This window comes from Triticum urartu, chromosome 3A (genome assembly GCF_056163025.1).
Source record: "Triticum urartu cultivar PI428250 chromosome 3A, HENAU_Tu73, whole genome shotgun sequence".
Lineage (NCBI taxonomy): Eukaryota > Viridiplantae > Streptophyta > Magnoliopsida > Poales > Poaceae > Triticum > Triticum urartu.
In genome coordinates, this window is record NC_141875.1 from 8707163 (window position 1) to 8779251 (window position 72089).

Genomic DNA, 72089 nt, shown 5'->3' on the forward strand with positions numbered 1-72089 from the left:
CCGAGAGGGCCCAGAGATACCTCTCCAACAATCGGAGTGACAAATCCTAATCTCGAAATACGCCAACCCAACATCTACCTTTGGAGACACCTGTAATGCTCCTTTATAATCACCCAGTTACGTTGTGACGTTTGGTAGCACCCAAAGTGTTCCTCCGGCAAACGGGAGTTGCATAATCTCATAGTCATAGGAACATGTATAAGTCATGAAGAAAGCAATAGCAACATACTAAATGATCGGGTGCTAAGCTAATGGAATGGGTCATGTCAATCAGATCATTCAACTAATGATGTGACCTCGTTAATCAAATAACAACTCATTGTTCATGGTCAGGAAACATAACCATCTTTGATTAACGAGCTAGTCAAGTAGAGGCATACTAGTGACACTTTGTTTGTCTATGTATTCACACATGTATTATGTTTCCGGTTAATACAATTCTAGCATGAATAATAAACATTTATCATGATTATAAGGAAATAAATAATAACTTTATTATTGCCTCTAGGGCATATTTCCTTCAGTCTCCCACTGGCACTAGAGTCAATAATCTAGATTACACTGTAATGATTCTAACACCATGGAGCCTTGGTGCTGATCATGTTTTGCTCGTGGAAGAGGCTTAGTCAACGGGTCTGCAACATTCAGATCCGTATGTATCTTGCAAATCTCTATGTCTCCCACCTGGACTAGATCCCGGATGGAGTTGAAGCGTCTCTTGATGTGTTTGGTCCTTTTGTGAAATCTGGATTCCTTTGCCAAGGCAATTGCACCAGTATTGTCACAAAAGATTTTCATTGGACCCGATGCATTAGGTATGACACCTAGATCGGATATGAACTCCTTCATCCAGACTCCTTCGTTCGCTGCTTCCGAAGCAGCTATGTACTCCGCTTCACATGTAGATCCCGCTACGACGCTTTGTTTAGAACTGCACCAACTGACAGCTCCACCGTTTAATGTAAACACGTATCCGGTTTGTGATTTAGAATCGTCCGGATCAGTGTCAAAGCTTGCATCAACGTAACCTTTTACGGTGAGCTCTTTGTCACCTCCATATACGAGAAACATATCCTTAGTCCTTTTCAGGTATTTCAGGATGTTCTTGACCGCTGTCCAGTGATCCACTCCTGGATTACTTTGGTACCTCCCTGCTAAACTTATAGCAAGGCACACATCAGGTCTGGTACACAGCATTGCATACATGATAGATCCTATGGCTGATGCATAGGGAACATCTTTCATATTCTCTCTATCTTCTGCAGTGGTCGGGCATTGAGTCTTACTCAACTTCACACCTTGTAACACAGGCAAGAACCCTTTCTTTGCTTGATCCATTTTGAACTTCTTCAAAATTTTGTCAAGGTATGTGCTTTGTGAAAGTCCAATTAAGCGTCTTGATCTATCCCTATAGATCTTAATGCCTAATATGTAAGCAGCTTCACCGAGGTCTTTCATTGAAAAACTTTTATTCAAGTATCCCTTTATGCTATCCAGAAATTCTATATCATTTCCAATCAGCAATATGTCATCCACATATAATATCAGAAATGCTACAGAGCTCCCACTCACTTTGTTGTAAATACAGGCTTCTCCGAAAGTCTGTATAAAACCAAATGCTTTGATCACACTATCAAAACGTTTATTCCAACTCCGAGAGGCTTGCACCAGTCCATAAATGGATCGCTGGAGCTTGCACACTTTGTTAGCTCCCTTTGGATCGACAAAACCTTCCGGTTGCATCATATACAACTCTTCTTCCAGAAATCCATTCAGGAATGCAGTTTTGACATCCATCTGCCAAATTTCATAATCATAAAATGCGGCAATTGCTAACATGATTCGGATGGACTTAAGCATCGCTACGGGTGAGAAGGTCTCATCGTAGTCAATCCCTTGAACTTGCCGAAAACCTTTTGCGACAAGTCGAGCTTTGTAGATAGTAATATTACCATCAGCGGCGTCAGTCTTCTTCTTAAAGATCCATTTATTCTCAATTGCTTGCCGATCATCGGGCAAGTCAACCAAAGTCCATACTTTGTTCTCATACATGGATCCCATCTCAGATTTCATGGCTTCAAGCCACTTTGCGGAATCTGGGCTCACCATCGCTTCTTCATAGTTCGTAGGTTCATCATGATCTAGTAGCATGACTTCCAGAACAGGATTACCGTACCACTCTGGTGCGGATCTTACTCTGGTTGATCTACGAGGTTCAGTAATATCTTGATCTGAAGTTTCATGATCATTATCATTGGCTTCCTCACTAACTGGTGTAGGTGTCACTGAAACAGTTTTCTGTGATGAACTACTTTCCAGTAAGGGAGCAGGTACAGTTACCTCATCAGGTTTTACTTTCCTCCCACTCACTTCTTTCGAGAGAAACTCTTTCTCTAGAAAGGATCCATTCTTAGCAACGAATGTCTTGCCTTCGGATCTATGGTAGAAGGTGTACCCAACAGTTTCCTTTGGGTATCCTATGAAGACACATTTCTCCGATTTGGGTTCGAGCTTATCAGGTTGAAGCTTTTTCACATAAGCATCGCAGCCCCAAACTTTAAGAAATGACAACTTTGGTTTCTTGCCAAACCACAGTTCATAAGGCGTCGTCTCAACGGATTTTGATGGTGCCCTATTTAACGTGAATGCAGCCGTCTCTAGAGCATAACCCCAAAACGATAGCGGTAAATCAGTAAGAGACATCATAGATCGCACCATATCTAGTAAAGTATGATTACGACGTTCGGACACACCATTACGCTGTGGTGTTCCGGGTGGCGTGAGTTGCGAAACTATTCCACAGTTTTTCAAATGTACACCAAACTCGTAATTCAAATATTCTCCTCCACGATCAGATCGTAGAAACTTTATTTTCTTGTTACGATGATTTTCAACTTCACTCTGAAATTCTTTGAACTTTCAAATGTTTCAGACTTATGTTTCATTAAGTAGATATATCCATATCTGCTTAAATCATCTGTGAATGTGAGAAAATAACGATATCCGCCACGAGCCTCAATATTCATCGGACCACATACATCGGTATGTATAATTTCCAACAAATCTGTTGCTCTCTCCATAGTACCGGAGAACGGTGTTTTAGTCATCTTGCCCATGAGGCACGGTTCGCAAGTACCAAGTGATTCATAATCAAGTGGTTCCAAAAGTCCATCAGTATGGAGTTTCTTCATGCGCTTTATACCGATATGACCTAAACGACAGTGCCACAAATAAGTTGCACTTTCATTATCAACTCTGCATCTTTTGGCTTCAACATTATGAATATGTGTATTACTACTATCGAGATTCAATAAAAAAATACCACTCTTCAAGGGTGCATGACCATAAAAGATATTACTCATATAAATAGAACAACCATTATTCTCTGATTTAAATGAATAACCGTCTCGCATTAAACAAGATCCAGATATAATGTTCATGCTCAACGCTGGCACCAAATAACAATTATTTAGGTCTAATATTAATCCCGAAGGTAGATGTAGAGGTAGCGTGCCGACCGCGATCACATCGACTTTGGAACCGTTTCCCACGCGCATCGTCACCTCGTCCTTTTCCAGTGCCCGCTTATTCCGTAGTCCCTGTTTCGAGTTGCAAATATTAGCAACAGAACCAGTATCAAATACCCAGGTGCTACTGCGAGCTCTAGTAAGGTACACATCAATAACATGTATATCACATATACCTTTGTTCACCTTGCCATCCTTCTTATTCGCCAAATACTTGGGGCAGTTCCGCTTCCAGTGACCAGTCTGTTTGCAGTAGAAGCACTCAGTTTCAGGCTTAGGTCCAGACTTGGGTTTCTTCTCCTGAGCAGCAACTTGCTTGCCGTTCTTCTTGAAGTTCCCCTTATTCTTCCCTTTGCCCTTTTTCTTGAAACTAGTGGTCTTGTTAACCATCAACACTTGATGCTCCTTTTTGATTTCTACCTCCGCGGCTTTCAGCATTGCGAAGAGCTCGGGAATAGTCTTGTTCATCCCTTGCATATTATAGTTCATCACGAAGCTCTTGTAGCTTGGTGGCAGTGATTGGAGAATTCTGTCAATGACGCAATCATCTGGAAGATTAACTCCCAATTGAATCAAGTGATTATTATACCCAGACATTTTGAGTATATGCTCACTGACAGAACTGTTCTCTTCCATCTTGCAGCTATAGAACTTATTGGAGACTTCATATCTCTCAATCCGGGCATTTGCTTGAAATATTAACTTCAACTCCTGAAACATCTCATATGCTCCATGACGTTCAAAACGTCGTTGAAGTCCCGATTCTAAGCCGTAAAGTATGGCACACTGAACTATCGAGTAGTCATCAGCTTTGCTCTGCCAGACGTTCATAACATCTGGTGTTGCTCCAGCAGCAGGCCTGGCATCCAGCGGTGCTTCTAGGACGTAATTCTTCTGTGCAGCAATGAGGATAATCCTCAAGTTACGGACCCAGTCCGTATAATTGCTACCATCATCTTTCAACTTTGCTTTCTCAAGGAACGCATTAAAATTCAATGGAACAACAGCACGAGCCATCTATCTACAATCAACATAAACAAGCAAGATACTATCAGGTACTAAGTTCATGATAAATTTAAGTTCAATTAATCATATTACATAAGAACTCCCACTTAGATAGACATCCCTCTAATCTTCTAAGTGATTACGTGATCCAAATCAACTAAACCATAACCGATCATCACGTGAGATGGAGTAGTTTTCAATGGTGAACATCGTTTATGTTGATCATATCTACTATATGATTCACGCTCGACCTTTCGGTCTCCGTGTTCCGAGGCCATATCTGCATATGCTAGGCTCGTCAAGTTTAACCTGAGTATTCTGCTTGTGCAAAACTGTCTTGCACCCGTTGTAGATGGACGTAGAGCTTATCACACCCGATCATCACGTGGTGTCTGGGCACGACGAACTTTGGCAACGGTGCATACTCAGGGAGAACACTTCTTGATAATTTAGTGAGAGATCATCTTATAATGCTACCGTCAATCAAAGCAAGATAAGATGCATAAAAAGATAAACATCACATGCAATCAATTTAAGTGATATGATATGGCCATCATCATCTTGTGCTTGTGATCTCCATCTCCGAAGCACCGTCATGATCACCATCGTCACCGGCGCGACACCTTGATCTCCATCGTAGCATCGTTGTCGTCTCGCCAATCTTATGCTTCCACGACTATCACTACCGTTTAGTAATAAAGTAAAGCATTACATCGCGATTGCATTGCATACAATAAAGCGACAACCATATGGCTCCTGCCAGTTGCCGATAACTCGGTTACAAAACATGATCATCTCATACAATAAAATTCAGCATCATGCCTTGACCATATCACATCACAACATGCCCTGCAAAAACAAGTTAGACGTCCTCTACTTTGTTGTTGCAAGTTTTACGTGGCTGCTACGGGCTTAAGTAAGAACCAATCTCACCTACGCATCAAAACCACAACGATAGTTTGTCAAATAGACTCCGTTTTAACCTTCGCAAGGAACGGGCGTAGCCACACTCGGTTCAACTAAAGTTGGAGAGATAGTCGCCCGCAAGCCATCTATGTGCAAAGCACGTCGAGGGAACCGGTCTCGCGTAAGCGTACGCGTAAGGTTGGTCCGGGTCGTCTCGTCCAACAATACCGCCGAACCAAAGTATGACATGCTGGTAGGCAGTATGACTTGTATCGTCCACAACTCACTTGTGTTCTACTCGTGCAAATAACATCAAACCATAAAACCAAGGCTCGGATGCCACTGTTGGGGAACGTAGTAATTTCAAAAAAATTCCTACGCACACGCAAGATCATGGTGATGCATAGCAACGAGGGGGAGAGTCTGATCTACATACCCTTGTAGATCGCAACGGAAGCGTTGACACAACGTAGAGGAAGTAGTCGTACGTCTTCTTCCCGATCCGACCGATCCAAGCACCGTTACTCCGGCACCTCCGAGTTCTTAGCACACGTACAGCTCGATGACGATCCCCGGGCTCCGATCCAGCAAAGCTTCGGGGAGGAGTTCCGTCAGCACGACGGCGTGGTGACGATCTTGATGTTCTACCGACGCAGGGCTTCGCCTAAGCACTACAACGATATGATCGAGGTGGAATATGGTGGCAGGGGGCACCGCACACGGCTAAGGAACGATCTCAATGATCAACTTGTGTGTCTAGAGGTGCCCCCTGCCTCCGTATATAAAGGAGCCAAGGGGGAGGGGTGCGGCCAGCCCTATGGAGGCGCAGGAGGAGTCCTACTCCTACCGGGAGTAGGACTCCCCCCCCAATCCTATTCCAAATAGGACTCCCAAGGGGGAAAGAGGGAGAGGGGTGGCCGGCCACCTCTCCTAGTCCTAATAGGACTAGGGGAGGGGGGGAGGCGCGCAGCCCTTATGGGCAGCCCTTTCACCTTTTCCACTAAGGCCCACTAAGGCCCATATGTTTTCCGGGGGGTTCCGGTAACCTCCCGGTACTCCGGTAAAATCCCGATTTCACCCGGAACACTTCCGATGTCCAAACATAGGCTTCCAATATATCAATCTTTATGTCTCGACCATTTCGAGACTCCTCGTCATGTCCGTGATCACATCCGGGACTCCGAACAACCTTCGGTACATCAAAATGCATAAACTCATAATAACTGTCATCGTAACGTTAAGCGTGCGGACCCTACGGTTCGAGAACAATGTAGACATGACCGAGACACGTCTCCGGTCAATAACCAATAGCGGGACCTGGATGCCCATATTGGCTCCTACATATTCTACGAAGATCTTTATCGGTCAGACCGCATAACAACATACGTTGTTCCCTTTGTCATCGGTATGTTACTTGCCCGAGATTCGATCGTCGGTATCCAATACCTAGTTCAATCTCGTTACCGGCAAGTCTCTTTACTCGTTCCGTAATACATCATCTCACAACTAACATATTAGTTGTAATGCTTGCAAGGCTTATGTGATGTGTATTACCGAGAGGGCCCAGAGATACCTCTCCGACAATCGGAGTGACAAATCCTACTCTCGAAATACGCCAACCCAACATCTACCTTTGGAGACACCTGTAGAGCTCCTTTATAATCACCCAGTTACGTTGTGACGTTTGGTAGCACCCAAAGTGTTCCTCCGGCAAACGGGAGTTGCATAATCTCATAGTCATAGGAACATGTATAAGTCATGAAGAAAGCAATAGCAACATACTAAACGATCGGGTGCTAAGCTAATGGAATGGGTCATGTCAATCAGATCATTCAACTAATGATGTGACCTCGTTAATCAAATAACAACTCATTGTTCATGGTCAGGAAACATAACCATCTTTGATTAACGAGCTAGTCAAGTAGAGGCATACTAGTGACACTTTGTTTGTCTATGTATTCACACATGTATTATGTTTCCGGTTAATACAATTCTAGCATGAATAATAAACATTTATCATGATTATAAGGAAATAAATAATAACTTTATTAGGCATACTAGTGACACTTTGTTTGTCTATGTATTCACACATGTATTATGTTTCCGGTTAATACAATTCTAGCATGAATAATAAACATTTATCATGATTATAAGGAAATAAATAATAACTTTATTATTGCCTCTAGGGCATATTTCCTTCAAAAAATTCTGATTTTTTGAAATGTTTTGCTAAGTTTTTTGTAGTACATACCCAATTTCGCCACCAAATTTCAAATTTACATGAATAAATGATTCTATCAGGTTCTAAAAGCAGTACATATGAACGAAACAAGCATATGTACCGCTTTTAGAACCGTTTGTGTTTTTTTCTTATATCTTTTTCTATCGTATTTCTTATATCTTTTTCTACCTTTTAGAACCTTTTTTATTCATTTATTCATGTGAATCTTTTTATTCATTTATGCACCGCTTTTATTCCCGTGGTTCTATTGACCGCTTTTAGAACCTTTTGTATTTTTTCTTATACCTTTTTCTACGTGTTTCTTTATCGATTTCTTTTGTTTTTTTTCTTTTTCTCAAATACATGTCAATTTTTTAATACACGTTCTACATTTTTTTTTGTATACTTGTGTAACTTTTTTTATACACGTTGAGCATTTTTCAAGCACATGAATTTTTTTGAACAAACTTGAGGTTGAATGATTAGGAGGACAGTGATATCCGATCCTCAGCCCACCAAGATTCAAGTCTTAAACTTGACATTGATGCCCGTATTTTTCTGAATTTATATCAGACTTTCAGCGATGCTTGTTCAGTGGGAGACGTACAGGTCGACTACAAGGTACCTGGGAGACATACCGGTTCAGTCTTTCGGAGGAGCTCATAGTGGTAGGGTGTGTGTGTATGTGTTCATATGGGTAAATATATGCTCGTGTATGTGAGCGACTTCGTTTGGACTGTGTTCATGCAAAAAAAAAAGCATGTGATATTCAGTGTGTAGGCGTCCAAAACTCTATATAGTTACATTTCAAATTTCCACAATGCTTTAGATAGAGACCGTCTTAAATATTTTAATCTACATATAGTTGCATTTTTTATAGGAAAGCCACAGGCCGAGCCAAAAAAAGGCTGAAACCTTGCCTGGCTTTAAATTAACAAAGCCCTCAACCAGACAGGATTACAACGAAGTACCACAAACATAAACAAGCAAAGGAATTGGGGATGCAACCCCAAAGCAGCAAATGATATATGGCGCTGGAGGAAGACTAAAATGCTACGGCCAAAGAGGGAAGGCTACAGCTTGGGACCTAACGGAGGGCCTGATGGGGTCGCGTCATTAGAAAGGGGGAGCCCCTCCAGAGCAAGCAGGAAGAAAGAGGCACCGATTAGGACCACCACACCAAGCAAGCTATCGGAGACACAAGCCACAACCCATAGCAGTGCTTCCTCATGCAAGAAGCACGACAAAGACACTAGCCACTGAACAGGAGTGCCCCGGGAGAGCCATACCTCGCCAAAGAAACCATCCCTCATTTTTCGATGCGTCCAACTCGCTGTCAAGGGGAAAAAAAATCTTATACGACCCGGGTCGCACGCCCAGATCGTGAGACCATCTCCAGTGATTGACGCGTGGCAAAAACAAATCTAAAAGCATCTGACGGAGATCCCCTGTTCTACTAGTATTTCCTTCTCCAGCATCGTCTGCTTCTGACGGAGATGCCGCTGTAGGTACGAGCCGCCGCCGCAGCTCTTCCGCTGGCTATGTGGTGGAACCGCCGGCGCTCCACCCTCCTTCCCCGTCTCTTTCTATCGTCTCTAACCACGGCACGACGGTCTCCACGAGGGGAGGAGCGGCAATGACGGCGGCAATATCTGCTTCAACTCTTTGGAGGGTAAATTGCATGGAGTTCATTCACAAAGAAAATATTGCATGGATTTGAAGTCAATCTTTTCGTTGTGAATCAATCAACCAAACAATCTGGGAGAAAAATTTCAGCCAAGAATCTGTACGAGTGTGGTTGTGTTTGCATGAGGAAGAGCAGGCAGAGGTGTTGTGCTGCTAGGGGCGAGCTGCCGGGCCTCCGAGGAACGCTGTGGGGATGGTGCGCCCAGTGGTTCCACAAGCAAAGGAGTTGTGACGGCGTCGCCGACGGACGGACGGAGCAGCCGTGATTAGAAGAAGAGTGGGGCGCTGGAGAAGAAGGAAAGAGGGGATTTATTGCTTTTAGATTTGTTTTTGCCATGCGTCGATCACTGGTGAAGGTCTCACCATCGGGGGCATGCGACCCGGGTCATATAGGATTTTTTTTCCTTTCCCCTCTCGCCTAAGCCGAGGGCGTCAACCCACCGGACAGACAGGGCCACGTAGTGAGAAGGGCACGCCATCATGAAGAGGAAGCCGGCCGAGCACGGCGAAGCGTCACCACTGAAGAAAGAACCACCGCCACCAAGAACGCCGAAAAACGGGCTGCAGCCGACCCAGCTCCCCGCAAACCCAAAGCGGCACCTTCAAGAAGGTGACCGAGCCATGGCACTGCCGCCGCCCAGCCAAGGATGTGGGATTTCACCGGGGTGCAGGGGAAGGACGAGGGGGAGGAAACTGGACCTCAAAGTCGCCTTTAAGAAGGAAACAGCGCCTGGAGCGCTGCCGACATCATGGCCACTGCAGTTGGCAAAGAAGTTACTCCGATCCAGAGCTCCCCGCCCCAAATCTGCGCAGCCAACCACCGAGTAAATTGTATAAAATCACCACTTTGAAGGCTAGGTTTGAGAAAAACACTACAATACATTTTTTTTGCAGAAAACACCATGTCTTCAGTAATCTTTTTTGCAAAAACCACTGATCGACGGATTTGGCTCGGTTAAGCACGCTTATGACAGTTGGGGACCCTTTTTGCCTATGTGGCGTAACATTTCATGCTAGGTCAATTCTAATCTAATTTTACAAACTAGTAGACACATTTTACACAGACACCCCTAACGCAAAAATAAAAAAATGCAATCAGATCCTCACCACAGGTTGGGGCGGTCAACGCAGCCTGCGCTGGGCACCTCCTCGCGCAGGAGGCCAAATCGGGGCAGCGACGGCATCCCTCGCCGGATCCGGCAGCCGGCGCTGGGCGCCTCCTGGTGCTGGAGGCCAATCGGGGCGGCGGGGTGGCATACCTCGCCGGATCTGGCAACCGTTGATGGGCGTCTCTTCGCGGAGGCCAAATCGGGGCGGTGGCGCAGCCTCCCTCGCCGGATCCGGATCTGGCGGCGCTGGGGGCGGAACGGGGCGACGCCTGGAGCGCATGCGCGAACCTCCGTCTGCAGCTCATGTCGAGGGGCGCAGGGAGCGTTGGGGCCTGCTTGAGGTGGGCCCTTACCCTCCTAAACGGCGCATGGCGGCGGTGGCGCGGTTGAGCAGAGGCGGGTGCGGCTGGCAGTGGCTGGAGCACGGCGGGGCAGGGAGGTGAGCACGACGCGACTGGCGGATGGTGGTGGCTGTAGGGGAACGTAGTAATTTCAAAAAAATTCCTACGCACACGCAAGATCATGGTGATGCATAGCAATGAGAGGGGAGAGTGTTGTCTACGTACCCTCGTAGACCGAAGCGGAAGCGTTGACGCAACGTAGAGGAAGTAGTCGTACGTCTTCCCGGTCCAACCGATCCAAGCACCGTTATTCCGGCACCTCCGAGTTCTTGACACACGTACAGCTCGATGACGCACCCCGGGCTCCGATCCAGCAAAGCTTTCGGGGAGGAGTTTCATCAGCACGACGGCGTGGTGACGATCTTGATGTTTAACCGTCGCAGGCTTCGCCTAAGCACCGCTACAATATGATCGAGGTGTAATATCGTGGAGGGGGGCACCGCACACGGCTAAGGAACGATCACGAAGATCAACTTGTGTGTCCTAGGGTGCCCCCTTGCCCCCGTATATAAAGGAGCCAAGGGGGGTGCGGCCGGCCCTAGTAGGAGGCGCGCAGGAGGAGTCCTACTCCTACCGGGAGTAGGACTCCCCTCCCTTTCCTTGTCCAAGTAGGAGAGGGGGGAGGAAGGGAGAGAGGAGAGGAAGGAAAGGGGGGGCGCCGCCCCTCCCTCCTTGTCCAATTCGGACTAGGGGGAGAGGGGGCGCGCGGCCTGTCCTGGCTGCCTTTCCTCTTCTCCACTTTAGGCCCATGAGGCCCATTAACCCCCCAGGGGGTTCCGGTAACCCCCCGGTTCTCCGGTTTTATCCGAAACTTTCCCGGAACACTTCCGGTGTCCGAATATAGCCGTCCAATATATCAATCTTTATGTCTCGACCATTTCGAGACTCCTCGTCATGTCCGTGATCACATCCGGGACTCCGAACAACCTTCGGTACATCAAAATACATAAACTCATAATGAAACTATCATCGTAACTTTAAGCGTGCGGACCCTAGGTTCGAGAACAATGTAGACATGACCGAGACACGTCTCCGGTCAATAACCAACAGCGGGACCTGGATGCCCATATTGGCTCCTACATATTCTACGAAGATCTTTATCGGTCAGACCGCATAACAACATACTTTGTTCCCTTTGTCATCGGTATGTTACTTGCCCGAGATTCGATCGTCGGTATCCAATACCTAGTTCAATCTCGTTACCGGCAAGTCTCTTTACTCGTTCCGTAATACATCATCCCGCAACTAACTCATTAGTTGCAATGCTTGCAAGGCTTAAGTGATGTGCATTACCGAGAGGGCTCAGAGATACCTCTCCGACAATCGGAGTGACAAATCCTAATCTCAAAATACGCCAACCCAACATGTACCTTTGGAGACACCTGTAGAGCACCTTTATAATCACCCAGTTACGTTGTGACGTTTGGTAGCACACAAAGTGTTCCTCCGGCAAACGGGAATTGCATAATCTCATAGTCATAGGAACATGTATAAGTCATGAAGAAAGCAATAGCAACATACTAAACGATCGGGTGCTAAGCTAATGGAATGGGTCATGTCAATCAGATCATTCACCTAATGATGTGATCCCGTTAATCAAATAATTAACAACTCTTTGTCCATGGTTAGGAAACATAACCATCTTTGATTAACGAGCTAGTCAAGTAGAGGCATACTAGTGACACTTTGTTTGTCTATGTATTCACACATGTATTATGTTTCCGGTTAATACAATTGTAGCATGAATAATAAACATTTATCATGAAATAAGAAAATAAATAATAACTTTATTATTGCCTCTAGGGCATATTTCCTTCAGTGGCCGGCGCCATTGAGGCTGCTGACTGTGTGGCAGGACATGGCAAGGGCCTGGGCAGCACATGGGAGAAAACTTGCGGGTGTTTTAGCTTTTTTACCGTCTAACGATGTATTGGGTAAAATGTTATGCCACGTCAGCGAAAAATGAGACCTATCTGTCATAATCTTACTTAACAGCGCAAGATCCGCCGATCAGTGATTTTTGCAAAAATATTACCGTAGACGTGTTGTTTTCTGCAAAAAAAAGTATTGTAGTGTTTTTCGCAAACCTAGCCTTCAAAGTGGTGGTTTTATGCAATTTACTCCCAACCACCGGATCCGACCGAACTGACAAAGAGGAGGCTACAACACGAAGGCGTTGTCTTCAGATCTTACGAAGGTGAGGCTGCATGGAAGCTCTCCACACGACACCCGCATCCACCGCCGTCTCGTCGCCCACGCGACCGAGTGGAGGCGGCCCACAGCACCGGCACGCGTCGCCCGCCGCTAGGACGATGCCGCCCTCACCAGAAGAAGCCGCCGCCTCAAACGCTAGGTTCGAGCCCGAGCGGTGTCGCGGCCGATGGTCTCGCCCGCCACCCTCATCGACAGCCGCGCGGGGGACCCGGTGCCGGCGAGGGATGGGATCGAGCGGGAGGGGGTAGGCAGCCGTAGGGGTTGGTCACCCCGCGACGCACTTGAAAGGGCGACGCGAGGGAGCCATAGGGGTTGGTCGCCCCGCGACTCACGTGGAATCATATACTCCCTCTGCCCCATAATATAAGAGCGTTTTCAACACTAGTGTAGTGTCGAAAACGCTCTTATATTATGGGACGGAGGGACTAGTTGATTTCAATTATTGTTAGAAGACAAAGATATTTCAAAGACCTTCAGTAAAGTATTTAGTGTGCGGAGCTCATGATATCCTTCAAGAAAACCCCAGTTTTTAGCCTCCATGTTGATCAGCCATATATATGTCAGTTACTTACGTTAGAAAGACCACATAGCATGTAAATTACCTTTGTTTTATCCTGTCACTCTGCTATTTATTTTGATAGTAACATCTTACAACAAATGTATACAATTACCCTGTATATATAAATAGAATATCAGCATCCTGTCATATAGTTATACTGATAACTAGAGGAAGTTCTGTAGTGTGTTGCCTCAATCAAAGAGGATTGGCTGTCAGAGGCATCGTCTTGTCCATTCTCTTTTCTGTCAGCACATTATTTGGTTGATTTTGAAACAAAATAATTTGGTACTTCAACGTGATGCTAGCTTCAATGTTGGTTTGTATAAAAGATTATTTAGGCTCCAGAGGATTTCAGCCGTTAGTTTTTCACTTAAAATGATCACAATCGTCATTTAGGACCGTGGATCAAACTTTACTTCACCTTTTAAGGGGCACTTTTATTTACCCTTTTTAGCATCACTCCAAGCTTTATTAATCAGTGATAGAGAATTTTGCAAAGCCCGGAGGCTCCAAAAACCAAACATGTCTACCTGGAGCTAAATCAAGCAATAATCTAGCTATGGTATGGGCATCTTCATTATATTTTGTGCCCTCAAGTGTATACACTACTTTATCTAAAGCCACGCCCATATCTCTAATTTCTCTAACTACAATAGCATTTTCGCGTAGAGACACTTCATGAATACCTCGGACCACACCAGAACTGTCCGTGGCAATAGGCATTGATCTAAAACCTGCATCTCCGGCTAAGCAAATTGCCTCCCTGCAAGCTATCGTTTCAATGGTAGGCTTGTCCAGAACGCCACTGATGACTAGGGCCGAAGCACCTTTTTCGACAAATGGTGGATTTTATTGACTCATAATGATGCATCAAGAGAATACAAAACACAACCAAAAGAAAAGAAAAAGAGTTGATATGGTTGGTTAGTGAACGAACCCACGCTCCATGCTAGTTTGGCTCCGGTCGTGTAGACATGGCCCTGGCCTACTTACTGCATGGAAACCCACAGGAAATTAAGGACGCGGGCTTTCTCCGAGTAATAATCAATCGGCTGTATTGACATCCTCCTGGGGCCAGAGTTACAGATGTGTTTGTTCATTTCAAGTGTTCAGAGGGAAAGCAAACCCACCAGGATCAGGCCAACCCACAGCGTGGCCCGAACGACCCTGGTCTCGGCCCCTCAACTGTACACTGCAACTCTGACATGGGCTACGAGCCCAATAACCAGAACGTATCAACTCTTCGGCCCTCCTCTAGGCTGGAGTGACAAGCGTGCACCACCACGCCCGGCCGACACGGTAGCTTTGACCCGCGTATTTCTGCTGGTGTTTGCCTCGACCGGTTGGCGGTGTGGGACTATTATTACAACCAAATCGAACCCCCCTATGGCCACGCGCGTTTATAGCTAATTACCTACGTTTGTGGTACATCATGCATGAATGAATGCATGCATGAAAATCAGTACAACAAATGAACTGCTATGCCTATGTACACCTTCTACGTACCCGTGTGCTGAGCGCCTTGGTCCAGCTCGTGTATTGTGTGGTGGGTGCGGGCACGGGCTGTCGGCGCGGTCTGAGATAGTGGTGACCATATGGTATGACCAAAGGAGAAAAAATGCCTCGTCCCCATACCCTGCCGCCACCGAGTTACTGCCGCGAGCAACCGGGGCAACCCTAGTTGTCGCTGGTCCGAGCTTCCTCACCTTCCCTCCCCGCTTCTCACTGCTGCCAGAGCGTGTCGACATGAGAAGACCGGCCGGCGTGGGCGGCGGCGGGGATATATCTCCCTTCCGTGTGTGTTGGGTGGCGCGGCCATGCCTCTTTGGGGGGGGGGGGGGGGGGGGGGGGGCATGGCGCGGCGTGGGGCGCGGTGGGCCTAGGTGAATTGGCGGTGGCGTGCAGGGCTTGTGGTACTGACAATGGCGCAGACTGAGTTCCTGAAGCCAGCGCGGGGTGGTGGGGGCGGCCTCCCTTCCTTTTTGGTCCTTGCCGGTGGCGTGCACAGCCTGGGGTGTGACAGTCGTGTTGCTCGATGCCCGCAGTGGCCACAAGGTCGCACTCAATGGCTCTGATCGGTGGTCATGCTCGGGCGGCTTTGATCTAGGCCCAGGCAGGCTAGGCTTGTGTCTCCAGGTAGGCGAGGATGGGCTCAATTTTGGTGGTGCGAGCAAGCGGCGAGCTGCTATCAAGGGGCATGGTGACTTTGGGATGGCGTCTGCGTGGCGGCCTACGGTAAGAGATAGCGGAGGCTAACACACCATGGGGAGCTGAAAGTGGAAATTTTTAGGGGCACGTACCTGCCAAGCCTTGACCGGCCGCTCCATTGCTTCACGATTCGTGAAATGGTTAAATTCCACACGAGGTCACAGTAATTTTAAATATCAGTCATTGAAATTTACGAGTTTTTATCTGAAACTTGTGATTTTCTTGCTTGCTCTTACCAAGTTTCATAGATAAAATTTGATGACATTTTTTTGTCGGTTGAAGACACAAAAAATGTGATTTTATCGGTCGCTCGTACCAAGTCTTAAAAGTCAAAACTTAACATTTACTATTAGAATTCGTCAAAACATATTCAAAATGGATCTTATTTGAAAGCCCTCGTTGCGAGAAACACGAATATGAAAACATAACTTAATTTGGAATGTTCGTTTAAAAGATATAAAAAAATTGGAAACCCAAAAATAAAAGCACGTGTGTGCCACAAATCCTTGATCGGGCTGAAAGTGCATTCAAGCAAAGGTGGATTTTGATAATTCATATCAACATATCTCAAAGAACTAATGATACTTCAAAGTTTATTTCAGAAAAAGTTCTTTTAGAAACAATATTGGAGAAAACTATTCTTTTGAGAATAGATGCAGTCACATAGACAACGATGATCTACAATATTTGGGAAGCGACTCCTCTGACGTGCGCTATGTGACATTGGGCCATTCACATGTGGACCATGTTACCAATAGGCCCACATGTCAGTGGCAGAACAGCAGGGTGCCGTACGTTAGAGGGTCCTCATCCCTATTTTTGTTGGGCCAGACCAACACCACTTAATGCACGCACGAACAATGGGATGTTTGCCTGTACATAGCGTAACCGCTCAAAATAACATTTCCAGTCACATTGGTTGTGGGCAAAGTGGTGTTGCAGGCCCGCACCATGTCCTGGATATTGCAGGCATGATAGCATGCGACAGCCCTCTCTCTCTCTCTCTCTCACACACACACACACACACAAATTCAACTTTTATTTCACCTTAGCTAGATTAAATTACCCATGTCATTAAACTATAAGTTCATTTTTAAAATAATTTATATATTTGAATTCCTGGTTCCAAGACCTTTAAAACTAGACTAATCCTGGATACCTTCCAAACACGTTTTCAATTTTTCACATTCCATATGTGAAAAATAAATAAATCAATAGAAATATGTGAAACCAACCTATTTGTGAAACCTATTTAACCCAAATATGAAACTAAAATGTCAACTTGCGAAATTGATTATTTCAAAATGTGTAACGATTTATTTGAAGAGAGATAAATACGTTATTTAAATGTATACAATTCAAATAGATGTGAACTTTGTGAAACAAGACAGTGTATAGTGAAACGTAAGTTCTAAAAGTGAAAAACAATATGTAGCTGAAATGTCAACTTGTGAAACTTGTTAATCGAAAATGTGAAACAATGTATTTGAAAAGAGTGAAATATGTTATTTCAAAATGTGCAATTGAAATAGATGCGATTTTTATGAAACAAGCCAGCCAAAAGTGAAACGTAGGTTCTGAATTGTGATATAGTAAATAAAGAAAGTGAAAAATATAATGTATCATTGTGAAACTAATTATTTTGAAATGTGTGACAGTTTATTTCAAAAGTATGAAATAGGTTTGAAACAAGGCAGTGAAACATGAAATGTAGTTTTTGTATTGTGAAATAGTAACCACACAAAGTGAAATTGCAATGTATCATTGTGGAATAGATTGTTTCCAAATGTGAAATAGGTTATATTAAAAACTGTGCAATTGAAATATACGGAACTTTCGTGAAACAAGGCAATGGAAAGTGAAATATGGATTTTGAAATCTGAAATAGTAACTACCAATGCTGAGGATATCGCTTATCGTTAGCATCTCGGTCAGCTAGGGATTAGAGATTAATCCGAAATTAGCCGATTAATCAATTTTATCGATCGACTATTAATCGGCTATTTTTTTTGCAGATCTCAGGTTCCCAACACTAAAATATGCTATATTCAACACCAAAATAATATTGGACAGAAGTGTTAGCTTGATTCCTAGCCTTTGAATCCGCTTACAGTGACAAACAAAATAGGATAATTGTACATATTCCAAAACAAGGTCGATAAAACACAAATAAACATAGTTTTTGCAAACATAATGTTTGGAATAGGCCCGATTTATCGGTAGATTTTTGATAAATCACTTGTCAGAGTGATAAATCGGCCCAAAGAATAAACGGTGAAGATAAGGCATAATCTTATCGGTCACCCCATGAGTAGCGATAAATCGCTGAATCGGAAGATTTATTGAGCAGTGGTAATTATAGAAAGTGAAATAGCAATGTATCATTGTGAAACTGATTATTTAGGAATGTGAAGTATACGTTTGAATGTAAATGTTGTTGAAAAATATTCAAGATTGGTCTCATTTTAAAGATTTTGGCACAAGGAGTTCAAATATAAAAAAGTTTAAAAAATGAACATATGGTATAAAAGGTATGAATGTTTTAAATTAGCCAAGGTGAAAGAAAAGGTATATTTTCTTGTGTGGGAGAAGAGAGAGAGAGTGGGTTTTGCAAGTGAAGTATTGTGGTGGGCTAGCCGTTGGAATACAAAATACTAGTTCATAAGCATGGGAAAACCTTGAGGTGTCACTAGCTGATTGGGCAAGCAGTTGTCAGTAGGTAGCGTTAACGCGCAATTTTTTGCTTTGCAATGCGAACCCAAAAACCTCACCCTCCTAGCTGCTAGCTCTTCGTTCCCAAACTGAAAAAGGAATCACGGAGGTGGCTGGCTACCGGTCTCCATTCCGAGAGATGCTGCTCCGCTTCCCTGCACATTTGTCGTCCCTCCCACATGCCTTCGCCATCTGCAAGCGTTGGTAAGCTGGCGACCGAATATAATTCGAGGTTGTGTGAATTCACCGAAGAATTGGGTCTGATTCCTTACATCAACACCATCTGCCTCGTTGACATGAGCCTCAATGCCTCAAGTGTCCTTGCAGCAATAAGCAAAATAATCAATGTGGCAAGGCTATTGAGGCGGATAGGCTGCATGTCAAGAAAAATAAATTATCGGGGATGAACTATTTAGGTATTATAGATTTGGGTGCTCTTTTTCCTGGTGTAAGCTCTGATAGCTGCATGAAATCTCTGAGACAGCTCCTAGAGTGCACAATTTTATGTCTTGAATAAACATGATAGGAGAATAAGTCAATTATTTCACACATAAACTTCCACCACCAATCAATGGCTATAGATATTGCGTGATAGAGTATGTGATTATTCTTTTTTTTTCTTTTGAAAAACGAGCACTGAATCCACGCTGTAGTGATGAATCCAAAACAAAGTTAACACAACAAAGAGCTTGCCCGAGACATCTATTCGTGCTATAATTAGTCGCTGGCAAGATAAATTTAGTCATCGACTCGCTGCCTAAGGTAAAAGTACTCCTCGTACTGTAGTTTGGTTGGGCTCGAGCTTGAGCAACATTGTTGAACTGGTACAGGCTGATTTACCTTCTTACACCCCCCCCCCCCCCCCCCCCAAACACAAAAAACAAAAACAAAGAGCTTGCCTGAGCATTTGCGCGGGCCACTTTGCTTGTCCGAAAGAAAAATAAATTATCGGGGATGAACTATTTAGGTATTATAGATTTGGGTGCTCTTTTTCCTGGTGTAAGCTCTGATAGCTGCATGAAATCTCTGAGACAGCTCCTAGAGTGCACAATTTTATGTCTTGAATAAACATGATAGGAGAATAAGTCAATTATTTCACACATAAATTTCCACCACCAATCAATGGCTATAGATATTGCGTGATAGAGTATGTGATTATTCTTTTTTTTTCTTTTGAAAAACGAGCACTGAATCCATGCTGTAGTGATGAATCCAAAGCAAAGTTAACACAACAAAGAGCTTGCCCGAGACATCTATTCGTGCTATAATTAGTCGCTGGCAAGATAAATTTAGTCATCGACTCGCTGCCTAAGGTAAAAGTACTCCTCGTACTGTAGTTTGGTTGGGCTCGGGCTTGAGCAACATTGTTGAACTGGTACAGGCTGATTTACCTTCTTACCCCCCCCCCCCCCCCCCCCCCAAACACAAAAAACAAAAACAAAGAGCTTGCCTGAGCATTTGCGCGGGCCACTTTGCTTGTCCGAAAGAAAAAAAGCAACTAGATGTCCCGAACAGATCCAAATTAGACGGCACAACTATCTGATCAACACAGCTTATCTTATTCATTCATCGATGCAATTAAACTAGCGTTACAGCGCAACAACCTGAAACATAAAAAAGAGAAGAGACGAAAAGAAAAGAAAGAGCAAGCACAACAGGTGAACAACACTAGTACAGCAATTCACTCTACCCATTAGTAGCCCACCGGCCGGCCGGCTCGCTTCATTCGATTCACCATGCATCACTCGGCGCATGCTGGCTGCATGGACATCCAAGCGGCGGACGTCGGCGGCGACGCCTAGTTACCGCTAGAGATGTGGCCGTTGCGGCCAACCTTGGTGCACCTGGGCGCGGGGCCGCCAAAGTAACTGTCGTGGCAGTAGTAGCCGTACCGGCCAGAGGGAGTCACCACCCTCTCGCAGTCCTCGCAGGTGGCGGGGCAGTGCTCGAAGTCGTCCAGGCAGCGGCAGCTCCGCAGGATAGACCCGCCGCACCTCTCGTGGTCGCAGCAGCTCGGCCGCCCCATACCCGGCGGCAACCCCGCCGTCACTCTCCCGGCGCCAGCGGCCCCTAGACCTGCACGCACCCATTATATCCGTATCTATACAAATCTAAAACAAGTAATATGGATCAAAGGGAGTAGTAAAATGCCCAGGGGTGAACTATCTTGTCGATCGAATAGTGCGGAAGTCACGTACCATGGGTCGGGAGACGAATAATGGTGTCTTCGGCGACGGCAGCGGAGAGGCGCCCGACCAGGGAAAGCGCCAGCAGGGTGGCAACAATGTATGTCCTCATGGCCACCGGCTGCTCAGTCAGCTAGCTCTTGCTCTTGGGTGAATGAAACCTCCAGGCACCGGTCCCGTATTTATAGCCCCGGCAGCACTTCATGTCAACAAGTACTCCCAAGCGTTGATCTTTTGTTTTTTTGTTTTCAGAATCCCGTAGAGCGTTGAATTTGAACACCATGGTGCATCATGTATAGGGGCGCGTAGGATTTCATCATGTGCGTTGCTCCCAAAACGTGCAGCGAATCAGGAATGCACGTGAACGCGTCGGGGCGTGCAAGCATCTCGTACGTGGCCTGCACCTGCACGCATACATATACGATGATGGTGGCGTGCATGCTTGCCTTTGCCACCGACGGATCAGTACACTAGTACACTTCTGAGTTTTAACTCGATGATCACTCCTACCTATGCACTAGTTAACCAAAGAAATCATCCAAGAATCGGAGTCCATGAGCGGCAAAAGCGGATCGGGTCGCATCGCATCATACCTCCAGCGTGATTCCATTTTGAGAAACACAGGCCAGTCAGCTCGATAGCGGATTTTTTTCTCGACAAAGGACATATTTCCATCCCGTGGATATATAGAGGTGATACAGCCATAGAAAGCGAATGTCTGGGCTACTGTACAACACAATGCACACAACCAACTCCAACACAACCAAAGGAAATGCCCTTGCAGCACTAATACAAAGCCCATCCTAATATGGGGTAGATGCTCTGCGGAGATTACACATCATCCAACATGGGACAAAACCTCCCTGGTCATACGCTCAAGCTGGGTTAGACGCCGTCGTAAAAAAAGGTCTCTGTCTTCCGCGAACCGCCTCATATAAGGACTTGACAGAAAACCTAGCATTCTGATGCAAGTTTCATCAACACTCACCCAATCAGTTTGACAGCTGAATGAGCTTCACACATGTGATGTGAGTAATTTATTATTCCATGCTGCGTGGCTATGCCCTATTGGGTCCCTACTGAATGGAATATTAGGGTTTGCTTGGCCCAAGACTAGTGCAATTGTGACAAATTTATCTCTAACAATCTGATGTAGAATTGCATAACCAAGCCACTATATCTGGGGAAGCTTACGCCCTCATGTTTACCCACTTGTTTGAAAGCAACTTGAGAACATGTGGGATGAGGACACGTGCATTAGTTTGGGCTACTGTGGGGTACAAATTCATGGTGACTGTAGTTTTTCGTTGTAAATTTTGTCAACGTGATTCGCGTTTTTGTGTGTGTGTTGGGTGGCTCTACCACTTTACGCTGGATTTGCTCCACCGGCTTGCTATTGGTCCAATGTGTTTTGAACGACGTGTTTTGATTGGCTTGCATGTGTAGGCTGGGGCCGGTGTTCGATTTAACCACGTTCCTACGATTGGATCTGCATGCTTATCCCTGGCCATCACTTTGTTTTTTTCCTCCTTATTTACTTTCTCTTGCATGTGTGCGTGTGTCAAACGTCTCTCTCGGCAGGTGGGCCTGTCTTTTCTCGCATATTCTGTTGAGAGTGCCACATTAGCGTCCGGTTTGCAATTTTGCTTTCATTCGTATGTATAGGTTGTTGCCGCTTTGGCTGCGTGTTCTGGGCGTCTCGCGTCGGGTTGCTTTTGTCCGAGCTCCTATAAATATGGGCTTTCCCTGCTGCTGCTCCTTCAACTCGGCCGCGTGGTCATCGCCCAGTTCCACCTTATTCCTGGCCTTTGCGGCGTCCCTGGGCACGCTGTCGCTCTTCGTCGCCACGGTCACCTAGGCCGGCGGCATCTCCGGCTGGTCCACGGGCGACGGTGCGCCTGTCGACTCTGGGGGCTCACTCCGCCTGTCGTCCATCGGCGACCGGCAGCTGCTCAACGGCTCCAGTGTCGTGCTCTAGTCATCCGGCACCGTCGTCGCCCTCCAAGAGTGGCAACCTCGTGCTCAAGAACTCCGTGGCGGGCGTACTGTGGCAGTCCTTCGACCACCCCACGGGCAGTATGGTCATGTCGCAGACCTTTGCCTCCGGCATGAACCTCAAATCCGGCCCCTACGTCTTCATCGTTGACAAGGCCACCGGCAACCTAACGCTCAGGTGGGCCATTGCTGGCTCCGCCACCGTCGCCTACTTCAACAAGGGCTACAATTCCACCTTCACCGCCAACAAGACGCTCAGCTTCCCGACGCTCAAAAATCAAGACGCAGACGAACGCATCGTCTCTCTCACCGACAACATGCTCTCCTCCTCCATTGTCGTTGCCGACAACAGCAACTACGGTGAGAGTGGCGACATGCTGTGGTTCGTGTGCCTTGACACGGACGGCAACTTCGGCGCTTACTACGCCGGTGCGCCAGTGGCACGGCGACCGAGCAGTGATCGGCGGTGGCGGACCAGTGTGTGGTGTTCGGCTACTGCGGTAACATGGGCGTGTGCTGCTCCTCTCCCTCTCCTACACCGTTCAGCGTTGCCTTCTCTAGAATCTACACGCCACGCACCGCCTAGATCATCGCGGGGAACACATCCATCTAGAGACAACAAGTTTCTTCCAGGCCAACCTTGGCGGCCTCCGACGACTGGCCAGATCCAAGCGATGTGGGTTGCGCTGGCGAGGCTCTTTCGCTCGCGTCCTCTCCTCTGCCCAGTGTCGGTCTAGGGGTCTCGCTGCAAAACTGACATCGCCCCGTGCACACCTCGCACCACTACCATGTCGCCTTTGTTTCTAGCTCCTCCATCGCCTACGATGGTATATGGGGTTCCTATGTGGCAGCGTGACGGCCATGCTGAAGGCTGCGCGCTCTGCGGGTCTGGAATACGCTTGCCACGTCAGAGGTAGCAGGGCTGTGGGAGAGCACCGTCGCTAGGTTCAACGGCGCGATGGATCACGGGACGGTGGATGTGCTTCACGGCTCACCTGCCGCACGCACTGTCGATGGTACGTAATGCTCACTCTAACAATTGTGAGTTGGGACATGTATGTGCACGGCAAGTTTGCTGAACTGGAGTCGCTAAGAACAGCGAGAAACAAGGAGCACGTCATGATGCTGCCGCCAAGCACAGATCGCTGAAGGTGAATGGCCATGTTGACCACGTGGTGTGGGGTCTTGTGGCTGTTGGGCCACGGCCGCGCGGTCACGCCGACGTGTGTCCTGCCCAAAGACGTGGGTGATAAGGGGAAAGTATCTAGTGCTCCCAGGCCTAGGGTGGTCCCGGTGCTTCGATGCGAATTTTTTTTAAAGTGTTCAAAAAATTCTGAAAAATGCAGCACATCGACGGAACATCGATGTCTCTTGTCACAAAATTTCAAATCAAAATTCGAAACATTGCTCGAGATACAAAAATGACAAATTTGACATCAATGTGAAAATTCAAAACATTTTCAGAATTTCTTGAACATTTTAAAAATGTTTTTCGGACATTTGGAGCACCGGGAGCACCCCAAGTCTGGAAGCACTAGATACTTTCCCGGGTGATGAGATGATATTGTTGCTTCGCTGACATACTTATACTGTAAATCGTTATAAAAAAATACGCATACTGTAGATCTGTCATCAAAAAACAAAGTGATACTGAGCAAATTAGTCTCTTCATAATTATGAAGTGGTGTGGTGCGCATGCCCTTTGTTTTTCTGGTTTACCAGCGGTGGATTTGTACAAATAGATAATACGTACTAATTTTATAGAGCTACTTCTTGCTGAACATCCCCCTGTATATCTCTGACTAGCTATTTAGCTCTCCATTCAGAAATCAGTTGAGGAAGTTTTATGTAGATACGCGGGACTCTATAAATTAGATTATGGGACTTTCCCTCTGCATGATTTTATGGTTAGCATTTATGCCACTTTGTCCTCATGCTATGTTTGTATTTAGAAATTGGACATGTTTAATGATTTTATGTTCTCTTCTTGGTTTTTGTACAAGATCGGAACACGTATTTTAGAACGGAAGGAGTAGTTCTAATTGATGCATAATAGTACTATATGGTAGTTGTACTTCTGTTCAAAAAATTGTACGTGATTCATAAAAAAAAATGTAAGTGGCATGTGGATGTACGCTTTGTTTACACCATGTCTTATCCTGAATGGGTTGGCTTCTGGTTTCGAGGATTATTTTCCAGCTCCGCCTAAAGATTAGGAAACAAAAAAATAGTCATTTAACATTTTGAGTGAAACTGTTACTGGACTTTTTTGGACATTTTTTGTTATTTTTGTAAGTTACCAACATTGCTATATCTTCATCTTCGTTTTAAATATTAGAAAAGGTAATATCACTAGGAGTTATAGAACTTATGATGGATATTCAGTTTGGTGCTAGAACTTTAAAAATACAGATTTGTGATATCTAACTTTATGATGGGTTCAAATACAATGCTTTCTATCCTACCTAAAATCTAAAAAGTGCATACCCACTGTTTGGGTGAACCGAGCGGCCGGCTCCTGGCCACTCGATCCCGCGCGGACATAGTCCAGGTGCCATATGGGCTGAATCATATGGACTGGTTTTGGATTGTTGCTCTTTAAAATAGTGGGCCAGGAAATATAATTAGAAGGAAAAGTAGTACGTGATGTGCATTCTCTCTCTCCGCATGTGACTGATTTAACTACCTTCCTCAAAAATTAAAAAAGTCATATCTTTCGAACCTTGCATCGGAATTCAGATTCGTTTTCACCTTTGGACTCCTCACGTCGACAGCTTTAAAACTAGATCACGCATAGGTATGTTTTGATGAAATTTTTTTGATGCCAACTTTGGAGCTATATGATGCAACTTTAGCACTGTGTTGTGCAACTTTAGTACCACATGTTGCAACTATTTTCAAAATAAAATTTTAGAGCTGGATAATCCAACTTCCTATGAGGTTGCAACGTAGCAACCATGACAACTTGATTTGCAACTAGTCTACTGTCGTGGCCAACTACCTAGTTGTAGATGTGCAACCATCGTCCCTACTTGTAATGTAGTCTACTTGCACACACATTGATGTTTAGTTGGCAGGAAGACTAGTTGCATACACATATGTTCAATTGACTTTTACTGTAGTCTAGTTGCATACACATTGATGTTTAGTTGGCTCGTAATGTAGTCTAGTTGCATACACATTGATGTTTAATTGGCTTGTAATATAGTCTAGTTGCACACACATTGATGTTTAGTTGACTTGTAATATAGTCTAGTTATACAAACAAAGATATTTAGTTGGCAGGAAGACTAGTTGCACACACAATGATGTTTAGTTGGCAGGAAGACTAGTTGCACACATATATGCTCAGTTGGCTTGTAATGTAGTCTAGTTGCACACACATTGATGTTTAGTTGGCAGGACACTAGTTGCACACACACATATGCACAATCGACGCGGCAATGTAGTCTAATTGTACACACATTGATATTTAGTTTGCAGGACTAGTTACACACATATATGCTCAGTTGGCGCGGGAATGTAGTCTAGTTGCACACATATTGATGTTTAGTTGGCAAGAAGACTAGTTTGTCGAAACATCCCCATGCAGGATCTACTTTTGAAGAGCACGTCGCGAGGGTTTCAACAGTGAAAACGAATCTGAATTTCGACACGCGGTTTAGAAGATATGTCTTTTATAATTTTAAAAGCTAAAAATTAATGCACAAGAAACGAACATGAGAAACATTAATGCAGTGACATGCAGACATCCATCACGCGAGAAGAAACCACATAGAAGGTGATTAATTAGCAGTGTCCTTTTTAGCCACAAGGATAATTACGCGCAATATTTGGCAAAAAAAAAACAGCAAGCCGCCTAGGAGCGCTAGCGGGCACCCAGCCGCCCGCTAGACGCGTCCTCTATCCTATCCTGTCTCGATGGCATGCCAGTGTGGCAGTGGCCCACACGTCACTACTGGGAGTAAAAAGAAATCAGATAACTCCCTGGATTATATAATTACACAGAATAGCACATGCGGGTCCTTCCTGTTAGCAAACAGTATAATAGGAAAATTATACACATATAGAAATAGAACATCATACCTCCAGTAGCAATGCTAGACGCATAATAAACGTTCAATTCGGTGACTACTGCCTATATATCCTTTTTGTACAGACAGTGGGCTAGCTAGTTGAAATGGACTATTGTCTGTGCAGCCCATTTTGCACCTTTGTTTATTTTCAGAAATTTGTACTCCTCCATTCCTAAATATAAGTTTTTATGAAGATTTCAATATAAACTACATACGGATGTATATAGACATATTTTAGAGTGTAGATTCACTCCTTTTGCTCTGTGTGTAGTCTGTATTGGGATGAGATAGTATGTAAATTATTATCAGGAATAGAAATAAGTTCTAAATATTCGTGTCTTATAAGTATTATATATATATATATATGTTTTATAGTTTAGAGTAATACAAATGTGTGTAAGCTTTATATTCACAAATATTAAATTATTAATACAAACATTTATGTCTAACACACAAATAATTGTAGTTGAGATTTTAAATTATGGATATGTTTAATTATATGAACATTAATCTACACAAATGTGCTTACAATCATTAATTTTTTATATGATTAAAATAATAATTTCTAAAATTAAATGTTTACAAATATGTGTATTATTTTAAATTATAATACATTTCTTAACTGATAAATATTGTATTGGATATACAAATATTTTTAGAATAATAGATGAACCATTCAAGCGAAAAGTGCTTCCAACTTCTTATCACTGTGTGTCTGTATCTCCATGTACAGCCCGGTATGTAGGGGGTGAGCTGTATATGGTTTCAGTAAGCAGTTCTTGTTAGAGGTGTATCAATATTAATCGTTCTACTTGTGTCCATGCATTTGAATGGTCGTAATAAGTCAACTTTTTTGTCATCTTCAACCTTTTTATGTATCGTTATGCCTCTCTTTAATTGTTAGCGAATGACTATTTATTACTCTATTGTTTGGACCATAGTCTACATAGTCGTGACTGGTCGATGAGCGCGGCGTGTCGCCGCACGGGCTAAGCTAGTATTGCACCATAACTAGGGAGGATTGCTACTTCTGAGCTGCATTGTGATTTTCCCGAAGAGAAAGGGTGAAGCAATATAGTAGCGGATAGTATTTCCCTCAGTGAGAACCAAAGTTATCAAACCAATAGAAGAACCAAGCAAATGCCTAGTAAGTAGTACCGACACACACAAAAGCAAATACTTGCACTCAACGCGGGGAAAAGGGTTGTCAATTGTCAATCCCCTTGAACTTGTTACATGCAAGGATTAAATCCAGTAATGATAAATAGATAAATTGAAAAGTATGATAAAAAAGAGTAAAATTGCAGCAAGGTGTTTTTGGTTTTACCAATATGAGTTAATTAACCAGAGGACCATAGTTTTTACTAGAGGTTTCTCTCTCGAAACATAGTATATGGTGGGTAGACAAATTACTGTTGGGAAATTGATAGAAAAGCGCAGACTTATGACGATATTCATGGGAATGATCATGTATATAGGTATCACGTCTGTGACAAGTAGACCGAAATGATTCTGCATCTACGATTATCACTCCACCAATCGACCGACTCCTGCCTGCATTTATGGTATTAAGTTCATGACAAACAAAATAGCACTTTAAGCATGATGACATGATGAAGACGGAATAAATCCATGCAATATGATTAAACCCCATCAAAAATATATTGGAAAATGCCCAGGGACCATGTGGTAATTTCCATTTTTTATAGGGGTTCTTCTATTGCTGGAAAGTTTAATGGATTGAGGTGTTGTTTCACAACAAAGAGAAAATGTCGTAAACTATTATTATTAGTAGAACGTCTGTGGGTTTCAACGGGCTTCTAAAAAATAAGATGCTACTCACCAAGCTCAAATAACCAAGGACATTGGCATATCAGCTTGCACATCTTTTGTCTTGCAAATCAGCTAACAGACGTCATATTCTCAAACACAATCATGTTATTGACAACTCAAAAGAAAATACTCCCTCTGATTCTTTTTTCTTTGCGTATAACTTTGCCCGTTTCTTCCTAATTAGTCTGCGTACTACCTTTTGCTGGCGACTGTTTTCATCTATACCCTGCACCTATCGCGTACGCATTCATTACTTTGGCAGCAGCACCGGTGCTCCAACCAATCAGAGTGGCATGCAAACGGGCCCATGGCGCATGCATGCGGGAGAAAGAAGCAGATTGAGGCGGCCACCCAATCTGTTGTATGCAATGATTAAACAAATTGTGCTCTCTCCGTGCATGCACAGGGACAAACTCGTCCAAAATATACACAGTGAGGACCTCCTTGGTATCTCTGCTTCACCTTATGCTCAGAGAAATAAGGATCGGAGGGAGTATGCTTGTAGTTGGAATGGGTTGTGTATTATTCAGTCATCTAGGCACGATCTGAATCCATAACATCACAAATACAATCCCAAATTTTACAGAACTTATTCGCACAATCCCCAACACTCGAATCCCTTAATCCCATGTCCCTCCTCTGCCAGCGACGACCCACCTCCGCTACTATTCTTCTTCTTCCTCTCCGCCCGCCTCTACCTTTTATACATCGACCGTGTCACCATCCTTCTAAACCATGCCACCATCGCCGGTGCTTACGACCTCGCACTCCCGCACTTGAGTTCGTTAACCCGTTGCCTCTCCACCATCGGTGATGACCCACTTGTACTACTATTATTCTTCTTCTGTCTGCCACCACTAATTTTATCTTTGTCCACCCTATCGACCCGCCCACCTCTCCCTACCTAGCCACCTGACCGTCATTAGGGTTTAGCAAGTGTTGTCATGTTCTATCTCGTCGCCCCCTGCCTGAGTCGCCGCCTCTGTCGTTGGCCATACCTCTAAACCCTGCCACCATCTCTGGCACCCGTGACCTCCAGACCCCACACTTGACTTCGTTAACCCTAGTCTGTCCTTCACACTTGATGTGGCAAGCCACATCATCTTCACATAGCGATGACTTGACAAATCGTCTGCAACCTCTCATTCACTGAGTCGTGTATTCACTTAGCTTCACAAACGTAATATATATGCATCCTTGCCATGCAGTTAGAAACTATAGATTGTCAAACGACTTGTTCTTGTGCTCACCTTCGACTACAGTATGATCAACCAGAACTTGACTACTATATCTCACAACACCTCCACTATAATAAACTATCCTCCATCAATGCTAAAAAAATGAAACTGGAGGTAGATCAAACCAGGGAAAAAGATAAATTTGCAGCAGCAACACTGCTAAAAATAACTAATTAATAGAAGACCAAAAGAAAGAGTAGCATGGTATGTTCCAAATTGTTTTGAGAAAACAAACGCATACCCATCTGCGGTTAAAATAGAACTTTACAACCAGGCAGCAAGCCTGGTAAGCTATCTCAAAAAAAAAAAAAAATAGAACTTTACAAGGTCCAACTTTAAATGCTGATAGCAGATTTCAGACTTGCTTTGTGAGAAGTGATATGGCTATCTGGGATAGAATTCTTTATATTTTGATTCAGGCATTGTTGTTGGCACATGCTTTGTTGCTTTGTGAGAAGTGATCTGCCACCAAAGATTGAATTCTTTTTACATGCAGACACCATCTATCTTTCTACATAATAAAAGTCAATTGACAAATACACAGAGTTGCTACTAGGCATACGCCTTCATTCACTAATAATTATTTACTTATCATGCTCTAGTGTAGACTATAGTTTTAAATAGCACACTATCACGGCGCTATAGTGTTTGGATGGGCATCACGCCCCTTGGTGGAGACATTGTTAGGCAATATTCGAAAACATACATAATGGCATAGTAAAGATATTGTGTTTGCCTTATATAAATCATAGTGAAGCCATCCGAGATAATGGATAAAATATTTAGGCACAACTGCACATGACACCATGTAGATATGCTAATAAGTGGTAACAGGCTGCCAGCAGGTAGAGAAGCGCGGTTCACAACGGGCGTGCGGGAGCGGCGCACAAAGAAGCACGAGTGCAGTGGCCGCTGGTGTTTGGATATGTGCGGACAACATAATGGATTCACACAAGTCGCTATTGTGGTCAAGATCTCATCCGCATTCTTTCCCTCGGGAGAGATTTGCTGCACTTGATGGACGACGATAGAGTCTCGATCCGAACGAATTAAAGAAAATACCAGATTGGAGAAGAAAAAAATGAATGTGGAAGGTGAAGGGAAAAAAACCAACGGCAGGCGGGAGGAAAGAAAACCATTGTGATAGGGTGGTGGTGGGAGGTGAGGTGAAACTTAACCGATGGGACGAAACTACAACGTGACTACTTCTTTTTTAAAAGGTGGATATAACCCCGGCCTCTATATCTAGACGATGCATGCAGCCATTTTATTAATTATTCACAAAGACCATATAAAGCAATACATCAGTACGCCTGCAGCCACCATCTGCTACTCCTATTTCCTTGATGAATGTGTGCCAACTGTCCGAGCCTAATACCAAACCGATATCGCACCAAAACCTAACATCTAAAACCGGATTCCCCATCCCAACCACATACCAGGACTGGGTCACACCGGTCTGGCACACTCTCAGAGACTGCCGCCGCCATTTTCCACCGGTCCTTCTCCAAAGCAGGAACTGGCACATTGACCTTGCCTGGCCTGCCGTCGATGCCACCACGGCGCCAGACAACTCCACCATCTTGCACCTATCCGTCCACACGCACCCGTCGCCGATCGTCCGAAGCGCCAAGCCACCGGGATCCGCCGCCGGCCTTGCGACAGATGTAATACCGCACCTCATCTTGTCCCCTCTGGCCAGCACTTACTCCAAAACGATGCCCCCAGGAGGGACAATGGCATCGAAGGTGCCATCATCGTCCGTTCCAGTAGACCTAGATTTAGGGTTCCCCCCAGAATATCACGAGTAGGGTGCCACGACCTGCAACAACGATGCCTCGAGAAGAGAACGACATCACAGACACCGCCAACGTCCGCCATGACCATAGTCGGCGCAATTTTTAGCGGAAGTCGCGTCCCCCGATCTCGCAAGTGGGTGGAGGCGAACGGAGCCTTGCCGTGAAGACGAGTGCCACCGTCGGCACGCCGACAGGGAGCCTTCAGCCTCCCCTCACCGGTCCTCCTCGCGCCACCGGCTGGCCAAGGCCATACCGTGACGGATCTGGGCAGGATGCCAGATCCGCAGCCTTCGATGCCACCGATCTACAGGCAGCCGCCCCGTCGCTAAATGGAGCGCCGCCACCGCCACCACCAAATCTCAGGTCACCGCCGGCCTTGGAGGCTTTGCAACGGCGCCGCCCTGACTGCCGCCCCCGGCCTCCTCGCATGCAACGCCTCCTCCGCCCACAGGAGATGTCGTGACACCCGACCACCCTGGATCTGCGCCGGTCCCGCCGCCACTGCGGCCCGTGCCGGCGGCAACGGCGGTTGGGGAGGGCACGAGGGGAGTTGGCGGCTAGGGTTTGGGGCTACTGGCCTACCAACTCCCCCTTAGGAGTAGAGATGAGCCCCAAAGCAACTACTCCCTCCGTTCCTAAATATTTATCTTTCCAGAGATTTCAACAAGTGACTACATACGAAGCAAAATGAGTGAATCTATACTCTAAAATATGTCTATATACATCCGTATGTGGTAGTCCATTTGAAATCTATAAAATGACTTATATTTAGAAACACAGGGAATAAAATACATGTTTGGCTTTTTAGCCTCCAAAAGATAGCTCGCATCTGTTCAACAAGCGCATCACAATAGTTTTAATCTTTGTTTAGTTTTGGCAGAATATTTGGGATCTTATATCAGCAAGAAATTTCGGATATTTGGATATTTGGCAGAATTTCTAGTTAACAAACTATAAATGGGTAATAGAGAGATATTTGGATAAACCTCCCCTTTTCCTTGCAAAAAAGATAGAGAGATATTTTGGGGAAAAATCATTTGCGCCATTAGAAAAGCTAACAACATTTGTGCTGGTTTTGCCCAAGAACATTTACTGCATAATGGTGAAGACATTGTGCCTGAAGGTGCCGCTGTCATCACCGGAGCCGGGTAAAACTTCTTGTAGTAGACAGTTGGAAAGTTGTCGTGCTCAGACCCCATAGGACCAACGCAGTAGAACAACAACCACCGCTGATGAAGTGTAGCGTAGATCAGAAGGATTCAACCTGAAGACACATGGAAATAGATGAACGACCTTTATTCCATCTTCAGGGAGCCGCCGCCATCTCGCCTTTCTAAGCAAGACACAAACCATACCAAAATTTGAAGAAAGATCTAAAAACGGAGCCCTCCCACCTGCAAGGGCCGGGATCCACTCCACCCCCATGGACCTAAGGCCACCGGAGACGAGGCGAACCAACACTGGCGCCGGCGGGAGGCAAGAAACCCTAGCTTTTTAGGGGAGGCAGCCACTGGCAGGGGACCCTAGCTTTTCACACTCTGTGTTTTTATCCAACTGCATTATTGATAATAATAACAGATCAACCTAAGAGTATATTACAGTCACCAGGTGCAGAACGTCGCGCGTACCCTGCCAACCTCTCCGATCCCTTCCTCCGGGAGTGGGTCAAGCCTGACTACAAGCCAATCATCACCACCAACCAGGACATCAACGCGAACGCGTTCCGCGATCCCACGATTGTGTGGTACGGGCCTGACGGGTACGTAATTTTTTTACTGGGGGGGGGGGGGGGGGTTGCTGAGGGGTAGGGGGCGATGCCCCCCCCCCCCCCCCCCTTCCCGCTAATCACACACAGCTCCGCCTCTGACATTGAAAGAAGTATTTCTTTTTAATGTATGAAGTCACTGACATCTATCATGCATGGTTACAAACTACTATATACCGTGTCCCCTAAAAACAGAAACTATATACTGTGATGTGATATACACGTAGACATTGTATGTTGTATGTACATGATACATGTGAATTATGTGCAGACATTGGAGGTTGGTGGTGGGCAGCAAGGAGAACATGAGGGGGGTTGTGGTGCTGTATCAGGGCTGAGACTTCAAGAAGTGGGCCAAGGAACACCGCTCGTTGCACGGAGGGCTCACAGGAATGTGGAAATGCCCGGATTTTTACCCTATGGTGGTGGCTGGAGGCAGCCAGCACCACCGGAGCGGCGTGGACACCATGGAGTTGCACGACCGCACTGTTACCGAGGAGGTCAAGTATGTGCTCAAGGTGAGTCTAGACTTGACACGGTACAAGTACTACACTGTCGGCACCTACGACCATGACAAGGATAGGTACACCCCCGACCCTACCTTCCCAGACAACAACTACGGCCTCCGCTACGACTACGGTGACTTCTACGCCTTCAAGTCCTTCTTCGACCTGGCAAAGAAGCGTCGCGTGCTCTCGGGCTGGGCAAACGAGTCCGACACCATTCCTGATGACTGCCACAATGCTGGGCCGACATCCAGGTAACTAGCTACGGTTCCACATGAACAAAATGTCTTTTGCTAGTATGTTTTCTACCGTACGTGCTGAGATCCAAACGTATTATTGTTGCTGAATTTTTCAGGTGACACCGAGGAGGAGGTCAAGTCGCTGCGCTCAAAGCACGTAAATGTCAGCAACAAGGTTGTCAAGGGTGGGGTGTACTTCGAGGTCACTGGCTTCAAATCCGTGCAGTCGGACGTGGAGGCGGGGTTTGCCATCAGGAACCTAGACAAGGCGGAGAAGTTTGACCACGGGAGCCATCAGGCCCGTCCCCCTCGTCCCTCCCCCCTCGTGTCGCCCCCGCAGGCGACCCGGGAGAACCCTAGCCGCTGTCCTCCTCGTCCCTCCTCCGCCTCCACCTCTCTTCGCCGCTGTCCGCATTGCCGCCGGGCAAAGCTTGGCTGACTGGGCGGCGGCGGGGCATCTCTCCCCCTTGGAGCGTCTTGGGCGTCTCGGGACGACCAGATCGCGAAGAGGCATCGGGCTAGCGCAGGGTCTGGCGGCGTGGCGGGCGAGCATCTTGGCGGCGGCGCGTTGCGGCGCTGGCGACACGGCACAGCAGCTGCGGCTTGGATGCGACTCCACGGCGAGGTGGTGGCTGTGTGGTCTTCAAATCGGGTGGTCGCGGGCGCCGCCATGTTCAGGCCGGATCCATCTGGATCTGGCGCTTGGATGTTGTCGGCCAGCGCAGGGTGGTGGTCTACACCGCTGGCCTCGTCGGATCGTTGGATCCGGCGCCTGGAGATCAGTGGCGGTGCCAGAAGTTTAATGCAGTGTAGTCAATTTGAAGTGGTGTTGTCAGATAATTTATATTTATTTTTTGCAAGATATATACATATATACATAGATTTTATCAAAAAGCTGGGTAGTCAATTGACTTCCCAGCTTACATGTGGCTTCGCCACTGCTGGAGATCTACGGCGGCTGTCCTTCTTGATCCTTCTTTCTGGTGGGTTGAGCCCCATGGTACTTGCATCTCTGCTGGTCTCGGTTCGTCTCGCTGTCGGATCCGGAACAGTCGGAGGTTTGGTGGTATATGTTGGGGACCGGAGGAAACTTTGGCCGGCTGGTCCGGTCCGGCATCGGCGGTGTCCCACGGCGTCGTTACCCTCCTTGGAGGCGAAGCCGAGGTCCCTCCTATCCACATCCGAACCCCTTTCAGACGAAAGTTCAAAATACAGTCTGGATTGGGCGGCGGCGGTGCCCTGCGCATCGTGACCTCCATGGAGGCGCCGTCTTGGGAGGCCGGGCGAGAGATGCTATGGGTGGTGGGCGCCGTGTAGCTCTAGCAGTGGCGACGGTGTGAGCTCCGGGGGAAACCCTAGATTTGGGTCTACAGGATCGGATGATGATGGCACCATCGATGTCGTTGTCCCTCCTGGGGGCATCGTTTTGTAGCACGTGCTGGCTGGAGGGGACAAGAGCAGGAGTGGTGTTACATCTACCGCGAGGCTGACGGCGGATCCTGGCGGCATGGCGCCGTGGAGGTTCGGCGATGGGCGCGTCTGGATATGGACTCGTGCAGGAGGAGGAAACTATCTGGAGTCATAGTGGCGTTGATGGCAGAGAAGTCTGGCAAGGTCGGTGCAACAGTTTTGCTCTTAGGATGGACCAAGGGATGGTGGAGGTGACGGCCCTTGCAGTGTGCGGTGCTCACTGGGAGTGTGTCTGACCGGTGTGGGACCCGATCCAGATAGTGGCTTGGAGGGGACACCCGGCTTTAGATGTTAGGCTTTAGTGCGATGTCTGTTTAATATTAAGCCCGGACATTCGGCACGCCTTCATCAAGGGGATAGGAGTAGCAACGGTGTTGTCAAGATGGTGGCTTCAAGCTTATTGATGTATCACCTTGTATGGTCTTTACGAATAATTAATAATATGGCTGCATGCATCGTTCAGATGCAGAGGCCACGGATACATCCTCCTTTTGTAAAAAAAACGCAAGAAGTTCAACAAGCACGTCAAAGGTAGCGTTGGGCCGTTCGGGCTCTGGCTGCTGGCCTCCAACGACCTCAAGGAGAGGACGGCCGTCTTCTTCAGGGTGTTCAAGACCAACGACACCAACTACGTCGTCCTCATGTGCAATGACCCGACAAGGTTACATATAAGATAAACTACCTCACTAAAGTCACATGCATCAAGGCCACCAAGATCCAATAGTAATTCCCAGTGATTGCTATCAAACAGGTCGTCATATGAGTCGCAGATCTACAGGCCGACCTTTGCCAGCTTCGTCAACTTCGACATAGCCAAGACCAAGAAGATCGCCCTCAGGACATTGGTACGTATTAACGTATATATGGAACCACATGATGAGTGTATATGCTCTGGACTGAAATGCACCACTGCAAGAGGGGTCTAAGCTTGCCATGTGTCAAACTTCAATTCAGATTGACCATTCTGTGGTGGAGAGCTCCGGGGCCGGCGGCAGGACGTGCATCCTGACGAGGGTTTACCGGAAGGCCACCGGGGACGACACTCACCTCTTGGACTTCAACAACGGCGAGTCGGACATCAAGGTCACCAACCTGCACGCGTGGGAGATGAAGACCCCCACGATGAACAAGCTGCTGGAGCAGTAGCAGCAGCCCAGACGATCAGGATTAGGAGTAGCCTACAGCCTAGCCGTAGCTAGCTAGCTTATTAGTGTCGGTGAGATGGATCAATTAGGAAAGGCTAAAGGTTTAGTCATGCATTGTTAGAGAGGGAAATGGTAATGTAATAGTTTAGAACTCGGACTGTTCTTCGCTATGGGTAGTTGTATTGTAGCAGCACTTGGTGCCCATGGAAACATGGGAATGAATAAAAACTTGAGAGAATGAGTCCATTTCTGCCTTGAAGAATTAATGATCAGTTCGTGTACCTTTTTGTTCGTCAAGGTGCTGCTTAACTTCAAGTCATGTGTAGGTCGTCTTACGAGTCGCAGATCTACATGACCCCTTAAGATTGAGTCAAATGAAGAAAGTGAGTACATGAAATTTATTCTCCACGTCCTAGCAAAACCCACTACAAGGATCCGGGTCTATTGCAACAAAATCGTTCGTCGCAATACATGCCAACTTGTGGCAATAAGTACCTATTGCCACAAAGCATCATTCGTTGACAGCCGTTGCGACTGGACACATGGTAATAGGTTATTGCCACAAAAAAATAATTGTGGCAATAAAGTGTGCTATTGCAACAACCATGTGGGAAGTTGCCACATGTTTTCCCGTGACAACACTCACGTTATGCCACAATTCGCTTTGTGGAGATAACTTTAATGCAACATGTAACGAATCATGGCCACTTATAGCTCGTGACAATAGACATTTGTGGAAAGAACATATGCCAACGATGCTCATTTTGTGGCGCGTACTCTTCCGTGGCAATAAACTATGGCAACAATTCTTGTTTTCGTGGCATTAGGCATTTTGCCACGAACCGCTACACTTGTGGCATTAAATTATGGCAACAAATATTTTAGACGTCGTAATAGGAAATTGCAACATACTAGTTTTGGTGGTGATAAATAGGTTTCACCGCGGGTGAAATGTTTGTAGCGAGAAACTATTGCGACAATTTAAACTGTTCGTGGTGCTAACATGTGGCAACCAAAACTGGGTTGTGGTAATAGCCTACTGCAACCGTAAAAAAAATACAGGCGTTCAATTAGAATATTCAAAACCATACGTATAATATGTAGATTCATAAAATTCATAATTCTCATAGCAAATATCCACCAATATTGACACTATAAATGATGAAACAAGAATAACATGATCCAACACATGAATAATCCAAGCTGATGAAGAAGCATGCCGAATGCACATCATTGAATAATTAACCAAAAGTCAGTGCTCACGTAAATATACTGGGACTCTGTGTTAGACCATGTTTCATTCTTCGTGTGGGTGAGTTCCCACAGAGCAATACAATCTAACTCTTCTCCAGTTTCCAAGTTTCTCTGCAAGTAATATAGCAATGAGATGCTTGAAACATGAAACCATAGTTAGCAGCGAGGCATACATATTTAGTTAGACTCATACCTTCTCAAAACTTAGTTGCAAATAAGATTTTGATCCAATTCTGTCTATTGTCTTCAGTTTCTTACGGGTATCGGTGTTCTTTTGGCTGTATTCCTATCAAGTCATTGAAAGCAAATATAACCAGTCAGACAAGCAATTTCATCTTAACACATAGTAGACAAAGAGTGATCTTAGAGATAACCTGAAATTTTGAATCAGTGCCAAAGTACTCAGTCATCCATGCAACAAAACAATTTTCTTTTCACTCTCCTAGATTCAGCTCTACTGTAGGTGCTAACAACTTGAATTCTCCAGCAAGTATATTACCAAAGATTTTTCTATTACATACTTTCCAAATACAACACATCCCAAAATGGCTATTTCCATGGAAAATAGTCTATTGATCTATTGGTAAATAATCTCTATCTCTGCCATGTTTTAGATGCCTCATCACCATGCAGGCCATAGAATGTCCAAACATTGCAAGCCAAATCAACAATCAAACAAAAGTACAACTATATGCTTCGACATGAGCTTGGCATATGGCACAATTATGATCAGGGATGAAAAAAGTTTTTACAATGGACCAGATTTTGAGTGTTAACTTTGCTTTTAAATTGGTGCCAAGAAATACCTTACAACTGAGCACTTGAGCTTGCAAGAGATTTCCAAAGCGAACTGAAATGGGGGAGAAACTTGAGGTGCCCATCAGCAGTTTATGGTCCTTCAATGTGAGAAAAGAGCATGCGTTCATTCCACTTGTTTGACCAGGAGAGCCCTCACCTTTTAGTATGCCCACCAAAGACTAAGGAACGCCATGGAACCAGGAGCCCTGGCAAACTAATATCAATATAAGTAAGGGGACAAAGCTCATGACTAAGAATAAGAAAGCTTGAGTTATATCATATAGCAATAGATGGATTAATATTCCCTAGAAAAGGACGGATCACATGGCGTGATGACATTGGAGCAGAAAATACATGTGCACCACGTAGCAAAGCTGGGCAAGAAATCAGCCCACTTCTATTTTCTACATTTGTTCTCTGTGTAGATGGATTATAAGATTGGATGGTAAAATGCTGGCATAACACAGTACATAGACGATGCCTCGCCAAATCATAATGAAAGAGAACAAAATTATCAAGATTATGTGTAGTAAACAAAAATAAACATGGTTACATGAGTTACATAGTGGAAATAATCTCTTGGCAAAGGAGAAGACCCTTGGTGTCGTGGTTCTCTACAGTATTTTATTCAGTTTGCCCGACGACAATTCATTCTGAAGCAAAAGAAAGAGCAAGATTAGAGCACCCACTTCACTACTCCTTGGGCATATATTCGGTTGTTCCCAGAAGCAAATTAAGAAAAACATAAATAATCTGGTAAGTTTACACCGACAGAAAAATGGAAATTGTGTACATTTGATAGAAATTTACATATGAATATCCCAAGATAAGTTTAGTGAATTGATTATATTGGACCCTTTACACCTGGTGATGCGCAAATAGAGAACCATACATAACCGGTGAATATTTGCTAGAATTAGGAGGCAATAATTACCATGGAGCTCACAACAATAGGGACTGAACAAATGATTACTAATATAAAATCAAAAAATTAATTAGAATGGCATACCTTAAAAAGAGAACTCTACAATGCAGAAGGTAGCTCACCATTGAAGTATTACCTATGCGGTAGCAGCATAAATCTCCTTAGTCTACTATAGATTAAAAGTGTGATGAATTATCCAGTAATACATGCATGATAACTTGAAAAACTCAAGTGGCTAATTAAATGGAGGCAAAGACGTAACAAACCCGAACAAATGTTGGAGTGGGTTCTGAATGACCTACACCAATCGCTGAGAAACAACATTGAAATAGATGTTCATGATAAAGAAAATTAAAAGATGATGTTAAGCGGCAGTGTCCTGAATAACAAAGCATAAGAATAAGGAGATCCGAACATAATTTGCATAACTGTCAAGATTTTCTTTCAGGAAAACAGAACATATTCGTGTTAAGAAGGGATACCTTATCCATCTCGAATCTCAGTCATGAACTCGTGATCAGCAGGTAGATGCCAATACATTGCTGTCATTCATGCAGGAGTCAACATATATATGTAACTTGCTGGTGTGGCCAAATGAAGTCAAGTAGGTAACAATCAGCTAAAAATATATTTGTTAATGTATGGAAGGTCCTACAAAACAAACCTAGAATCTACAACAAAAGTTACTAAGCAAATCAAAAGCTTTTATAACCGGTGACTGTATCAGATATACATCCAGCTGAAACAACAATTACACCATCAACTATAATACAGAGATCAAGTAACCATTTGGAGGCAATGATATAGTCGATGTGGCGCACTTTAATACTATGTCGTAGTCCAATGTGTATCTAAAAATTTGTAGGTACAGTACCGAAACATGAGAGGCATGAAACCATATATGCTCCTTTCTATCTTTGATATTTCCGGTGAAAGTGGCCAAAGTACCCAGCCAACTTTAGCACACAGATAACATATCTGCAAATAACAGCGAAATAATAATAATTGTATGGATTAGTAATTACAACTATGATACTGATACTACGTATGTGCTTTTGAGGTCACCAAAGGGGGGAGACACGAAGCTGATGGTGGAGACCATAGGAGCGATGCCGCTCAGCTGTTTAAAAGGGGCGATCTTAGCGGGGGCAGGGGAAGTCGTCCGAGAGCCGGATGTTTCGTTCCTTTTTGGGCAGCAGGACGGTGTTGGAGGTCATCTATGGTGAGGCATAGTTGTCCCACGTAGAGATGGCCGGGGTTGACGCATTGAGGCTGTATGGTAGCGCACGACCACGACTCTGTGCTGCTCCCGGCGGCGGCGAATCTGGCCTGCTCGTTAGGATCATGGGGGCGGGATACGGCGGCGGTACTGCATCTACAGCACTCGTTATGGAGGTTCAGGGATGCAGCTTGGTGATGAACCTGGTCGCAGCATCTCCACCTCCGGGTCGGCCATGTGGCGAGCAACCCCGACGTAGGCAGGCCGGCACTGCGCTCGTGATGCAGGGAAGAAGACGGGAACTCCGTCGGCGCCGACACCAGACCGCATCGCTGTTGTTGGCAGCATGGCCGAGGACACGGAGACGCGGCCCGTGTCGGCGGGCACGGAGGAGAGGGAGGAGGGCGAGATCGAGGACGACGACTCCTCGTACTGCAGTTGACTCCGGTGTGGTTTGCTGTGTTGACGCCGTGACGGAGGAACGAGGACGAGACCTCAGATCCAATCACCCATGAAGACGCCCTGTGATTTGGTTTAGAATAATAATCGTGGGTAGTTAGGAAGGCAAAGGATAAGTAGACTCTATTTGTTTTGGTGGGAACACAAAATATTGGCGCAAACTACAGTAAACTGAAATTAGGTGGTGGGAAAGTAATTATTTTTGGATGGAATGTTTAGAATAATGAAATAAATTAGAAAAAAATATTTCAAAGCAATATGAGATATATATGCTGCTAAAATAATATTACTAAAATATGTTTGTAAGTTATTTCTTTTTTAAAAGACCACCAAATCCGAGAATCATGGAGGGGCGATCCGGCGCCCTCCCTTCTAACGTTCTCGGCGTCGATATTTGTATATTTCTTATTTATACATTGTTTCCCGGTTATTTAGTATACATGTATGGTGCGTATAAGTAGTTCAACGTGACCAATCCATGGCATCATATGTTTAGAGGATACCATATTTTGCACTGTTGTTGTCATTGAGTGTTTTCAAATCCCGACAAACCGTCTTACCACCGTTATCTTCCTTCCGAACTAGATCAGGAGCTTCCCGATGAAATCGTCTCACGCCCGTCATCTTCCCTAAGTACGGCGGTAAGCAGCATGTGGGAAGCTTGCATCCATGGCCGGTGGAAAGGCTCGAGCTCCCGGGGGAAGATCGGGAAAAGGGACAAAGGAACTGCTTGGTCAGCACCGAGGATGGAGGAAGAGGGCGACGGGAGCCATGGCCGACCAGGAGCGACGTGCAAGGTCAGAGGGGCGGCTCGTCGGACGGGGCTTGCCGTCCTGCAGAAGTAGGGGTTGCGACCGGTGCTAGCGCGTTGTCGCCGGACGATCCGGCTATAGGTACGTACAACCAGGTTTGCACTACAATTTCAGAAATCGTTTCAGAAAGTAGCAAAAACTTGACCAATTTTGAACTACAGCCCACAGAAAACATCATGTGACCCTCACTTTAAAACTACTAGGTTATATTCTTGCCTTGAAACATAACTACAGATGGGATGGGTTGATGAGACGGTCGATCTATGTCAGTCTCGATCTCACATTTTGATCTTGAGATGGGGTGATCTAAGCATCTTTCATCTTACCGAACAATCCATAGAGAGTTCCTCCGCGCTAGAGTAGGTCCAACATAATCATGTCATTTTTGTTTCAACAACAACCATAGATATTCAACTCTGTAAATTAATAATCAAACCAATTTTGTTCTGAGATCTTTTGTGTTAGGAACGTGTTGTTACAGCAAGGATCTACAATTGTGTATCTTTGTTTACTTCCTAGTTGCCATGACAAAATCCAAACTTTGAAAACAAATATTGCTTTGCAATGAAGTTAAATTTAGTTCTAGCATTTCACACACAAAAAAAATCTCTTCCGGCCAGCAAGAAAATTGTGTGCAGATCTCTATGTTTCTAAGCTCCCTCAAATTGGGGCGCTGAGAGCGCTCCGGCCTATGGTCGTGTGGTGGACCCTGTCTATCAGCGCCAGGAAGCGGCAACCCGAGCTGGCTTAGACATGTATTTTGTGTGTCGTTCGCGCAGGATTTTTCCGTATCTTCGAGTCGTCCATATGTTGTGGCAGTGCTTCGTGATTTGATTGGGTTGGAGCTTCTGATTTTGCGAGTTGCCACCTGGTCACTTTCCTGCTTTGAAGTAACAATCCTTTATTTGATACCCTCACTCTCCTGCAGTGTAGATTATTACTCCCGATTAAGTGCCACATCCTACATAATAGAAATATTTCTCTGTGATTTATACTTCAGATAATTGCATCTATCGTCCTCGTAGTCGCTAGCTGGCGAAGTCCAACTTGGTCCTGGTGGTTGCAAAGTACTTCAATACGGTCCCGTCATAAGAAAATACGTGCTCAATACGGTCTTTGAGCTTGAAACAACAGTCTACACATTGCATAGTATCTCGTATTTCTATAGCTAACGGGTCAATTTGTTTGTGGGCCGAGTAATAAAAAGAAAAAAGCATGCCGACAAATAAGAGGAAAAAACACGACGAGGGGATTCGCATGCGCAAGCTTCTGCCCCATCGCTGGGCAAGCAAGCCACCAGGCCAAATCAGTGATATGTTTAATATGGTGATACATTGTCTATTATATAGATATTCTGGCTTTTAAAAATTTTATATATTTAGAAAATGTTCATGAGTTTTTTCAAAAACGTTCATCGCTTCCCACCAGGGCAAATCTGTGATATGTTTAAATGGGGATGCAACGTCTATTATATAGATATACTTATCTTTTAAAAAATTCGTAAATTTATAAAATGTTTATGAGCTTTTTTAAATATGTTCATCGCCTCAAAAAACAATCATGATCGAAAAATAAAGTCCGTTTCCACAAAACAAATTCCATGATTTTTTTCAAAATATTCAAAACAATGTTTCGGAATTTTAAAAAAATATTTCAATTTTTTAAAAATGTTCGCCGATTCAAAATAAAATTCGTGAATTTCTAAAAATATTCTGCACAAAACTATGTTTCTGAATTTCAAAAGTTGTTCCCCAATTTCAAGGAATGTTCGCCTATGCAAAAAAAACTTGTCGACGAGTTCCAAAATAATTATTAGTCCATCGTTATTGGGAATTTTATCAAATTATGCAAAGTTTTCTTTTACACTGTAAAAACTTTTGAAAAATTCTCATACATTATTTGTAAACTATGCATTCTTTTACATTGTATAAACATTTTGGAAAATTTCACATATATTATTTGGATATATGTGACTATTCCTTTAAGTGTCACGTTTATTTTTAGAATGGGAATAAACATTTTCTGGATATTGTTGGGAATTTTATCAAACAATGAGAACTATGTACAGTGTATTCTGCAGTATGACACGGGCCCATATGTCAGTGGGATATATGAGAAATAAAAGAATTTTTTTTAAAAATGTTCACCGATTCAAAATAAAATTCATGAATTTATAAAAATATTCTTCACAGAAAAATGTTTCTGAATTTCAAAAGTTGTTCCCCAATTTCAAGAATGTTCGCCTATGCAAACAAAACTTGTCGACGAGTTCCAAAATAATTATTAGTCCATCATTATTGGGAATTTTGTCAAATTATGCAAAGTTTTCTTTTACACTGTAAAAACTTTTGAAAATTTCTCATACATTATTTGTAAACTATGCATTCTTTTACATTGTATAAACATTTTGGAAAATTTCACATATATTATTGGTATATATGTGACTATTCCTTTAAGTGTCACGTTTATTTTTAGAATGGGAATAAACAATTTCTGGACATTGTTGGGAAGCACGCGGGGGGTGTCGAACCTGAGACCTGTGCGCTGTTTACGCACGTGCTAACCACGATACCAAGCGTGTATGTGCTATAAATGTGGAGATGCACTTGTTATATATTTAGTTTTTAATCTATTTAGGTTTTTTTTGGGTGAAAACAAATCTATTTAGGTTTTTGGAGAAAATAAATCCATTTAGGTGTTTTTTAGCAACAGAAATCCATTTAGGTATACATAGTCTTTTCCTTTGGGCTGGGAGGGCCTGTATATTTTGTTTTAAAGCTATGGCCCAGTTGTGTTCTGTGTGCTCTGGTTTTTTGTTCGTTTTCATTTTTTTGGCGGTCTCCTATTTGGCGTGAGCGACCTGGTGTGTACTCAGCACGTACAATTGTTTTTTTGAAATTGTGAATATTTTTAAATTCCTGATATTTGTTTTCAAAACGGTAAACATTTTTACCAATTGGGGTGACATTTTTCGAATTAAAATTTGTTCACCAAATTGAAAAATGTCCACCATAATTTTGAAGTTGCGAACATATTCTAAATTCATTAACTTTTTTACAAATTCTTGAATCTTTTTTGAATTCACAAACATTTTTTAAATTGCATACATGTTTTTTGAAACTCGTCAACATGTTTTTTTACATAGGCGAACATTTCTTGGCCATTTCAAATCCAAATTTAACGAGTTAAATATGTATTCCTATCAAGAAAGTGTGGTCTAACCATTTATAAACTGTTTCCACATTTTTGGTTAATTAAAATTGGTGTAATTTAGAAATATTTTAATTACTCCTTAGAGCTTGCAAAAATTATAACTTAATATCTATAAATTCGAATAATATATTTTCCACTATTTTACTTGTAACTAATGCAACATCACACCGATGTTGCAATATCTTTTCAAATACTACCACAAAAGTTATCATGTTGAAATACCTACTCTCTATTGCAAGAAAATGTCTGCTTTGCGCAATGGAATTTTTTTGTCGCAATGTCGCAGCCATATGGCAAGGCCAATTTATTTTGTTGCAATAGTTAGCCAATTTTTTGCAACAATATTTGATAACTAATGCAACGTCATGCCTGTGTTGCAATATCTTTCTGAATATTGCCACGAATAGTTATTCTGTTGAAATAACTAGTATCTATTACAACGAAATGACTACCCTCACGCAACGGAATTTATTTGTCGCAATAACGCTGCCATATTGCAACGTCGATACCGTTTGTTGCAATACGAGGCCTCTATTGCAACAAAGTTAGTATTTATCATGACCAAACTAAGTTATGGCACTATGTGTGACCTATTACCACAACCAGAGAATTTGTGGTAATATTGCATTTTATTGCAACAAATGGTAGTTATAGCAATAAATTTTGTTGCAATAGACCGGAATCCTTGTAGTGACCGTATGCGACATCCACCGCCTATGAAAGGCCACCACTCCTCCCCTCCCATTAAAGCTAAGCTTGGTCGGCTCATCATCATCTGCCCATTAGCCTCCTGCACACTGTGGAGTAGGAGGTTTAGTTTCCGGGGCTCATGTCCGGCTGGACACGGGAACAGGTGCCGGTGGTAATTTAAACTAGGTTTAGACTTTGGTTTAGTTGAAATATGTCAAAATATAAAAAATTTGGTCCTGTTTAGATGAAACGCATCCAGTTTTTTATGTAAAAATTATCCAAGTACCTCAGTGAATAATAACGTATTCTGCACCCTGGATGATGAACGATAATCTTACATCTACGTAGTGCCTACGAAGGCCTACGTATTTTTCCATACTACTATACCTCCTGGCTCCCTGATTTCAGCAGGGGTGGGCCCCTGCCCTCCTACAGATCCAATCATCTTTCTCCACTAGTAAGTTTGCACGTGCAACGCACGTCTCAAACGTAAAACAGGTGAATTCACATAATATAAAAAATAAATGTTTTTTAAAATATAAATCAAATGGATACACAATATTTGATGTCGCTCAAATTGTATTTTCAAAAGCGAGACACAATAGTGGTTATGTTGTTGCATAGTGTAATAGCAGGAAAATATTCTCGTTTAAATAAAATCAGCAATTATTTATTAATGCAGTAATATAGGAATGTAGTATAGTCTTCTCTTCGAGTGTAGCCAGGAAAAAAAAGTATAAACTGCCTTACGGTGCAATTATATTGTTCAAGATGCTTAATTCTCGAATCTTATTTTATTCTACTAATATGCATAGCAAAATATATATTTATACTAATTTGGATCAAACTATATATATTTTTTGGTTGTGTGGACTGCCAAAATTATATAGCTACCTACTATGGATAATACGAAATAAAAGATGATATGTGACTACAACGACTTCTATATGAAATAAAGATGATTTACTAGAACTAATTGAAATGTAAAAGGGCTAAAAGAAATCCAATAATTATCATGATAGAAAATATTTTTCTGGTTTTGTATGTGTTTATGCGTTGGCAACCATACTAACTTACAATGATGTAAGACGCTTTGTACGTATAGAAACTGAAATGAGTTATGAAGAAAAATAAAGATGGAAGGAAAAGTATTCTAGAGTATTTGTCAAGCTTAACCTTATCAAGCTTTCAGGTCAGCTTCTAAATTACAAAAAAAATGATGAATCCTCAAATAAGAAAGAGCCAACAATTTGGAACATGCTACAGAACTGGTGAAGATGGAAAGCATTCATCCTCTTTTTCCTTGTCGTAAGGAGTATCTTCAGCATACATTTGTAACAGTGTAATACCTGATCCGGAAAAAAATGTTCATTATTATTATTGGATGAAAGAGACGCACAGACAAAGAAAGAGAGACGGTGCAAATAAGGCCTTAAACAGCATGTCTTCAAGTTTGATGACTGCAGATATGTTGGATCATTCGAAACTGCACAAGTATATAAGAATAAATATATGTTCCAAAATAGCGAAAGGTATTTGGTTTCTCTGTCATGAAACAAAATAAATCCGATTGAGTACAGTTTATATGATTTCTCTTTACCAATATACGGCAGCTGTATTAGGACAGATCCTTTGAAGGATCTATTTATTGGAACTCAGCCAGATTAGTTTCTTCATTGGATCCTTCTGTATGGTAAAATTCTCTTTATTGGAACGCAGTAGAGATTGCATACCTTTACAGAACAGCGAGAGATATTCTCTAACAACAGTTACGGAGTCATGTGACCCGTTTTAGATGTATAGAATCATGTAACTGAAATAGTAGTACATTTTCAATATCTTGCCTCCTACCGAATCTTACATAATTTACCGGATTGCTATGCAATTATGTTAAAGTGACGCGTGTAAAGTTTTCTCTAAGAATGAATCATATATTCTGATTTCCAACCTATCTCTGGAGATAGTGCCTAGGCAGGTGCAAACCACCTTAATTCCAGGTAAAGCAAGGTCATACGTAAAACACACACTGATCAAATAGCACAAATAAGGCAATTCTAATCAAGGGGATGACGTTACCTCTTGATACGATCCAGTTTAATGCATATGGTGGTACGAAGTAAAGCCCAAGGAAGCCGACATGAACATGAGAAGTAATCATGGGAAATAGACTCTGCATCTTGACTTCTTTAGTATCCCTCTTGATCCTACTTTGTAAGACAAGATTGCTGCATTCTTATGTACGTGCCATATATAATTACACATTTTTAGTACAGCAAATCGGCAACCTAAGATAATCCCAAATCTATAATTCCAGATTGCTTGAAGCCCCACGATTCTTATTTAATATGTAATGCACGTGCACCCACTGAAAAGACACTTTGTCGGCGTGGGTGCTGTGAACGGAGCTGAAGTCAACGTGGATGCCGATGGTTGCCGGAGAGCATGCCCTGGACGTGGATGGAGTGGTCGCAGTAGTAGCAGAAGAGCGCCTGGCCTCCAGGCAGAAGACGATGGCGGCGATAGCACGTGTGTTCCCGGAGGAAGACGAAGCTCCTCGCGCTTCCACCATCGTGGCTAGCGTGCATGATGGCGGCAGGCGGCTCGCGATTAGCTTCCTAATAGGATGGATGCGTCCGAGATAAGTTTTTTAATAGGATGGATTTGTCTGAGATTAGTTTCCTAATAGGATGGATGCATTCTGATTTAGTTTCCTAGAATAGGATGCACCCATGATTATTAGTTTCCTAATTGCTCAGGCGTGGAGTTTCATATTTTCCTCCACGGTGGAGTACGGTCAGTCAATGTAAATTGCTAAGTGCACATAGAAAATGGTTTAGGTTAAGGCTAACCGTTAGATTGATTTTAGTGGGCCTAATCGTGCGGTGGTATTGGATCTGTGTACGCTTTGTGGGGTGTGCTTAAAGAAGTTCGTGTTTGATTGTTTAATAGTAGTATAGATATAGATAATAGGATGGATGCACTCTGATTTAGTTTCCTAGAATAGGATGTACCTGTGATTATTAGTTTCCTAATTGCTCAGGCGTGGAGTTTCATATTTTCCTCCACGGTGGAGTACGGTCAGTCAATGTAAATTGCTAAGTGCACACAGAAAATGGTTTAGGTTAAGGCTGACCGTTAGATTGGTTTTAGTGAGCCTAATCGTGCGGTGGTATTGGATTTGTGTACGTTTTGTGGGGTGTGCTTAAAGAAGTTCGTGTTTGATTGTTTAATAGTAGTATAGAAGTATAGATGATACTGTTTACGTAAAACACGTAACAGACCTTACGTAGGTCTAGCTTTGCCCGGTGATGAAATAGTGGACATGCTTGAGAAATTAAGGCCTTATTGAGCAAATAAATTTCGATTAAAATCGGGCACACTTGCGCTATTATTGGCGTAACATGTCATCTGATAAATATATGTACAGTTGGTTTACATAACAAGCCTGAAACAATTCATCGAAGAGAAGAAGAAGCCTGCGTACGTGCGACAATACTAGTCCAGACACGTACGGTACGGTGTGTCGTCCTGGGCTTATGGTTGCTGCTGGTAGTAGGGCAGCACGGTGTAGACGGTCTGCAGGACGGTCAGGACGAGGAGGAGGACGGCGGCGAGGAGCGAGACGACGGCCCAGGGATTGGCGGCGTGGTTCCGGATGAGGCTCGCTCGCCACTGGTTCCGGCGCTTCTCGCAGTAGGTGTTGACCTGGCCGTGCAGGGTGCGGAGCGGGCTGTACTTGTCCAGCTCCGCTTCGTTGGCCAGGCGGTTGAACATCCTGGCCACCTCCTTGTCGCTGCCGAGGCCATTGGAGATGATCCTCTTGGAGCAGACGAGCTGGGCGTCGGCGGCCGACTTGATGATGTTGTCCATGAAGAAGACGTAGGCCGTCACCTCGTTGGCACCGGCGCCAGCGTGCAGGCGCTCGAAGGCCATCAGGCTGAAGAGCTTGTGCTCCGTGTAGTCGTCCACGGTGAGCTCCGGGACGTGGAGCGCGCCGTCGAGGAAGCCGATGTCGTGGAGGCTGCGCGTGGAGCTCCTGGCGAACCGGATGCCCGCCTGGTCCAGCTCCGTGGCGGAGCGGATGAACTCGTCTTCCCGCCCCTTGACCATCTCGCGCGGCAGGCCGTACAGCAGGCTCCGGTGGCAGACGTCGATGGGGTGGAGCGCCAGGCTGCCGTCACACATCTCCGGCGGGTCAGGCATCAAAGACACGAACTTGAGCACCATGTTGTTGATCGCGTCGTGGGTCTTGCTCGTATAGGAAATAACATCACATCATCAGTCCTTGAGTTGTGGATGGTCTGGTCTTTGGTGAGAGATGTGTGTATACCATACCGCTGCATCGGGGCCGGACACGACGGCGACGAGCATCTGGAGCACCAGCAGCGGCAGCTGGTTCTCCATCATCAGCATGTCGCGCCGGATGTAGGGGAACATGTAGAGCTGGCCGTGCCGGCTGAAGACGGGGTCGCTGGCGGCGTAGTCGCTGCGGCCGTCCTCGGCCGCCGTCCTCATCACCTCCATCAGGAAGCAGCCGTCCATCACCATGACTCGCAGGAACTCGTCGGTGTCGCGGCGCCAACTGTCGTCCAGGTCCATGTACGCCTCCTCCAGCCGACCCACCACCTGCTCCAGCGCCTCCACGAGGTCCCGCACCGGCGTCCCGGTGCGCCGGAGCAGGTGGAGGAGCGCTCTCTGCTTGTGCTCCTCTAGCGGCTCCAGCTCGGGGCTGCCGTGATGGAAGGGGCCCAAGGACACCAGCTGCGGCTCGTAGGGCGAGATGTAAGCGTACCTGCTGTTCTTCTTCCTCACGTGCGCCGGCACCCGATAGATGGAGTGCTTCCGCCACCGCGCCGCCTCCACCAGGGGGTCTGCGCTGCCGTCCAGATTCACAAGCTCCTCGACATCCGCAGCCCACGACTTGCCGTTGAGCCGGCCACCGCCTGCCATTTGGATTTGGAACCACCGTACGTACGTCAGGGTGCGCGTGGGATCTTTTGCTTTTCGCTTTCCTTCTTCAGCTGAGCTGCCATCACGTTACCTTGACGGCTTCGATGCTTACCGAGTCAGACGTTTAGATTTATATATATATACAAAGACGTTTTTGCTACTGTATTTCTCATCGGAGTAGCTCACGAATAGTTGTGTCTCAGTCACACTTAGCTGGCTGTTGGCGATGTGATTCGAGCAAGGGAGAGACTGACGGGCGCTTGCGTTTGTTTAACTCGAAATGTCCCTGATGCGTTGCTCCGAAATTTCTTGCTGATATAATTAAGAGCATCTACAGCCGGTGGCGCCGCTCAACAACCACTTCTGTATGAACAAATCAAAATAGTTAACTGCTTACTGGTGGTGCTGCTACGAAAGAAATGCTTGTTTGCGACTCAAACATATCTTCCAAAGTAATAAATCAGAAGTCCCATCCTAAGTTCTGAACTGTGGACATTTCCCAACATATTTTTGACACTTTAGGCCTGCTTATCTACCCGTGGGTTGAAATAGTTAAACATATTAATTGCCAGCTTGTTTCTTAGGCAATCCACTAAGAATATATTTGACATATGAATACTGGTAAGATATATGATATAAAGGTACTCTGAGAAATATAGGAGATCAAAGATAGTTTGATCGAGCGTAATTCTTGTATTGCTCATATTGCCCGTAGCAAAAACAATGCTAGTCACTTTGGCAAGTTTTGGACGAGCACAATGCCGAAGTTCACCAAAACACCTCACTTGTTGCTCCGCTGGTCATATGTCTGTACACAAACCTTGTTCATACACTGTTATATATTCTCAAGTTTTACTATTAGGTTTTGTCGGTGTCTGCATTAGGTTACTGTCATATTAACACTTTTGTTTTCTCCAGGTGAAGAAGGGAAGGGTCGCTGCAGTTGTTAGTTGTAACTGTGTTTGCCACATTACTTCAATATGAACGGCAGTGTCTATACGTTATCTAATGTAGACAAGATTCTTATGTGGTAAGGTGTTAAAGTTGTCACTGAGTTTTTCACATCGCATCAATGTGGTTGGCTGTGTTCGCATTCCTAGACAAGTCTTAATGTAGCAAGGTGATTTTGAATACCCTAGTTCAAGTCGGATTTTGGGTATCTTGATTTATGCCTTAGTCTTTGAATGACTCTTTTGAGTGTGCTTCTCTTTTGTGGTTCAAAAAGTATGTCATCATTGTCAATCTGATGTTTTTTAACTTCGATCTTATGTGTTCATGATCCAGCCTTTGGCTGCTGCTTGTCCAATACTAATTTACTTCCAATGGTGCATATGAACTATAGGACTTATCGTTCACTATGCTATTCATTCACTACTAATCAATCAGACATAACACACGTGCTTTTAATCACAAGGACAGATAGCAGAGGAATTCCTTTTCATGGCCAACAGTACACAGATATCATGTAGGTACTTGTTCGAAGATGCTAATACTTGCAAACAAGCAAATATGAACAAGTGGCTACTGCTCATCTCTCTTCTCTTCTCTTTTAGATGATTCTTTCGTGTTTGCATTTTCTTTCCGATCATCACTCATGCCCTTACTGTTATATTCTAGTAGAAGCACAAGGACCTGATGTTAGAAATATTATAACAGAATAGAGGTAGCCTTGTGCTTCACGATAGGAGAGTTACAATATTTATCTGTATCTTTCAATCCCTTCTCCTCTCCTTTGTAATCTATCTCCACGGTTGGAGATCCTCCTCAACCGCACCATGTAAATGATCGCGAGATCTCTCTCGCTCAATCAATATATAACCTGATGTGGGCTCCCATGTTACGGGAGTTGAGACGCTTCATCAATTCTTTTGTGGTAGTCAGATCAACCCTAGCCGCCATCAAAACCTCCTCCAGATCAAAACCAAGCCACAACCATGTCCTCCTCTAGCTCGGCTTACTTCTCTGGCCTAAACAACAACACCTCTGAACCTTTGAGCCGCACCAATTATGTCCTATGGCGTGCCCAGGCTCGCTCCCAGATCATGGGAGCTGGTCTGTATGGGTACCTTTGTTGGGGAACGCAGTAGTTCAAAATATTTCCTACGATCACGCAAGATCTATCTAGGAGATGCATAGCAACAAGAGGGGAGAGTGTGTCCACGTACCCTCATAGACCGAAAGCGGAAGCGTTTAGTAACGCGGTTGATGTAGTTGAATGTCTTCGCGATCCAACCGATCCTAGCGCCAAAGGTACGGGACCTCCGTGTTCAGCACACGTTCAGCACGATGACGTCCCTTGAGCTCTTGATCCAGTTGAGGACGAAGGAGAGTTTCATCAGCACAACAGCGTGTTGACGGTGATGATGAAGTTTCCGGCGCAGAGCATCGTCTAAGCACTACAACGATATGACCGATGTGTGTAACTATGGAGGGGGGCACCGCACACGGCTAAGAGAAAACTTGTCACTACTGCAGGATGCTGCTAATGCGACACTATACGATCAAAGACCCTTGGATGAAACTGTGTGTGATGCCATAATCGCAAACGGTGGTGTAAAAAAACCGTCAAAAAAGATGCAAAACATTTTTGAAGCGTTGGAGAAACAAAATGGCCTGTTTTTAATCGGTGCTTTAACAATTTGTTGAGAAGCTAAAAACTGTAATAGTTCGTTTTTAATTGGTTCCCCATATTTTACGTACTGACTGCTCATTGGACAAAGGCTAAATTTAACATGGTCCCTCTTACCTTCTCTTTTCACATGGGAGGTAAGAAGGTAAAAGTTACTCAGATCCACTACTTAATTAAATCAACGACCCAAATCTGTTATATACTGTTACCTTTCATGTGAACTCAGGAGGTAAGTGGGACCACGTTAAAACTATTACCAAAATGGACGCTATATTTTTCACAGAAAGAGGGTACAACAACACCCTCCCCCCCCCTCCCCCCCCCAACCCCCCCAATCCATGCACACAACCCTCACCAAAACAGACATTATAAAGTGCACAACCAATGGTTTGCAACTGGTCAATAAAACAAGATCAAATTTTATCAGGTAAAACAATCCGTGTTATTAAAAATACTTGTTTAGTGATATAACTTTTTTTATTAGGACTTGCGTGTAATGAAATAAGTAAAAACAGAGTTGCATAGTGAAGATTTTGCAAAAGGGAATACACCATTTATTTTAAGCGCTAAAGAATAAAAAAGTACACATTAAATATATATTTTATTTTTCGTGAGAAGAATATATGTGTGTGTTTCATGAGAAAAATATGTGCACGTACTCCCTCCGGTCCTTTTTACTACTCATATAAGATTTGTCTAGAGTCAAACTTCCATATTTATATGAAAAATTTCAACATCTATAATACTAAAGTTATGCAATATGAAAATTAAATTCATGACACATCTATTGATATTATTTTCGTATTGTGAATATTGATTTTTTTATAAAATTGGTGAAACTTCAGAAGTTTGATTTCAAACAAATCATATATGTGAAGTAAAAATATCGAGGGAGCATGTGTCCGGCGAGCAAAAAGTATGTGCTTTTACTGCAGTTGATGCAGAAAATTTGTGCTAAGGCCAGGGGGTAATTGCAAAAAGTGCGGCACTGACCGATGGAGTGGGCTGTGCTGACTTGGCTCCACTTGTCGTCGTCTGATTGGCTAGGACCAAATTTGCACATTGGGTGCAAGTTGTAGGATGCAATAGTTTGATTTCACAAGTTTTGGACTAGATCATCACATACACGACAAGTTCCAGGATTCCTGGTGCTTTTACCTCATTTTCGAAAGAAAAAAAAATTATAAATTTTTATTAAGGTTAAAGAGAAAACTATTTATATCTAGAGTAGGAATGCCATCGCAGTTATGAAAGATGTCTTCCGTGCCGCAGAATCCCGCTCCCACGAAGGCCTCCGCCTCCTCCGTGACGCTAGTCTCCCCCAAGCTCGCACATGGAGGCGTGCGACTACGCCGGGGCCGTGATCTCACGGCCTTCCGCGCGGGACGCGTGCTTCGTCTCCTGCTTGCAACCACCCTCCGAGTACCCATTCACCAGCACCATCGGGCGCTCTTGCCCTAGACCCTCTCGTCCAGACAGCGCCATTGGTGACCGCAGGCGGAGGCATGGTGGGTTGGGTCTATGGAGGGCGTTAGTTTGTTGATCCGGTATTTCCGGATCATGAGGCTCCTTTTTTCCATCATGTGTTTGATGGCGTGAACTTTATTTATCATTGTCAATATTTTTTTGGGAGGGTACGCAATGAGTTTTGTTCATCTATTTTTTATTAGATTAGTTTGGATTGCTTACCACATATGTCACGTATTTTTCTTAGAAATGTCATGTCACATTTTTTTAACACAGTACAGACACATACACTCACCCTTATGAACGCACACACGCACACCCTACCCTTATGAGCATCTTCGAGGGAGTGAGCCGACATATCATCTTGAGATTTACAAAGTCACTGTAGATGCCTCCTCCCACTCGACGTCTCATACCACATGTTCGATGACTAACCACCCAATTTGTAAGATCAAATCCCACATTGTCAATTTGGTAAAACAACAACAAAATGGGAAATCATTAAAATTTATACCTAAATACTTCAATGCACAGCTGCGCGTTTTGGTTGTCTCGAGCGCACGCTCGTGTCCCCTTCAATTTCCTTCCCCACATGATTATTAATGCATAGTGCAATTAAATCCACCTAATCGCAGGGCCCACGGAGAGGATTAACTCACATGAAAAGCACCTGGTCCCCCATCGTATCCTTGCACCCTCCCGAACCACGATTATCTCCGCAAGATCCCACGTGCATGCATTTAATGTGTGTTTTAAAATTTTCAAAATCTATAACTTTTGAACCGAGTATCAAAATTAAGATATGTTTTCACCGCTAGGTTCCTCATGACGAGTTTTTCGAAACTAGATGTCATATGAGTATGTTTTGACTAACTTTTTTTTCCGAGCAACTTTGGATACTACAGAAGCAACTTTTGTTCTATAGAGAAGCAACTTCTTGTTAGTCTATGTAGTATGATTGTCTATTATCAAAAAATCCTTCAAAGTTGGTTACCATACTACCAGGTTAATTAGATTCACCTCTAAGTTTTCACCATAACTAGCAAGCGTTCTACCATAACTAGCTTCGCCTTCAAGTTGATAGAATTATAAGCAACTTAGTTTTCAAGGTAGGCTAATAATACCGTAACTTACCTTCTATGACTAGTGATTAGCTTAACATCATTCTAAGTTGCCCATATATGGAAAGATTTCTCTACTACAGTACGTCAATTTCTCTTCAACTCGTCCTACCAACCATATGAATCCAACGATGACGTAACATGCATTAATTCCAGTACTAGAAGATTTAAAAAGCTATAACTTTCAAACCACATGTTAGAATTATGATCCGTTTTCACCATTGGGTTTGTCATGATGAACTCTTCAAAACTAGATCTCATATGAATATGTTTTGATGTTTTTTGTAAAGCAACTTTGATGCTAAATAAGACAAATTTAGTGCTAAGTAGGAGCAACTTCGATGTTAGATGAATTACGTCGTGTATTTGTAAATTCACCTACTAGCCTACTAATAGTTGTGTGCAGCAGTCTAATAGATGGTTACCTTAGTTGTTAAGTTGCATACATCGAAAACTAAGCTGTAGATAGTTTAGTTGCCTACGATATTGTGAAAGTTGCTTACCGTAGAGTGGAAGTTGTCTAACATGGTTTCTAAGTTGTCCGCCTCAGAAAAAAAGTTGCCTATATTGCTACGAAGTTTCCTAAATCCACTATTGCCTAAAATACTATGGAAGTTGTCCATTAAGGGACCTAAGTTGCCTACAATGTAGAAAAGTTTTTGTCAGATATAAGTTGCCTATCATGATTCCAAATTTCGAAACTATGTGGGGATGGATGGTATGACAGCCTTGTTTTTTTCTTTTCTGGGGAGTCTGCCCGCTGAGCGCGCGGGTGTTGGCTAGCCAAGTCACGGGTGTTGACTAGTTGCATAAGTAGGGACATATGAGAATTTGCATAGGGGGTGATTAGAGGTTTTATAGGGGGTGGATTAGACAGTTGCCCACAAACCTACATAAGTTGTTCATAATTTTGGCATGAGTTGCCCACAAAAATCATTGAAATCTCCATATATAATGATGGAAAACACACTTGAGTTGCTTGTTGAATGCACTGGAGTCACACAAGAACACCCCAAAAGTTGCTAACTTTTTATGTGATACTCGAGTGCACAACGATCTTAAAGTTATTGTACTTGTTTTACCTCCAATAGCCCCATCAATGGTGAACTTAGACTTTTCCATATGTGCTTTCTTTTTTTCTAGATACCAAGTCAGAGTACACATGAGTTGTCTGGTGAATGCACTAGAGTTGTATAAATACAACCCAAAGTTGATAACATTTTTTGTGAGGCACTCGAGTGCATAACACAAGTATTCTACCATAACTAGCTTCATCTCCAAGTTGATAGTACTATAGGAAACTCACTTTTTAAGGTAGCCTGCCTGCCATGACTAGTTAGTAGGATAACATTATCCTGAGTTGCATATAATACTTTTTCAGTGTGGTAATAAGCAACTTAGTTTTATATATAGGCAACTTAGCAACATTGACAGACAACTTATTAATGTATTGTAGGCAACTGAAATAGTAATGCCAGTTAACTGAGCATCACTGATAGGCAACTTCATAGTGTTTTAGTCAACTTAGAAAACACAATGATAAGCAACTTCATAATATTGTAGGTCACTAATTTGCAAAGTTAGACAACTAATCAGCAATGGTAGGTAACTAATTATCAATAGCAGGTAACTGGACATCAATGGTAGGCCAATTTCGTCGTATTTATAGGCAACTAGGCATCTATGATAGGCAACTAAATATCCATGGTAGGCAATTGAGCAACCATGATAGGCAAAGTCGTGATAATGTTTGCAAAATTCATTGATACACATAGTGCAATGAAGTTACTTATCTGTAGCACTAAAGGTGCATCATGTTTTGTGTAATTTTCTTATTTTTTACACAAACAAACATAATAGGAAGTCCTACTAGACAAAAATAAAAATAAAGTTGCTTTCCTATATCACTAAAGTTGCCACAATCGTACCCAAAGTTGCCTCGAAAAAATGTTCGACGAAACCTATCTATATGAGATCTAGTTTTGAAGATCTCGTCGCCAGAAACCCAGCTGTGAAAACGAAATTGAATTTCGACGCTTAAATCAAAAGTAACATGTTTTTTATTTTTTGGAACCACAAATAAATGCATGGGAGATAAGATTCCTTTTTTAATGAACTACGTCGTGTACGTCAGCTGCTCTTTCCATATTTGGAATAGCGACCAATCCCACCACCGAGCGCTCGGGCGCCCGCTAGCCACGTCCGAGTGGAGAATTTATAGGCTTCAGCTCTTTGAATAGTCAAAAGTGTAAAAAACAAGAAAAGCATCCAAGGGGATGCACGGCCTCAAATTATGGTCCTGCTTCTTTCCGTTTTGGGGTATGCTCTGCTGGCTGGCAGTGGCAGCCATGGCCCCTCCAGTTTCCCTCCCTTTCTTTCCATTTTTATTTCATCATCATCTAACACACACGCTGCAACTAGAAATAATAACAATGGAGGGTGCGGAGAGCTGCGGCAAGAGCGTGAAGAGTGAGGAGGAGGCAAAGCCGGAGTGCGAGGAGGGAGAGGTGATGATGATGCAGGAGCAGGACGGAGGTGCCGCTGCGGTGGCGGCGGCGGCAGCGGAAGCCATGGCGCCGGCGCAGATCGATATGAGGATGGACGTGGTGCTGCTCCACTGCCAGGCCTGCCTCCTCCCCCTCAAGCCCCCCGTGTTCAAGGTAATTTCTCCTCTTCTCTTCTACCAGAGATCCATGACTCTGTTTGTTTGCCAAGATCACGAATTTGTTTGGAAGAACCAAAAAAACCCTCTTTCCATGTCACTTTTTGATTTGATACAACCGTGAGAGGATTTCTCTGCCTATTATTACAGTACAAATCTTACATTTGTTTGGAAGAACCAAAAAACCTCGTTCCATCTCACTTTCTGGTTTGATACGGCCGTGAGAAGATTTCTGGAAAAACCAAAAAACCCTCTTTCCATCTCACATTTTGAGAGGAAGGATTTCTTTGCAAGCACAGGAAAGAAATTTGAGAGGAAGCTGATGATTTGGGGGTGGTTGTTGCATCTGTGGTCGCAGTGCGAGGTCGCCGGGCACGTGGTGTGCTGCCTCTGCCGCGCCGGCCACGCCGCGCTCTGCACCACAAAGCTAGGTTTCTTTTCAAGGATGGAAAACCACTTCATCTCCTTTAGTTCTTATTTGGAGGCGTCAGTGAGGTTAAATTCTCAAAAATGACCCAGAAAAATCAAGTATGTACAAGCTCTACTAACCATAACATATTAAACTAAACTCCATAATCTTAAGAGATACCCAAGTGATGCTCAACATACATAGTAAAACCTAAATTCATTAACTTCATGAGGTACCCAAGTGGTCCAGGACAAGTGCAATGTGAATCAACTGTTCGGTCAATCTTCCCCCAACACAAACTTCTAAGAGTGCTCAACTATTTACTAATCATATTTTTGCGAGTAGGCTTTGCTACGTATCTTTCCATTGATTAAAGAATAGAGAATGAGCACAAGTGAGGGTACAACATATGAACGAACGCAAGGAGACGTGAGCACAGTGCCCAGAGAAGAGAGACAAGGGGTGCTCGCCCAAACATGCAAAAAAAAAAAACTACACCCCCTAGTTTGCCGGCGGTCCGAACCTACATGACGTCCTACATCCACAACTCCAACACTGGGGATGTCGTGAGCACACAAGACAACGTCGAGCGCCTGTCACCGTCCGATCTAAAGAATCAAACCTAGGGTTTCTCTTGGTGCTCAAAGAGGGGCTCGGAGAGAGGCCATGGCAAAGCCTCCAAGGAGGGGGGGGGGGCACTCGCAAGTGTCGACGCCGCTGCTAGCATCGACAAGCCGAGCAGGGATTTCTCATTGGCCTGGGTCTAAGCAATCCCATAGCCATCGAATTAGAAATCGGGAGTCAAAAGTCAAACGAAGGTAAAAAAACCAAGCCACACTGGACACACGGGCCTTGGACATTGACTAGGGGTGGGGAAGAGAGGTGGGTGCAGTTGGGGAAGCGGTGGGGTGAGGGGGCCAATGCAGGGGACCTGCCAATCGACGATGTCGACAAGACAGGAACTGGAGGAGGCATAGATCCGGGCATCCGGCCTCGAGATCGTCAAGATACTGGCAAGCCATAGAGGCTGGAGTAGACGCAGCCTCCGGAGCACCAGGGCTGACACCGCGCCGGGAGAGACATCGACAACCCATGGACAGTGAAAAATGCAGGTCCAGGGCCACGTGGTTGGGAGGCGCGCTAGGAAGAAGCCCATAGAAATGACGCGTGCGTCCACCAAACACTAGGCCAGCATGGCGCAATGGCATCTACTGCTGGGAGGCACCACCGAAAACGCACCAAAAAGTCACTGCCTTAGAGCCAGGGCCGCAGATCGGGGGAAGAAATAATGCCGCCGCGGCTCCACCAAGGGCGGTCTGATCCACCGAGGAGCCCCACCACCACATCCCGAGAACCAGGGATGACATGAGGAAGCAACGCCGATGAGTGTAAGCCTCACCGCGGTCCTGCATTGTAAGGTTAGACACAGAGCATTGCAGGGAGGGGGGAGAACCTCGCCTTGAGCAGACGTGGGAGCGGCCTGTGTTAGAGCATCTACAGCCGCTGAGGACAAATATGACCCCTCAAACGCCCACGGATGGACCCGAACGCGTCCGCAGGCAGTGATCGGGCACTCCTCAAATAGTGTTGTTCACATCTATTTATCTCATATCCGATCCCCTATATCCACACTAAACCATGAAACGTGGATCAAACTACATAGATCAGCAAAAGTACATAGGCAAGTACAATACTTTCACCAAAAGATCGGATGTTCAAACGACTACCAAAGTTCACATAAACGACTGACAACTTGAAACTACTCCTAAAACATGAAATTAAATTGAAGAAGTGCTGATCTTCACCACTTCTGGGCCGGCCCTTTCCCCTTTCGGTCACCGGCGCAGCTGTAGCCATCGGTGGCTGGTGGAGGATCGTCCGAGCCGTCGGTGGCTGGTGGAGGATCGTCCGAGTCATCGGACGAGGAGTTGTCGTCGTCGGAGGAGGAGGATGAGACGATGATGAGGCCCTTGAGGCGCCGGATGGCCCAGTTCTACCAGTGCTTGAGCTTTGCCGGCCAAGCCGCCTCGGTTGCCTTCTCCCTAGCCTCGCGCTCGGACTGCTTGATAGCTAGCCGTAGAGCCTTCGCGTTCTTCCGGTGGAGCCGCTGATGAAGCTATGTACCTAGGGTAGGGTCATGGATCTATCCAAGATACCCTCCCCAAGGACATCTCTAAAACGAACCAGAAGCATTCGAAGAAATATCATCATCCACTCGACCATGAAGCTATGTTCCACTCGACAGTCTTGAAGACACTCGACCGTATGGGCAATCACTCGGCTACCAGAAGATCTAGAGACACTCCACTCTGCAACGGTCGGGAATTAAGTCATAGCTTTAATGGTCATTATGTATCTTTATTGCAGGCGTTACCAGTAACGTTCTCGTCTTTATGTACCTTAAATCCTTTGTAACTGAGGGCGGGAGGGGTCTGGCGAACTCTATATAAGCCACCCCCTCCTCAGGGACAAGGGTTCGCACCCCCTGTAACACAGACGCATATAATCCAGTCGACCGCCTCCGGGCTCCGAGACGTAGGGCTGTTACCTCCTCCCAGAAGGGCCTGAACTCGTAAAACTCGCGTGTACAACTCCTCCATAGCTAAGATCTTGCCTCTACATTCCTACCCCCCATTCTACTGTCAGACTTAGAACCATGACAGTTGGCGCCCACCATGGGGCAGGTGTCTTAGCGACTTGTTGGAGAAGTTGTGATTTTTCCGATCCCCATCAACATGGTTTCAGGCGGAGGTTTGGCCAAGGGCCACGAGATCCATCTCGGTGCGCTCGTATTCATCGCCGACGACTCCGCTTGGCTCCAGGAAGCGCCACTCGACGTCAAGGCGCTCCCCGTCCGCGGGGCAACGCACTTTCGCGCGTGCGTCCGTGCACTACTAGGGAAAAGGCTAGCAGCAGCGCGGGTTTTAGGTGTATCAGTAGCGCGCGGACCGACGCTACTAATAAGGCGCTACAGCTAACACATAGCAGTAGCGCGTGCTCACCAGCGCTACTGCTACACAAGTGTAGCAGCAGCGCGCTTAGTGGGAGCTCGCTACTGCTAATAGCTATAGCGTGCTTCTTCCGTGCGCGCTACTGCTACTACCGCGCTGCTGCTAACTTTTCTCCACTCGCTACTGCTAATTTTAGTAGTTTTTTTTGTTTTTTTGGCATATTTGTCTTGTATTTGAACAGGCTTTATAGAAGAACCTTTAGCACATACAAATGTCATCATGATACACATACAAATGCCTGCGAGACCACAGATGTAATCATAGCATATACATACAAATAGTCTCATCATAATCATCATCCAACACAAAGTGGTCTCTCGTCATCATCTCGAAAATAGCGATACAAGTCTCGATTACTGGCAAATACATCGTCATCCATCTAAACAATGATATACGCGAGAAGAGCTATCACTTTGAGTACATGAGTTCGTATCCCTCTCTCGCATTAGTGTGAACCTAAACTAACTACTGCATGTCGCTCGGAAACCGGAAACCGGTACACCTGGGCCTGACACTCCGGCCACTTGTCGTATATATACTCCTGGCATAGCGCTTCTTTGCCATCTATGATCTATGCACCTGCATCGTCACATGAGTCGATGATATGCAACATATATAGTTGAGCAACAGAAAGAGACAGACTTGGCAAAAATAGAAACAACATATCATAAGGATAAATAACAAAGTTCATCGTACCCCAAAATGCCCTAACTAGAGTGATTTTCGCTAGTCGAGGAGGAGGACGGTTTAATTACATCACAAATAAACTTTGACTGTGCATAACTCAAAGTTTTTTCATACAGAAAGTATGGACTAAACAGACACATTATCATATATCGACAATCACTCCAACATGTCGTTCCATCCATCCAAGTCAGGGAGATAGTCCTTGAGCTTAGTGAAAGGCTTCATGTTGAGACGCTGAGAGGCTATCCATGTTCGGACGTCTTCCCGCGACATTTGTCCTTCTCCGTAGAACATCCCTGTTTTTCCGACGACCTCCTTCATGATGATTTGGGCAAGTTTGCATTGGATGCTATAGAACTCAGCTCGAAGTCGATGATCCTCGATATCTCCTATGTCCTTTGCCCATTGCAGAATATGGGCATCGTCGGATCTAGGTGACATGCGAAGGTTCTGGTGATACCGTCTGTACTCCAGCATGTGGTGTAGGACATAGAATCCATCATTAAGAGAATCGTTCGATTGCTGGATGCAGCAGAAGTCGGTCTTATGGCCGAAGGCAGCCCTGCCGCCCCTTGTCTTCTTGTCCCTGACCTCTCCACCCCTTGCTTGGTAGTAAAACATAACACTGTCGAGAACATCCTTGATGTGGGTGTAATCCTTTTTGTGAATGTTCTTCGACGAGTCCAAGTAAAGAGCGTGGGAGAATCGGGGGTAGAGGATGATGAGGACGGCACGCCCGCCGCTGCGCAAAATAAGTACACCTCAAATTAATTAGCCTCCACCGTGAAAATGAATGATTGAAATCGAAGGAATGATAGCAGCGCGGATGACTTACACGGGATGATAAGGCACGAGAATCGCCTCCTTGTCCTTATTAGCGAGCATGAAAGTGACGATGTAATCCCTCGCGTATTCATGGTGCTTTGTGCAGACTCCCAAGAAGCCCTCGTGCATGTAGTATGGGTCAGCGACACAGATATTAGATATCTTCTCAACCCTGATGATGTAGTTAATGTGCAAGGCATAAAGGCGGACAAACGTAAAATCCAGCTTCTTCACGTGAAACATGTCGAATATGTAATCGAATCGGAGGAAGAACTTATCCGCGGGGAAGCTGTCGACGTACGACATTTGCCGCGGAACTTTAACCACGTAGAGTGGGTATCCTGGATCTTTCGAGGCGATGAGGCCTTTCTCTACCCGCAGCACATCGTCATGAAGTCTCCTTAGATCGCCGAATCTGGCCCGTAGCGCTGTTGCAGGTAGGATTGGTTGACCGGGGATATGCCATTTATCCGCATCAGGGATATCTATATGGTCCTGAAGCCGAGGCTGCTGAGGCGGCTGGATCATAGAATCAGCTTTTTTGCCTTTCCTCGCTCTCTTCCTAAACTTCTTTACTATCGGAAGGTCGTCCATAATACGTTGAGACGGCAATTCAGGCACCGACTCATGACGCTCTAACCCTGAGGAGGCGCCAGTATAGACATACTATTCAGCGCCATCGTCGTCCTCATCCTCATCCATGGCGATGTCATCAGCGACTAAATGGAGCCTCCTCCTTACCCCGTCCGCTATCACCCAACCCGACACCCGATGCTAATTGGGTAGGTGGGGTGTTGATGTTCATACCTTGCTAAGGCTGCGTGCTCGTGGGTGTTCTCCCGGCCGCCTCCAGACGAAGCAGACTCTTTGGTCACAACAGCACCCACCCATTGCAACAATCACCAATCCGCCGCGGTGTCTCGTCGTCATCCCCCGCTAGTATTAGAGGAGGCAAATTCTCGTGGCCCGGTTTGACACTGGCCACGGAAACCTTGAAGGCATTCGGGGGAATCGACCGACTGTGGAACAATGGTTCCTTCGGCTTCATTATCGTCACCTTCCCCACGTCCACCTTTTGGTCGCCGATGGTGTACAATATGGTGCACGGGGTTTCGTCGGCCTGCAAAGAAAAGTCTGTGACGTGAGACATCCGAAAGGCAACGAAAACGGGAGATTATACATTTATATTGAAGGGGGCCGGTGTGACAAATACCGTGAGGGCGTCGAGCTCAGCCAAAGATGAAGCACCACCGAGCACGTCCGGTGCGGGAGCCGGTGCGGGAGCAGGTGCGGGAGCAGGTGCAGAAGCCGGTGTGGGAGCAGGTGCTGGTGCAACGCTAGTCGAGCTGCTCATCAAGAAGTCGTCAAGGGGAAAGTCCTCTGCATTTTTTTCTGGATTTTGCCTTGTCCAAGTGATAACGCCCATCACCAAGGAAGTAGACAAATCTGCAACCACCTATTTTGCGGCAGCTACCGCTGTTGCAACTGTTTGAGATGATTTCTTCTCAACCGCAATCTCAACCTTCTTGTCGATGTTTTTTTCAGTTAACCTCCGTCTTTCCTTTCTCTCCTCCGTGGTCTCACGGTAGTACTTCTTCCACGTGGCGCCGTCTCCGACACCGTGCACGCGTCCATACGACGGTCAAGTATCCACCGGTTGTCGTTTCAATATGTTCAACGCCTGGTTGAATGGAGTGTCCCACTTGGGCCTCGCCAATGCCTCAGACGGCGAGTCGCTTTCGGCCGCAATCCAGTGCTGCTCTCTCTGCAAAAGGCACAATGATTGTTTACAAATATGACTAACGTGTGCAGTCGAATTGATCAGAAACTAAAATTACCAGCAGTCTCATGAACTCCGTAATGACCGGTGTTGTCTCGTAAACCTTGTTCACTGGGTCCCAACGGTGCCGGGCCCTGAGGACGTCACGCTCCTGCGGGACGGTGAAATCCGCCAAGGGGTCTGGGATGCCAAGACTCGCGGCTTCCGCGTCCTCCTTGGCCCATTTGGACCTCTTTCCGCCGTAACCACGGCTTCCGAGGTGGTGGCTCCCAATGTTCCTCTCTTGAAGCCCCTTCATGTACTGAGACTTTTTTTGGCAGCTTCGGCCTCGCAAGCCTCCTTGAATATTTGAAATTGCTCTTCCGTGATTGTCGGATTATCCTTTACAATCTCGGAGTAGGGTTCCTTCTTGTCGATGATCTTTGCTTTCACTCGATTTTTCCAGGCAGCCAACGCGTTGCTAAACTTGGTCATGGCGTGTTTGTTTATCTTCTTCATTGCCGGGTCCTCATCTGGATCTTCATAATCCTTCTCATTACGGCCCGGGAACAAGAATATCTGGTGAAACTTCTTTAGGAGGGAGCTCCTCATATTTTCTATCTTCGGTAGTTTCTCATCGTTGATGGTGGCGGTTGTCCGTACGATGCAACCTATTTGATTGCCATAGCATCGACGCGCTTCCTCGGGTGCCTTTGGCTCAAAATTGCCGTCGTCCACCTCCGTGACCACCAATCTAGTAGTCTTGAGTTTGTTAGGAAGTCGTTGCCTCTTTGCTTTCTGTTCTACACCGGCTCCGCTCCCCGAGGCAGCGCCGGTCTGAGTCTGAGCGCCGGTCTGAGTCTCAGCGCCGGTCTCAGTCTCAGCACCGGTCTTAGTCTCAGCGCCGGTCTCGATGCCGGTCTGAGTCTCAGCGCCGGTCTCAGTCTCAGCACCGGTCTGCGTGTCGGTCTCAGTCCCCGATGCCACCAGTTGATCGTCGGCAAGGCTAAAAAATTCATCTGCCGCCCAGTAGACGTCGTCGCAATCACCAGAACCCTGTCCTTCATCGTTGCTAGCCATGTTTCCTACGATTAAATCTAGTAAATTAATTCTAGACCTAATAAAATGAATAATGCCATACAAAAGGCCTATGTTTTGTAGGAACGTTGACTCCTTCCTGGTGCGGCAAATCCCGGGCACTCGATATGTCCTAGTTTGTAGCACAAGTCATGCCGAAATTCACGGAAAATTTCGGCATGACCTTTGCTAAAAAGTGGACAAATCGAGAACCTGAAATTTGCCAGAACGGAAATGAATCAACATTCCGGCAAAACATATATAGGCCACTCAGCTTCATTCAAACAACAAAGTCACTTGGGCACAAACAACATGACCACTTCAATGAAAAGATATAATCAACAATGAAAGTCTAGGAAGGGATCATCTTTAAAATAAAACTTGCCTAAATAACCTAGATAATTAACCTAATTAAACTAGTTAACCTGACTAGTTCTCTGTCAAAGCCCTAACTAAATTTTTGCACTAACCTAGGTAATTAACCTAATTAAACTAGTTAACCTAACTACTTCTCTGTCAAAGCCCTAACTAAATTTTTGCCCTAACCTATATAATTAACATAATTAAACTAGCTAACCTATGCATGAGAGAGAGAGGAGGGGTGGGGGCTTACAGAGGATGGCTCCGGTGGTGGCGAGGGAGGCAGTGGTGGCGAGGGAGGCAGGGGCGTCTCCGGTGACGGTGAGGGAGGCATTTGTGGCGAGGGAGGATCCGGTGGCATCGACGGCGGCTCCGGTGGCGTTGATGAGGCCGCGCGGCTCCGTGGCGTTGGGGGCGGCTCCGGTGGCGTCGACGGCGCACGGCTCTGGTGGCTCCGGGGGTGTCGACGTCGGCAGGAGACAACGGCGAAGTGGGACGACGGCGAATCGGGGAGACGGCGGCGGGGTGGGTCGACAGATTTGGGGGGCAAGTGGTGGCCGGGGGGGGGGGGGACGGTTTTTTGGTTAAGTCAAAACTAGCGGTAGCGCATTTTTCAGAATGCGCTATAGCTAAGGTAGCTATAGCGCTTTTTCCAAAACGCGCTACTGCTATACATATGTAATTTTCTCTCTTTTTTTTCCTTTTCTGTTTCTATAGCGGGGGTCCTGGAAACGCGCTGCAGCTGCGTTAGCTACAGCGCCTCTTACTAACACACGCTACAGCTAAGCCTTTCTCTGTTTTTTCGCTTTTTCATTTATTTTGCTTTACATTTTATTTTTTTTCTTTCTCCTTTTTTTGTTTCTTTCATTTTCATTTACTTTTCTATTTGTTTTTCATTTTATTTTATTTCCATTAGCAGTAGCGCTATTACAGGGAAACGCGCTGCTACTCATGCCCTAGCGGTAGCGCGCTTCCTGCATGGCCGCTACTGCTATGTGTAGCCCATCTTTCCAGCAATGGGAATATTAGTAGTAGCGCTTTTACAGGCACACGCGCTACTGCTAGGATCGTATCTGCAGCGTGGTTTATTCTGAACCGCTACTGCTATCTAGCACTAGCGCCCTTTTTTAACCTGCGCTGTTGCTAAATTTCTGTGTATAAGGTTTTCCCTAGTAGTGGTGACGCCCTCCTACAGCAGACGTTGACTCAGTATCAGTCGGCTCCCGTGTCGACCTCCCTCCCTGCAGCCCACCTGGGCAAACGTTCCGATCGGTCGAGGCTTCAGCGATGGGTGAGGCATGCGGTGGCTCGCCAATCGACCACCCCCAGGTCGCAGCAATCGAGCACGGCGAAACTCTCTACGGCCTGTTCGACCTGTCGACTTGCTCCGTAGAGACTGCATCCGAGTGCGACAGCAGCGATCCCATGGCGGAAGTTTTGATGGTCAAGGGACCACGTAGTCCTCCTGGCTTCACCCGCGAGGACGGAGGCGATGGTGGTGGTGATCCGTCGCGTGACCATGAAGAGTACCGACCTGAACCCCTCTCTTTGCAGAGGAGGGAGGAACTTCGCCGCCGGAACATGGATGCACTTCACACTCCCATTGTTGGAGAAACCCCTAAGGCCTAGGCCTTGGAGGCGGAGCGCCTGGACAACTTGGCTGAGCGCACTCGACCGGAGATCCTCCAACGCGCACTTGACGAGCGTGCTTGGCAGCGTGCTCCCGAATCCAGTCGACGTCAACTTTTCCCACATCCGACTCAGGTATACCGAACTCCAATCCAGAATCTCACAGCCGCGGCCCGAATAGCGGAGTCAATTCAACCTTCCCAGTCAGAAGCTAGTCGAGGTTTGGTGCAGATCCGGGCCTTGCTCCGAGCCGCGGGAGAGCAGAATACAGTAGTATCTCATTCGCGGAATAGGATTCACAGCAGATCCGTGGTTGCATACACAGTCCAGTCGGCTCACAGCCCAAGATCGCCCTCGAGGCGTGAGGGACATGGAGACCGACGAGATCAATACAGAAACCATGAGCAGTATGATCACCGACTCGATCACGATGATCATCGTCGAGTGCACACGCCTCCCTCGAGGAGTGGATCATACATGCCTCGGCAGCAGGATGATAGGCGCCCTCACAGTGGTGGGCGAAGGATTCCAGTCGACCCCAGGGAACCGGGCTTTGATGCGAGATCTATTCTCGTTCAGGGTCTGGTCGACAAAAACAGAGCTCACAGAGAAGGCCCCGACAGAGATTTTCCAACTAGCAGCAGAGTGCATGTCTCAGGCCCAGAGTGCTTCAGCAGAGCCATGAGGGCCGCAGTGATTCCTCCCAACTTCAGGTTGGCGACTGGAGTCAAGGAGTTCACTAGTGAGTCCAAGCCTGACACTTGGCTTGAGGATTACCGAGTGGCTGTATAGATCGGTGGCGGCAATGATGAAGTGGCCATGAAGCACCTTCCTTTGATGTTAGAGGGCTCGGCGAGGGCATGGCTGAATCAGTTAGGTCCTGGTAGTATTTATACTTGGGAAGATCTTGCTCGAGTATTCATCAGAACATTTGAAGGTACTTGCAAGCGGCCAGCAAGGTTGACAGAATTACAGTGTTGCATTCAGAAACCGAATGAAACTTTGAGAGATTATATCCAGAGATGGATCACGTTGCACCACACAGTGGAGAATGTGTCAGATCACCAAGCAATTTGTTCCTTCAAAGAAGGCGTTAAGTATCGGGAGTTGAATCTGGAATTCGGTCGAACAGGAGATATGACTCTGACTCGGATGATGGAGATTGCCACCAAGTATGCCAATGGTGAATAAGAAGACCGACTCCAGAGTGGCAAGCACAAAACGGTCTCCCACGAAACCGGAGGGGGGAACTCCAGTCGGAAGCAGAAGCGCAAAGCCGAGCCAGCTGCTCCTGGAGAAGCCTTGGCCGTGACTCAAGGGAAGTTCAAGGGGAAACCAAAAGGGCCGTGGAACCCCAAGAAAGTAAAAGATCAAGATGGAAATGATGTGCTGGATTTACCATGCCACATTCACACCAAGAAAGATGAAGAGGGTAATTTCATTTACCCAAAGCATACCACTCGACAGTGTCGACTCCTGATCCAGCAATTCCGAGAGAAACAACCTAAGGAAAAGAGAAGGAAGCAGACAAAGTTGAGGATGAGGAGGACGATGATGGTTACCCCCACGTCAATTCCACTCTGATGATTTTCGCTGACGTTGAGAGTAAGAGTCGACTGAAAGTCATCAATAGAGAAGTGAACATGGTCACTCCGATGACACCCAGTTATTTGAACTGGTCTCAGACTGCCATTACATTCGACCAGTCCGATCACCCAGCGCACATAGCCACCCCCGGGAGGCAAGCGCTGGTGGTCGACCCAGTAGTCGAAGGCACTTGATTGACTAAGGTTCTGATGGATGGTGGCAGTGGTCTGAATATACTATATGCTGAGACGTTGAAAGGAATGCGCATTCCAATGTCCAGACTCAGCGAAAGTAATATGAGTTTCCATGGAGTTATTCCTGGCAAGAAGGCTGCATCACTCGGTCAGATCGCCCTCAATGTAGTGTTCGGTGATTCCAACAATTACCGCAAAGAAAAGTTGACATTTGAAGTTGTGAATTTCCGGAGTGCTTATCACGCTATTCTAGGCAGGCCAGCTTATGCACGTTTTATGGCTCGACCATGTTACGTGTACCTCAAATTGGAGATGCCTGGTCCTAAAGGGGGGATCACTATCACTGGCAGTCGAAAGAAGGCAGAAGAGTGCTTCCTGAATGGCTCAAAGATCACCAATGCACAGATGGTAGTAGTGGAGTTGCAGGAGTATCAAAAAAATGCAGATCTGAGTGATTTGTTGCGAGCTAAGAAGCCTGCCACTGATTCAGCATTCCAGTCGACTGGTGAAACAAAGCCGATTCATATTCATCCAACGGATCCCAATGCTGTGTCGTCTCACATTTCAACAACACTCGACTCTAAATAGGAAGAAGCACTCATCCAGTTCCTCCGTGAGAACTGGGACATCTTTGCATGGAAACCTTCTGACATGCCAGGTATTCCCTGGGGACTGGCTCAGCATCGTTTGCGAGTCGACCCAAAGGTGAAACCGGTCAAAGAACATCTTCGACGGTCCGCTGTACAGAATAGGAAGGCAATCGGTGAAGAAGTGGCTCTACTTCTAGCAGCCGAGTTTATCCGAGAGATTTACCACTCCGAGTGGTTAGCTAATGTTTCCATGGTCCCTAAGAAGGACGACTCACTTCGCATGTGCATCGACTTCAAATATATTAATCGAGCTTGCCCGAAAGATCACTTTCCTCTCCCTCGCGTCGACCAAATAGTCGACTCGACTACGGGGTGTGAGTGTTTGTCCTTTTTGGACGCTTATTCCGGGTATCATCAGATCTGTCTGTACGGACCCGATGAGATAAAAACATCTTTCATCACCCCATTTGGGTGCTTCTGTTATGTCACTATGCCATTCGGTTTGAAGAATGTCGGAGCCACATTCTCACTCAAATCAGTCGGAATGTGGAAGCATACATGGATGACATTATGGTCAAATCACAAAAAGGTTCCGACCTACTGGTTGACCTTGCTGAAACCTTTGCCAACCTCAGAAGGTATGCTATAAAGCTTAATCCATCAAAGTGCAAGTTTGCAGTTCCAAGCGGAAAATTACTCGGTTTTCTCGTTTCCGAACGAGGGATCGACGCTAACCCAGAGAAAGTGGGTGCCATACTCCGGATGAAACGCCATGTGCATGTGCATGATGTCCAAAAGCTTACTAGTTGTTTGGCCACCCTAAGTCGATTCATTTCTCGCCTCGGTGAAAAGGCACTACCTCTTTACCGACTGATGAAGAAGTCAGATAAGTTTGAGTGGACTCCTGAAGCTGACGCAGCATTTGCAGAGCTCAAAGCCCTGCTTTCCACCTAGCCGGTGCT

The 72089-nt window shown here is 45.2% G+C and overlaps 2 protein-coding genes and 2 pseudogenes across 2 annotated transcripts; 2 read left to right on the forward strand and 2 right to left on the reverse strand.

Moving 5' to 3' along the window:
- Positions 1–20088: 20088 nt before the first annotated feature.
- LOC125547553 (uncharacterized) lies at positions 20089–20884 on the reverse strand. Its single transcript, XM_048711378.2, has 2 exons — positions 20747–20884; positions 20089–20624 (listed from the first exon to the last, which is right to left on the reverse strand). The coding sequence occupies exons 1-2, from the start codon at positions 20844–20846 to the stop codon at positions 20347–20349; spliced, it is 378 nt and encodes a 125-aa protein (XP_048567335.2). The 5' UTR covers positions 20847–20884; the 3' UTR covers positions 20089–20346.
- A 1585-nt stretch (positions 20885–22469) lies between these two features.
- On the forward strand, positions 22470–23315 carry LOC125546447 (G-type lectin S-receptor-like serine/threonine-protein kinase At1g34300; annotated as a pseudogene).
- A 9459-nt stretch (positions 23316–32774) lies between these two features.
- LOC125546452 (beta-fructofuranosidase, insoluble isoenzyme 3-like) lies at positions 32775–36801 on the forward strand (annotated as a pseudogene).
- A 12804-nt stretch (positions 36802–49605) lies between these two features.
- On the reverse strand, positions 49606–51120 carry LOC147977713 (UPF0481 protein At3g47200-like). Its single transcript, XM_087514510.1, has 2 exons — positions 50506–51120; positions 49606–50418 (listed from the first exon to the last, which is right to left on the reverse strand). The coding sequence occupies exons 1-2, from the start codon at positions 51118–51120 to the stop codon at positions 49705–49707; spliced, it is 1329 nt and encodes a 442-aa protein (XP_087370636.1). The 3' UTR covers positions 49606–49704.
- Between the last annotated feature and the right edge of the window lie 20969 nt (positions 51121–72089).

What these genes read in the sequence shown, in the direction of transcription:
- LOC125547553 (XM_048711378.2), bottom strand. Translation starts at nt 20,846, where the DNA reads ATGAGGACATACATTGTTGCCACCCTGCTGGCGCTTTCCCTGGTCGGG. An exon ending in TATTCGTCTCCCGACCCATG is followed by an intron (nt 20,625 to 20,746) that starts GTACGTGACTTC and finishes GGGTGCGTGCAG; the next exon opens with GTCTAGGGGCCGCTGGCGCC.
- LOC147977713 (XM_087514510.1), bottom strand. Translation starts at nt 51,120, where the DNA reads ATGGCAGGCGGTGGCCGGCTCAACGGCAAGTCGTGGGCTGCGGATGTC. An exon ending in TGTCCGGCCCCGATGCAGCG is followed by an intron (nt 50,419 to 50,505) that starts GTATGGTATACA and finishes TATACGAGCAAG; the next exon opens with ACCCACGACGCGATCAACAA.